This window comes from Dasypus novemcinctus, chromosome 6 (assembly GCF_030445035.2).
Source record: "Dasypus novemcinctus isolate mDasNov1 chromosome 6, mDasNov1.1.hap2, whole genome shotgun sequence".
Taxonomy (NCBI): domain Eukaryota; kingdom Metazoa; phylum Chordata; class Mammalia; order Cingulata; family Dasypodidae; genus Dasypus; species Dasypus novemcinctus.
This window is the reverse complement of record NC_080678.1, coordinates 103698336-103768999: the sequence shown is the minus strand read 5'-3', so window position 1 is coordinate 103768999 and position 70664 is coordinate 103698336. Positions and strand designations below refer to the sequence as shown.

Sequence of the window (70664 nt, the reverse complement as noted above, 5' to 3'; positions counted from 1 at the left end):
GCCTCCGCGGCTCTCCCTCTCTGGGCACACGGCAAAACCACGGCGTGGGGGTGAGTGCAGACCCCAGGTGGCCCTGCTTTGGGCCTCAAGGTTGTGAAAGTGCAGGGGCTCTGAGCCCAGTGAGGATGGCGTGAGCCCCACAGCCCATCTCACCATGATCAACAGTAGCTGACTTTGGTGAGAAATCATCTCTGATGGTGCCTGGGTTTGGACTTCTCACAGCCTTGGAATTGTAAGCTTTTACTCCAAATAAATCCCCCTTATAAAAGCCAACCTTTACTAGTACTTTGCATCGGTAAGCCTTTGGCAAACTAAAACAGACCAATTGATTGTTTAAGAGTGTGTTATTTAACTTCCATATATTTGTTGATTTCCCAGTTTTCCGCCTGTTACCGATTTCCAGCTTCCATTCCATTGTGGTTAGAGAAGATGCTTTGTATAATTTCAATCTTGTAAAATTATTGAAACTTACTTGGGGAACACTTGAGAAGAATGTATATCCTGCTGTTTTGGGGTACATTGTTCTGTATATGTCTGTTAGGTCTGATTCATTTATAGTAGTATTCAAATTCTCTGTTTTCTTATTGATCTTCTGTCTAGATGTTCTGTCTGTTGTTGAGAATGGTATTTTTAAATCTTCAAATTATTGTAGAGTTGTCTATTTTTCCTTTCAGTTTTGCTGGTGTTTGACTCATATATATTGGGGCACTGTGGTTAGGTGCATATATATTTATGGTTGTTATTTGTTCTTGGTGGGTAGACCCTTTTAATATATAATGTTCTTCTTTGTTTCTATAACAACTTTTGAATTAGTCTATATTGTGTGATATTAGTTTAGTGATCTTGGCTTTCTTTTTATTATTACTCACATGGATTATCTTTTACCATCCTTTTATGTTCAACCTATTTGAGTCTTTGAATCTAAGGAGAGTCTCTTGTTAACATATATTTAGATCATGCTTTTTTTTTTTAATCCATTCTGCCAATCTTTTTCTTTTGGTTGGGGATTTTAATCCATTAACATTCAGTGTTATTACTATAAAGGCAGTATTTATGTCAGCCATTTTGTCTTTTGGTTTTTATGTCTTACATCTTTTTTGTCTCTATTATCTTTTATTGCAGTTATAATAGAAATGTGCTACGCAGTCAGATATGGTAACCACTAGCCACTGTCACCATTGAGCACTTGAAATGTGGTTAGTGCAACTGGAAACTGAATATTGGTTTTAATTTACTTTTAACTAATTAAAATGTAAATAGCCACATGTGGCTAGTGGCTACTTTATGGAACAGCACAATAGAGTGTATAATCTACTCAAAAGCATTCTGCAAAAAACTAATACTAAAATATATCTCATGCAGTTTTTTGTCCCTGCTCTTGGCAATGGGAGAAGAGTAGGAAAGATGAACAATGTAACGTGTGCATTTAAAAACCCATGAAAGGGAAACAGACTTGTCCCAGTGGTTAGGGCATCTGTCTACCACATGGGAGGTCTGCGGTTCAAACCCTGGACCTCCTTGACCCGTGTGCAGCTGGCCCCCGCGCAGTGCTGTTTGTGCAAGGAGTACCGTGCCATGCAGGGGTGTTCCCCGCGTAGGGGAGACCCACACGCAAGGAGTGCGTCCCATAAGGAGAGCTGCCCAGCATGAAAGAAAGTTCAGCCTGCCCAGGAATGGTGCAATACACACGGAGAGCTGACGCAACAAGATGAGGCAACAAAAAGAAACACAGATTCCCGTGCCGCTGACAACAACAGACGCGGACAAAGAAGAACACACAGCAAATGGACACAGAGACCAGACAATGGGGCGGGGGGTGGGGGGAGGTAAGGGGAGATAAATAATTAAATAAATCTTTAAAAAAAAAACAAACACAAAACCCACAAAATTTTGGAAACAGTGCTGGTTCTCTGATTTTAAAAAAGGGTTGGAGGTAGTTATTCTGGGGACTTTATCTGAGCAAGGCTTCCTTAATGATGGAGCCAGCAGCTCCTTTTGCTTGTTTGTTTGTTTTAAGTATCAAGCTTGAACTGAAATATTCTTATAAGGGTGTGGTCTTCCTCCTCCTCTTCTTTCCTCCCTGCATTTGTCTCTTTCCCGCTTTCTCTTTGTGATTTAGAATGATGATTCTGGTAGCATGCAGAGAACAGATGGGAAGAATATACAGTTGAAGGCAGAAAAAATAGTTTAAAGAAACCATTGCAGTAATCCAGGGCAAGAGATTATGATGCCCTGGACAGAGGGTGAGGCAGTGGGACGAGTAGAATGGATCTGAAAGAGAACCAGTGAACTTTGAGACGAGTGACACTGAAGGACAGTCTAGGATGACTCCTGATTTTCTGAGATTGGGTGACTGGGAGAGAATGGTGCTAAGGTATGGAGTACCTTATACTGTTCTGTCTATGCTGAGTGTGAGGTGTCTCAGGGAGAACTGAGTGGTGGTGTGCAAGGGACATTTGGCTATGTGGACCTGGTACTTTCTAGAAAGGAGTAAGCTAGAGGTAAAAACTTAGAGGACATCAGCACATAAATACCAGTTGAAGTGAATGTGATTATCCAGGGAAAACTGAAAAATCAAAGAGAGCCTAGGACAAGACCTACGGAAACTCAAATCCATAAAAGCAAGGCAGGGTAGAGAGCTCCAGGGAAGACTGACGGAGGGAGAAGGAGAAATAGGGATGTGAGCATCTGTGAACTCAAGGCAGGAAAGGGTTTCAAGAAAAGATGCATTTTTAGGAGTAAAGGAAATTTTCTAGGTCAATGTGCATGACCAGCCATCAGGTAAAGGTGACTCTCCTTCCCCAAATCTCACTGAAATGATTGAAGTTATAAAAATTGAAAAGAAAAAAAATTCATAGTGATTTACATTCTGGAAAATCAGAATGGTAGATCAGAGCAGGAAGAACTCTCTAGTTAGAGAAGATGGAGGTGAGGCAGATAGAAAGAGACGGGCAGCACGTCCTCTTAGCTGAGTGTGGGGCATGAGGGGGTATTGTGAAGAGATGGCACAGCACTCATTGGCCTCAGGGTCTCCCATGGCTTTCTCTTAGCAGGGTCCACTAGTTAAGTGGGGAAAGGGAGCACAGAGAGCAACTTCTCCCTCACACTCATTGTTAGAGTTGATTTGAACTGAACTTGTGTGGCTGAAAAATTGGAAAAACACTAGAGTAGATGATACATAAGTTCTTGTTACTGTTCCAAAACTGTTCTAAGTTTCAATCATGAGATCTTTAGGAATCCTAGCATAGTGTGTCTGTATCTCACCAAGTGAGTTTAAAATCATTCATTCATTAAATATCTGCCATCTTTAAAAGGTTTATCATCTACTTACATGCTTATATAATGCAGATTTATTATCCGAGAGGTATATTTTTATGGAAGAATCTAGTTATCTTTCTCTTTGGCATTGCTGTCCACATACTTCTCTCTCCTAAATGAATGTTCAGGGAATTCAGTTAAATGGGATAATTTAAATAAGTTCACGAGGACCGTGGGTAAATATGGCAGACGTCATATGAGCAGGGATTCCTTGGTGCAAGGGAAACGCAGCCCAGCTGATCATAGTCTTCAGTTTGAAAATCCTTTAAGAGTTATCGTAATACAGATAACTGCTTCTTGTTTAATTTTTTTTCTCATTGTGAATATTTAAACTTACAGAAAAATGGTGAGAAGTTTTACAGTACAACCACTCTCGTACCTGCCACCCACCTTTGCCAAAAATTAAGATCTTGCCACAATAGCTTAAAATCTTTTTTCAAATAACATTTTAGAGAGAGTTGGAGCCCCACTCACTCCCTAATTCCATCCCCCCCAATTCTCTCCTGACTTTATTTTATTGCATTTCTCTATATCCTTAAACAATTTATTTATTTTTTAAAAAGATTTATTATTATTACTTTTTATTTTTTTCTCTTCTCTTTCCCCCCCACCCCTCCGTTGTCTGCTCTCTGTGTCCATTCACTGTGTGTTCTTCTGTGTCCACTTGCATTCTTGTTAGTGGCACTGGGAATCTGTGTCTCTTTTTGTTGTGTCATCTTGCTGTGTCAGCTCTCTGTGTGTGCAGCACCACTCCTGGGCAGGCTGCGCTTTTATCGCATGGGGTGGCCCTCCTTACAGGGTGCACTCCTTGCACATGGGGCTCCCCAATGCAGGGGACACCCTGTATGGCATGGCACTCCTTGCGCGCATCAGCACTGCTCATGAACCAGCTCACCACATGGCTTAGTAGGCCCTGGGTTTGAACCCTGAACCTCCCATGTGGTAGGCCGAAGCTTTATTAGTTGAGCCAAATTTGCTTCCCATCCTAAATGATATATAGTGCTTTTTTCATGTTTTAGAACTTTATGCAAGTGATAACAGTCTGTGACTCCTTCTTCCTCTTAATGATGTGCTTTTGAAATGGTGATGGTATCTATTTGGTATCTTCTTACGTGACAACACATGCTGTATCTGCTTTTTCTTCTCTCTATATATATTTGAAACAAATGCAGGTTGAACAGTCTTCATAGTCTGTGCTTAAGAATGACCAGTGGCAGGCTTTGGGACCTCAGCCCAAACGTAATGACAGGACCTGCTCAAATGAGCTTGGGGAAGAGCACAGGAAAAGAGGGAATTGGAGTCATCAGAGAGGGACAGGCCCACATGACATCTGCTGACAGGAGTCGAAATGTGCTTAATACTGGAGGAAGCAGATTCAGAATAGGTTAGGCCAGGTTTGCAATGAATCTCACTGATAACATGTTCTTGCCACAGCTTCTTTCTTACTCTGTAGGTTGATGTGCACTTACTAGACCATGGACATATAAACACTGATCATTCAGTTTCTCTTTGCAACCTCTTTGTTAGGATAAATCCGGCAGTGTTGACCTAGAGGGGTTTGCCTTTCCAGAGGTAAGTCAAGGAAGCAGACGTTCTTCCTAATAGCGTAGAAAAATCGAAAATTTCTCTCTATGTATTTTTTGTTTACTCACTGTAGTAGGCTGAATGCTAGCCCTATAGGTAAAATCCCTGGAACCTGTGAATGTTAAATTATGTGGTAAAGTTTTTACACTTGTGATTATGCTAAGGATTTTGAGATGCCAAGATTATCTTGGATTATCTGGTGGGCTCTAGACATAATGCCACGTGTCCTTAAAAGGGATGGACAGAGAGAGATGAGGCACATGTAAGAGGGAGAGGCAATGTACCTGGAGGCAGAGATTGGAGGGACAGAGCCCCAGGTCCAGGAGCTGACAGCCACCAGAGGCTGGAGAGGCTGGAGAGGCTGGAGTGGCTGGAGAGGCTGGCCTCCTTTACGGCCTCCTGAGCCCTGGTCCTGCCGACACCCTGAACTCATCTCCCTGAAACAGTCTGTTCTTCTGGCCTCTGGAACTGAGAGAGCAGGTTTCTGTTAGTTTAATTAAGCCACCAAATTTGTGGTCTTTTGTTTGAGTGGCCACAGAAAAGTAAACACTCACCTTAAGGTCTGTTATTCTTAGGAGAAAACATGTTTTCATTATTCTTTATTACATCTTTTGATTTCCTGTTATATTGGCAGCCTGAAGTACTTGGGGTTTTTCCTTTATGGTTAGTGTTCTTTTTGTTCTGTTGAAGAGGTATTTACCCTGTGATCATGAAGATATTCTCATATATTATCTTTTAGATATACCACGAAAAAGCAGATTTCATTCCTGGTATGCAAGGATAATTCAAAAGAAAGTCAATTAATGTAATACACCACATAAACAGATTGAAGGGAAAAATCACATGATCATTATCTATAGATGCAGTAAAAGCATTTGACAAAACACAGCACGCTTTCTTGATAAAAACACTGCAAAAGATAGGAATAGAAGGAAACTTTCTGAACACGATAAAGAGTGTATATAAAAAACCCACAGCTAATATCATTTACAATGGTGAAACCCTAAAATCTTTCCCTCCAAGATCAGGAACAAGACAAGGATGCCCACTATCACCCCTTCTATTTAACATTGTGTTAGAAGTACTTGCTCAAACACTGAGGCAAGAACCAGACATAAAAGGCATCCAGATTGGAAAGGAAGAAGTCAAAATTTCATTATTTGCAGATGACATGATCCTATACATAGAAAGCCTTGAGAAGACTACAACAAAGCTTCTAGAACTTATAAATGCCTTCAGAAAAGTCACAGGGTATAAGATCAATGCACAAAAATCAGGAACATTTCTGTACACTGATAATGAGCAATCTGAGGAGGAAATCAAGAAACAAATGCCATTTACAATAGTAAATAAAAAAGTCAAATACCTAGGAATAAATTTAACTAAAGATGTGAAAGACTTATACACAGAAAACTATACAACACTGTTCAAGGAAGTCAAAGAAGACCTAAATAAATGGAAGACTATTCCCTGTTCATGGACAGGAAGACTAAATATTATTAAGATGTCTATCCTACCAAAACTGATCTACACATTCAATGCAATCCCAATAAAAATCAACACAGCATTTTTAAATGAACTAGAAAAACTAACTATGAAATTTATTTGGAAAGGAAAGAGACCCTGAATAGTCAAAGACATACTGAAAAAGGAAAAGGAAATTGGAGGAATCACATTGCCTGACTTCAAAACATACTACAAAGCTACAGTAGTGAAAACAGCATGGTATTGGCACAAAGATAGACATACTGACCAATAGAACTGAGCTGAGAATTCTGATATAGATCCTCATATATACATTCATCTGATATTCAACAAGGCCACCAAGCCCACTCAACTGGGAGAGAATGGCCTCTTCAACTAATGGTGCCTGGAGAATTGGGTATCCATATGCAAAAGAAGGGAAGAGGATTACCATCTCACACCTTATACAAAAATCAACTCAAGATGGATCAAAGACCTAAATGTAAGAGCCAAGACTATTAATACCTTGGAAAACAATGTTGGGAAGCATCTACAGGACCTTGTAATAGGAAATGGCTTCATGAACTTCACACCCAAAGCATGAGCAGCAAAACAACAAATAGATAAATGAGACTTCCTCAAAATTAAAGCCTTTTGCACCTCAAAGAAATTTGTCAAGAAAGTGAAAAGAGAGCCTACATAATGGTAGAAAATATTTGGTAACCATATAGTTGATAGGAGACTTATATCCTGCATGTATAAAGAACTCCTATATCTCAAAAATAAAAAGACAACCCATTTAAAAAATGGGAAAAAGATTTGAACAGATGCTTCTCCAAAGAAGAAACACAAATGCCTAAAAAGCACATGAAAAGATGCTCAAAATGACTAGTTATTAGGAAAATGCAAATCAAAACTACAATGTGATATCATCTTACTCCCATAAGACTGGCAGCTATCAAAAAAACAAAAGACTATAAGTGCTGGAGAGAATGTGGAGGAATGGGAACACTCAACCACTTCTGGTGGAAATGGAGAAGGATCCAGCCATTTTGGAGGAGTTTGGCAGTTTCTCAAAAAGTTAGCTATAGATTTGCCCTATGACCCAGCAATTCTACTGGTAGGCATATACCCAGAAGAACTGAAAATAAGAACACAAAAGGATATATGCACACCAATGTTCAAAGCAGCATTATTCACTATTGCTAAAAGTTGGAATCAACCAAAATGCCCATCAACAGATGAATGGATAAATAAAATGTGGAATATACATACAATGAGATATTAGTCATAAGGAGGAATACAGTACAAGAACATGTGATAACATGGATGAATCTTGAGGACCTTATGTTGAGTGAAGCAAGCTGGACATTGAAGGACAAATACTACATAAACTCTCTGATATGAAACAAGCAGACCAAGCTGTTTCAGAGAGCTAGAGACTGGAAGATAGGCTTAAAGGAATTTGTGGGGGAGGGGAAGTTTGCGAGCTGATGCCTTCATGGGTGAAGTCTATGAGAAGCTGGAGGCAAGTATTTATAGAGGGAAGGGATAAGATAGGGGTATAGGGATACATTTGGGTGGGGCTTTGTGGGCTTGAGGCTGACTAGGGTTGGGAGGATGGGTCAGATGGCCCAACGAATAGGGGGGAGGGTTGGGGGAACAGTTTAATATGGGAGAATATCAGGTAAATGTTTGAAGCTATAATGTTGAGAAAACTCTTCAGAAAGGATAATAAGGATTACGTGTTTAAGGTGCTTAAGGGGGGGGCATCTGGTACAGGGGCAAGCTTCTAGGGAGCGTGTGGGTCTCATTTTGTCATAGTGTGTTATATCAGTGGGTGGAGACCCATACAATGAGTGTAAAAGTGTACCCACATCCTGGGGAAACCTGATGTTCCCAAATAGAGGGAATTGTGTCTCTTTTGAGAATTGGTGGCGCCCAATTAGTTAGGGCAGTCTACTATGCCAAGCCCTCAGCATTGTTGCAGTATCTGTAAATCTGGTCCCTCAAGTAGTGAAGATTAATTGTGACTGTGGGCCCTGAGGGGAGGGGGAGAGAGGTATAGCATAGATGGAAGCAGGGCAACTGGGGGGCAATGGAAGTGCAAGATCATGCAATGATGGATATAGGACTTGTTAACTTACACCAAAAGTGCATAAAAGTCTATAAACTAAAATGTAAACCATAATGTAAAACATAAGGAAGCTAAAAATTTAGAAATTTGTACAGTCTAAGAATATAAACCATAATGTAAACCAAAATGGAACCATGTTTAAAAGCTGTATTTCAATATCTGTACATCAGCTGCAGCAAATATAACATGAACATGTAAAAAGATCATTGCTGGGGGAAGGGGAAAAGGGTTTGATGTTGGGTATATGGGAGTTCCCTATATTGTGTATGTGAGTTACTGTGATCTAAAACTTTTTCTAAAAATTAGAAAAATAAAGAAAGGATATAGACACTGAGGAAGAAATGAAAGAAAGTGCCTTGCCACTGTACATACAGAGCAACACCTATTACAGTGATAAAAGGCAAAATGTTTGAAACAAAGTTATATAATATTTTACATTTTATTAATACACCAATTCATTTTTACTTTAGTATTTCTAAATTATTATGTATTCTATTTCTAAGCTTTAAACCCATCACTGTATTTCAATTTCCTATTAATTGAATTTGGCAATATATTAGGTTTCATTGCTGAAGAAGATTTGGACCACAGAGAGGTTCAAATATCGCAGCGGAGGAACACTGGTGTGGGATGTTATTGATGGGGGGCACATGAGTGAGGGGGAGTTCTCCAGGGCATGTATATAGGGGACATAAAAATGTTCTGATACATGTTGGATATTTTTATAGTAGTTTCAGTTACAAACATCAACAGAGGGAGTGCTGAGTTCCTACCCAGGGGAGCTCTGTCACATTCCCCAATGGAACAGCAACAATCCCCCAAGTGCAACGGCAAAGAGTAACAAGGAAGGATGGTCCAATAATGAGCCCTTTATACTGATGACTGCTTATGTGCCTGTGTGCCTGAAATATGAACTGGCTTAGAGCTGCAGGGTACCTAAGAGTTACCTCATGAAAGCCTCGATGCTGTGTAAATGTGGCCACTCTCTAAGCCAAACTCAGCATGTAAATGCATTACCTTCCCCCCAGCATGGGACATGACTACTGGGGATGAGCCTCCCTGGCACCGAGGGATTACAACCAATCACTAACTGCTGAAGCAACTAGAAGGAGACCTTGAATAAAAGGGTCAACTCAGACCAGCAGAATATCTCAGCCTATATGTATGATCAAGTGTTAAAAATGACTTTTTGACCTTGAATAAAAGGAGGAATTGGCAAACACAAATGAGTTTATATGGCTAAGAGTCTTCAAAAAAGAGTCGGGAGGTCATCAGAGGAGTCACACTTATGCACACCTCAGCAGGACCCCAGAGAGAGCCAAAGTAGATGCAACCCTAGGTGCTGGTTCTCCTGAAGGCTATGGAGATCCACAGGGTATATGGTCATGGCAGATTGATTTGGAGTTCTGTGCCATGTCAGAGGGCCCTACTTTGGACTTTGAGCTCCTGAGTGTGATAGAGCTGGACTTAGATGTGACCTTCCTACACATGCCTCTTCTGTCACTTTTACTGAACCTGTGGTTGGTGCTAGGGATGGTGCATACTTAGGGGTCTGGACTGCCAATGTGCCAGCTGGGCCCTGAGCTTCAGTAGAGTTGGGACTCCTACTCTTTGGTTCTTTGGACTTACCCAGGCCAGCTGACAGAGAGGTGAAGATGGTAAACACCACATCAGGGAATCAAAAGTGCCAACAACTGCAAGCAGAGGAATTGCATTCATCATCCCTAGAACCTAAGCCCCCTTTTGATCTAGAGGTGGAATGGACATCACCATCCCAGGGTCCACAGGATGGAGGAATAAAATATGGATTAGAGTGGGCTTACTGACATTTTACTATAAAACTATTGTGACTAGTAATAGAAGAAATTGTAGCATTGAGGTGGAGAATGTGACCACAGTAGTTGTTGAGGGCAGAGAGAGGGAAGAAGGGATGTGATGTGGGGGCATTTTGGGGACTTTGAGTTGTCCTAAATGATACTGCAGAATCAGATGCTGGACTTTATATATCCTGCCATAACCTACTGAATGTATGGGGGGAGAGTGTGAACTACAGGTAAACTATTATGTATGTGGTGCAGCAGTGCTCCAAAATGTGTTCACCAAGTGCGATGAGTGTGCCACAATGATGGAGGAGGTTGTTGCTGTGGGAGGAGTGGGGTGCAGGAGTTGGGGGGTATACGGGAACCTCTTATATTTTTTAATGTAACTTTTTTTGTGTGATGTGTATATCTTCAAAAATATATAATTTACAAAAATGATGGGGTGGGGGGGTGGGGAGTGGGGTATATGGGAACCTCATGTTTTTTTAAAATATTTTTTAATGTAATGTTCTTTGTAATCTATTAACTTTAATTTAAAAAGTGTAAAAATAAATAAAACAAAATGGATCAAGGACCTAAATATAAAAAAGACAACTATAAAACTCCTAGAAGAAAACGTTGAGAAACATCTTTAAGATCTTGTGGTAGGTAATACTTTCTTAATCTTATACCGAGAGCACAAACAATGAAAGAGAAAATTGATAAATGGGACCTCCTCAAAATTAAACACTTTGTCCTTATAGGACTTTGTCAAAAGGGTGAAAAGGCAGCTGAATCAATGGGAGTAAATATTTGGCAATCACATATCTGATAAGGGTTTAATATCCATGATATATAGAGATCATAGAACTCAACAATAAAAAGTCAAACTGCCTGATTAAAAAATGGGCAAAAGAATTCAAAAGACAATTGTCCAAAGAAGAAATACAAATGGTGAAGAAACACATGAAAAATGTTCAACATCACTAGCAATTAGGGAAATGCAAATCAAAACTACGAGACATTATTTCACACCTATTAGACTGGCCACTAGTAAACGTTGGAAAACTGTACGTGTTGGAGGTAGGAACACTTCTTCACTGTTGGTTAGAATATAGAATGGTACAGCCACTGTGGAGGACAGTTGGGCAGTTTCTAAGGATGTCGAATATAGACTTACCATGTGACCTGGAAATACCATTACTAGGTATATACCCAGAAGAACTGAGAGCAGTGGAACAAACAGACTTCTGCACACCCACGTTTATAGCATCATTATTCACGATTGTTAAAAGTTGGAAACAACCCAGGTATCCATCAACTGATGCATGGGTAAACCAATTGCGGTGTATTCTCCCAATGGAATAGTATGCAACCATAAGAAGAAATGTGGAAACATGACAACATGGATGAACCTGGAGAACGTTATGTTGAGTGAAGCAAGCCAGACACAAAAGAAAAAATACTGTATGATTGTGCTATTATGAACTGAATATATAATGTAAAATTATGGAGTGACGCCTTCTCCCAGGGGCTCCAGGCACCCTCTGCCTGCCCCTTCTCCCCCAGCAGCTGGTATCCTAGGCCCTCCCTTCAACAACCCGTGCTCGCACCGGAGCCCCTGCACGCCGGCTTCGCGCTCCCTCCCTCAGCAAACACTTCAGCCCTGGACAAACCCCGTGTGCCCCAGGGAAGCTGCATGGAGGAGAAAGACCCCAAAGGACCAGCCGGCCCCGAGGGGCGGCCCCACCACCGCCTCCACGAGGCCCAGCGCCGCTGGCATCCGACTCCACGGTGTGGGGACCGCTGGTCCCGGGGCCCGCGGCTCCTGATCTGATAAGGGCTGAGCGCGGGGCTCCCCTCCTCCACGCACAGGACACTTCCCGGTCGCCTGCAACCAGAGCAGGGGGTGGTCGCAGTGCTGAGCGCATGGATGTGAAAGAAGAGCCCGTGCCCCGTCACTGCACCCCCAGCCCAGAGCCAGCTCCAGGCCAGTGGACTCAGAGGGACCCCGGCCCTCCTCCCTGCCGGCATGGACCGCAGCGTAGCCCCGCGGCCCTGTCAGCGCCTGGCCCTGGCCCGGGGGCGCTGAGCAGGCGGGTCCCCACAGCTCCTCCTCCGAGCCATGAGAGTCGGCTGGACCCCCGGGGCGCGGGCTGCACCAGCCCGGACGGACGGGACCTGCTCTCCAGGAGAAAGGGCCCCTCAGGACAGATGGGGGCTCCCAGGGCCCCTCCCGCTCCCGGAGCCGGCTTTCCCTCCCCCACCCCTCCAGAGGCAGCCCCAAGGGAGAGTCTGGAGACCCTCAGGAGCCCTTGCCTGGCCCCGCCTCCCCCACTGCCTGCTGCAGGCCCTCGGCGCTGGCCCCTCCTGCAGGGCCTCAGTTTCCCCCTGGAGCTGGTCAGGGGAGGACCGCCTCCTGCTGGGTGAGGAGAGGGAGGCGTCCTGGGCCTGGGAGCACCCTCTGGGTTCCACTTGCGGCCCCCGCAGGGTTGGCAGTAACTGAGGACCAGAGAGATGCCTGAGCCCAGCCTCTGCCTCCAGGCTCTGCTCCCAGGCCGGGGTGGGGAGAGCGGGTGGGGGGCGAGGGAGTGCCGGGTCCTCATCCGCGAACACCCAGACCCTTCTGGTAACAAGCTATTAAGCAAAAACGCAGCGATTTGGAGGGTCCTAGAGGCCCCCTGTGAGGGTCTGGGGGAAAGGGGCGCCTAGTTTAGCCCCTCCCACCCCGCACAGATCCTGTGTCTCCCCCTTGCTGGTTTTTTTTTTTTTTTTGCGTTTTGAAAATTTTTTTTTATTGACTTTGTAATAACATTACATTAAAAAAATATATATATATGAGGTCCCATTCAACCCCACCCCCCCACCCCACCCCTCCTGTTGTGAACAGCCCCGCAGAGCTGCAGGTCACAAAGTGGCCACGTCAGCCTCATGGCCGTCATAATAACCCGGCCCCGGGGCGGCAGAAGGGGGCGAGCAGGCAGGGGCGAGCAGGCAGGTGCGGCCAGTGTCCAGAGCCAGCCGCTGTCTTGCTTGGCGCGCTGCGCAGGTGCGTGGCGAGGTCATGCGGGTCTAGGTTAGAGGCGTGGGCCGGCGGCCGCTGAGCACGCGCAGAGGCGGAGGTAGCGCCTGGAAGAGACGTTGGTGGACTTGCTGGCCTGACTCCAGGCCCCCAGAGAGACCAGACGGATGGGGAGCCGCGCGCCCCGGGCGCCCGGGCCAGCGCCCTTATGGCTGCTGCCGTTGCTGCTCCTGCAGCTGCAGGTGTTGAGCGTGGGGGGCAGACCCCATCACATTCGGAGCGGGAGGGGCGCGTGGCTCCAGAATTCAGGGGATTTGGGAACCTGCCAGCCCTCCTTGGATCTCTATTTCGTCCTGGACAAGTAAGTTGCTGGGGGCGCCTGGTGCACTGACGGGGGTGGTGAGGGTCGTTGGAGCAGGTCCAGGCTCCACAGGGGGGTTCTGCCTGGGTCCAGGGCCTGGGGAGCCCCTGTCTTGTGGGCGCTGCGGGAGGTCCAGGGGTCAGGCGCAAGAGAGGTGGCTCTGGGAACGCCTCGTTTCCCGAGGCAGAAGGATGCTCCAGGCTTTTGTGTCCAGATGCTTTTCCTTTGGAGGTTTCTACTGAGAAATAGACTAAGCTGCAAGGCAACCAAGACGTTCATCTGGGGTCTTGAATGGCAATTCGGGGAGCAGAGATTCAGGGAGCACCCCAAGTAGTGTTGTGTTGTGGCATTTCCAAGCAAGAGATTTCAAAGAAAAAGACGAGCACAAAAGTTGACTGTGGTTGGAGGATATTTGGGCTTGTGTTAGGAGTTAGCTGAGTCCTTTCATTGCACTTTGCTTTTTGCTGTCGGGATGCCCCTGAGGTTTTGAGGAGCCTGTGCCTGAGGCTTTGCAGACTCCAGTGGTTTGTGACACCTGAGACCTGCCTAAGAGTCACCTCCCGCATGGCCTCCTGACTCCATTTGAAATCTCTTGGCTGTCTAACTCTGTTTTCATTTAGTTCTTTATAAGGAAGGGAACATAAGCCACCACAATGTTTCTGAAGCTTCTGTCCCTCCTTTTAAGTGGCCTTCAAGTGGGCTGATCTTTAGCCTAGAAGACTTCTGTCTCTACAGGGTCCCAAAGAAGCAGGTTCGTGGCTTTCTTTGGGTATTTTAAGTGTCGCTGGTGCTTGGAAAGTCCTTTGCTTTGCTTCTTCTGGTGGCTTTGCTTCCTTCTTCACAGTCACTTTCAGGAGCAGGTGGCGTGTCTGCTTGTGGCCTTGGCCCCTGGGCAGTGGCTCAGGTGCCTCCTGGCCCCTGTGAGGTGGTCCTTCCAAAGAAGGAAAGGGAGGTGCAGGGTCAGCCTTGGAGAGATTGTCTTGCTTCTACCCTCAGGTCCTCCTGTTGGGTTGGCAGTGAACTTTGCATTCATTGAAGAGTAATGGAAGTGCAACCAATGGTAATTCCGCTGTAGCACTTTACAGTTTCACCATGGTTGTCTTCTTTCATCCTCCAAACAGCCCTGGAATGGACAGGAGCAAAGGGGGGTGTCCATCCAATCCTGGGTGGGAGGGGTGAGGCCCCAGGTGTGAGTGAGGGACCCAGGAGCAAGTGATGGAGGCAGATCTTGGAAGAGAATCCCTTCCTCTGCCCAGTGGGGGGACTTCTGACACAGCCTGGACAGGTCTCGCCTAGTTGATGGCCCCTTGGAGAGTGGATTAGGGTTGAAGGACGGCTGGATCTGGAGGGGATGACAGCCTCTCTAGTTTAGACTTTCCAGAAAGGGCAGTGAGTCCAGAGGGTCCCCCACTGTTGGGCAGCCATCCTACTGCTCTCCCAGGCTCTGCTCTTTGGCCCAGTGGGGGCACAGCCCAGCCTGCGATGGAGGAGGAGCTTGGCACCGGTGGGGTGTGAAATCACATTAACTGAGCACTTACTACATGCTAAGCAACGTACTGGACACTTTAGTCCCTGACAACTGAGGGAGTGCTTTCAATTCCCCTCTTTTCGGATGATGAAACAGGCTTGGAGGGGCTAAGTCAAGGCCAGCTAAACCTAGTTTGCAATAATTCATCAGAAAGTGGAGGATCTTCTCCTATCCTGTCTCCCCATAAGATGGGGGACTAGAAAGGGGTAAGAATGGATGGCTGAGCAAGATTGTCCCCACCGCCCTCTCCACACATGACTACTGTATTCTCTTGGGTTTTTTTTTTTAATTCTTATTTAGTCTCCATCCACTGAACAACCCCCACCCCTTCCCATCTCCTGGTAGCCTCCAATCTGCTTTCTGTCTCTACGAATTTGCTATTTGAGATATTTCATGTCAGTGTCATCATATACGCCTGTTCTTATGTTCCCTGCTTCTGCCACTCAGTCTATATGAGTTTTCAAGGTTCATCCATGTTGCAGCAGGTCTCAGAGTGTCATTCTTATTTATGGCTGAAGAATGTTCCATTGTGTGTATGTACCACATTTTGTTTATAAATTCATATGTTGATGGACGCTTGAGCTGTTTCCACCTTTTAGCTATTGTGCTGCTGTGAGCAGGTATACAGGGGTCTGGAGGAGGCCCTGTTTTCATTTTTTTTAAATTAAATACCGAGGTGTGGAATTGATAGACTGTGTGGTGCTTCTATATTTAAGTTGTTGGGGAACCACCACACTGCTTTCCACAGTGGCTATACCCTTGTAATTTCCATCAACAATGTACTAGAGTCTAATTCCTCCATAGCCTCTCCAACACTTATTTCCCTTAGTAAAAAAATAGCCATCCTTGTTGGTGTGAAGTATTTTCTTCTGGTTTTAATTTATATTTCCTGTATTGCTTATAGTTTTCTTTCCTTGTGATGTTTTTATCAGGCTTTGCTATCAGGGTCATGTTGTCTTCATAGAATGAATTAGGAAGTTTCCCCTCCTCTTGAATTTTTCGGAAGAGTTATAGAAGAATTGATATTAATTCTTCAAATATTTGGCAGAATTCACCAGTAATGCCATCTGCTGGTGGACTTTTCCTCGGAGGAAATTTTTTTATTATTGACTCAGTGTCTGTATTTGTCGTAGATTTGTTGAGGTTTTTATTTCTTTTTGGGTCAGTTTAGGTAATTTGTGAGTTTGCAGGAATTTTTCCAAATCTAAATTATATTATTTGTTGGTGTACAATTGTTCATAGCATTCCCTTGTAATCCTTTTTATTTCTGTAAGTTCAGTAGTGATAAGACCATTTTTGTTTTTTATTTTTGTTATTTGTTCCTTTTCTCTTTTTTTATTTGTTAGCCTAGTTCACCAACTTTTAATTTTGTTGATTCCCTCAGATATTTTTCTTTTTTCTCCACTCTAATCTTAATTATTGCTTTCTTCCTGCTAACTTTGGAGTTAATTCGCTATCTTTGTAGTTCTTAAAGATGTGGAGTCAATTTTATGTGCAATCTTTTTCTTTTTTATATAAGGCATTCATAGCTATAGATTTTCCTCTGAGGATTACCTTCATTGTATCACGTAAGTTTTGGCATGTTGGGTTTTTGTTTTCATTCATTCTGAGACTTTATAAGTGAGAGTCTATGTTAGGACACAAGAAAGTCTTAATACATTTCAAAAGATTGAAATCAGACTAATACCAGGTAAACTCTCTCTGAACAATGCAATGAAGCTAGCTCGAAATCAATTAACAAAAGCAAAATTGAACAATTTACAAAACATGTGAAAAAAGCAATCTTGAGTATCCAATAGTTTAAAGATGATTCAAAAGTGAAATTAAAAAACTCTCAATATGAATGAAAACAAAAACCCAATATGCCAAAACTTACGTGATACAATGAAGGCTATCCTAAGAGGAAAATTTGTAGCTATGAATGCCCTTGTGCACTTGAAAAAGATGTGTGTTTTGCTGTTGTTGAGTGAAGTGTTCTATATATGCTTGTTAAATCTAGGTGGTTTATGGAGTTGAGTCCTCTATTTCCATGGTGATATTCTGCCTCAATCTTCTACTCAGTACTGTAAGTGGTTATTGAAATTTCCTACTATTATTCTAGAGGTATCTATCTCTCCCCTTAATTCTGTCAATGTTTGCTTCATGTATTTGGGGGCCCTGTTGTTAGGAGCATATATGTTTATAATTGTTACATCTTCTTATCGAATTGATGCTTTTATCATAAATAATGTCCTTATTTCTCTCTTATAAAAATTTTTTGAGTTAATGTCTATTTTGTCTTATATTAGTATAGCTATCCTGGCTCTCTCTGGTTATAATTTGCAATTTGTAGGTTATTTTTTCCCCCTTCTTTTCACTTTCAACCTATATGGTTCTTTTTTTTTTTTTTTTTTTTTTTATTTTGTTCCAAATCTTTTTTTTTTTTTTTAATTTTATTATTGACTTTGTAATAATATTACATTAAAAATATATATGTGAGGTCCCATTCATCCCCACACCCCCTCCCTCTCCCCCCCCAACAACACTCGTTCCCATCATCATGACATATCCATCGGATTTGGTAAGTACATCTTTGGGCACCTCTGCACCTCATAGACAATGGTCCACATCATGATGTGAACCTATATGGTTCTTTAGATCTAAAATGTGTCTCTTGGTGCGCGCGCCCCCACGCGCCAAGCGACTCGTACATCCACCTGCCTCCCCACAGCTCGCCGAGGAGAGGCGTCTTTCGGGCCCCTGCGCCGCGCAGGCGCGCTCCGCCGCGCGCGTCCCGTCTCCTGGCGACCGCCTCTCTCCACTTCTTTCCCTCGTCTGCCGCGCCTCGACAGAGCGCGCATGCGCACGGCCGTCCCTCGTCGCGCCTTCCCTCGGCTCTGAAACGCCTGCAGCGCGGTGCGCCCCTGTCCTCCGCGGTCGCGCGCGGTTCTGGACCCGCCTTTAGACAGGCGGTTCCTCCCCGGCGCTGCTCGTTGGCGCTCGGAGGTCGCGCGCTCTATTGCGTTTGGGGGGAGCCCCCCAGTTCTCTGGGGCAGAGCCAGCCTGTCCCGATGAAATAGACACTAGTGTTTTACAGCAGTTCTCAGATGGTCTTGATAGGGTATAGGCCTAGGCATTTCAAAAGAAAACTCACACTTTGAAGAGACACAATTCCTAGCATTGCCAGCAATCAAGTTGAAGAAACGTTTCTCCTACCTACAAAAGTACCTGAAAGCCACGTTGATATTTGTTCACCTGTCCCAATGGGATTTTCTCTTAGTAAATCTGCCCTCAGGTATCTGCTATGCGGATCGATTCAAAAGTGGACGATCACTTCATGCGAGGAACTGAGGAAAGCAGGTTGGAACCAGTGACTCGGTTATTTCAAAACACCAAGAAGATAAGATTAGAAGACACAAACCAAGGAGACTTTACAAGGAGTAAAGAGACTGGCATGGGATCTTTTCCAGCAAAAGCTTGGGGTTCAGTGACATATGTTAAAGAAAGTGATGGAATAGAAATGACATGTGGAATGAACTTATCTGAACACATTACAAAGAAGCCAAAATTGCTTTTGATTAAGAGAGGCTATTGAATGAAAACTCAACCTCATTAGGAAAACTTAATCAAATGATGGAAAACTACTGCTTACATTTCACTATGTATGAATCAATTTAGCTTTTTTTTTTTTTTTGAGGCTGCATATTCAAAAGACAGTTGCTTTAGGGAGAACGAGCCTTCCAAAATTCAAAACATATTTCTCTGTTATATTCTATCCTTCTAAAAACCGGAGTTTACTAACAATATTTAAATGGCACCAAAACATACAATGTACTTATAATGCATTTCTTTAACAACTGATAGAAAAAACAGTTCCTAGACAGTTTGATAGCAGTATTTCACACTATTTCTGGGGTACCAGTTTTGCAAATTTCCAGTTTGGGAGTTTGCACTAGGGCACTCATTTTTGCATTTCTGTTCTGCAAAAGATCAGTGCAGATAAATTTGTAAATGACTGGTAAATTACGTTATCTTCATAAGCATCTTGTATTTTAAATCTTCCTTTAAAAATGTTTTTTCCCCACATTGAATCCATTTGAGTTAGAAAATAATTGTCCCCAGGTATAATAGTTTATCCTTCAGTTGCTATCATTTTATAACACCAATAATTGCTATCCTTATTAAAATATCTAATAGTGTGAAATAGCAGTATTATCTCCAGCAATGTTAGATGAAATTAAAACTATTTTGGACAAAATAAAAAATAAAAAATAAATAAAATGTGTCTCTTGTAAACAGCATACACTTGGATCTTGCTTCTTGATTCATTTTGCAAATCTGCCTATCTATCGGAGTATTTAATACATTAACACAAGGTAATAACTGAAAAGACAGGACTTACTTTGGACATTTTGCTCTTTGCTTTTTGCATATCATATACCTTTTATATCCTGCCTTTCCTCCATTATTTCCATCCTTTTCATTTTTAAGTTCTATTGCAATGAGCCATTTGGAATGACCTCTCATAAACCTTTCTGTAGCTATTTTTCGTATTTTTGCCTTTGGTTGCCATGGGGATTGTATCTGATATCCTAAGTTTATTACAATTTAGTTTGTATTGATATCAACTTAACTTCAATAGCTAGATATACTCTGTTCCTATATACTCCACTTCCCTCTTTCCATTTGATGTTATTTTGTGAGAATTATGTTTTTAAACAGTATCCTCAATGTATAATGTATTATCCTAAATATTTGTGGTTGTTTTATGCACTTGGGTTTAAGCTATATAAAAAATAAAAGACATTATTTCAAATGAAAAAAGTGGAAAATAATATTAGCGTTTACATTAACTCACGTAGGTATCTATAATGGAGGCCTTTATTTCTTTTTATAGCTTGCAATTAATGTCTTATATTCCCTCCCCTCAATATGTAAGACTCCTTTTAACATTTATTAAAAGGCAGGTCTATTGGTAATGGACTCCCTCAGATGTGATTTATCTGAGATATCTTCATTTCTCCCTGATTTTTGAAAGACTGTTTTTCTATTTATCATATTATTGGTTGGCAATATTTTTCTTTTAGCACTTTGAATATGTCATCCCACTAACTACTGGTTTCCATGGTTTCTAAGAAGAAGCCACAACTTAATCTCACTAAGGATCCCTTGTGCATGCTCTATCACTTCTTTCTTGCTATTTTTTTAATTATCTTTTTTTAAAAGATACATAGATCACACAAAATATTACATTAAAAAATATAAGAGGTTCCCATATACCCCAATCCCCCATCCCCATCCCTACTCCTCCCACATCAACAACCTCTTTCATCAGTGTGGCACATTCATTGCATTTGATGGATACATTTTGGAACACTGCTACACATAATGGATTATAGTTTACATTGTAGTTTACTGTCTCTCCCAGTCCATTCAGTGGGTTATGGCAGGATATATCATTTCCTACATCTGTCTGTGCAATATCATTCAGGGCAACTCGAAGTCCTGAAAATGCCCCTGTATCACACCTCTTCTTCCATCTCCCTGCCCTCAGTAACTCCTGTGGCCACTGTCTCCACATCAATGATACAGTTTCTTCCATTGCTAGAGTCACAATAATTCTATAGTAGAATACCAGTAAGTCCACTCTAATCCATATTTTATTCCTCCATCCTGAGGACCCTGGGATGGCAATGTCCACTCCACCTCTCAATCAAGAGGGGGCTTAGGTAGTACATGGCTGATGGATGGGATTCTCCTGCTTGCAGTTGTATACTCTCTCGGTTCTCTGGTGTGGTGGTTGACCATACTCACCTCCCTGTTAGCTGACCTGGTTAGTCCAATGAACCAGAAAGTAGGTTTTGCTACTCTGCTGAGGCTCAGGGCCCAGCTGGCACATGAACCATCCAGAGATTCAAGTCTCCTGAGCATACACCAACCCCAGGGCCAACCACAAGTTCAGTAAAAGTGACAGAAGAGGCATGTGTAGAGAGGTCACATCTGAGTCCAACTCCATCACACTCTGGAGCACAAATTCCAAAGTACGGCCCACTGGCAAGGCACTGGACTCCAGAGCCATCTGTCACAATCGTAGGATCTGGGTGTCTCAGTAGCCCTCAGGAGCACCACTACTTGGGATTGTATCTACTTTAGCTGTCACTGAGATCCTGCTGAGATGTTCATAAAACAACCCCTCTAAAGTCCTCCTGACTCATTTTGAAGTCTCTTAGCCATATAAACACAAACTGAAGGAGTGCTGAGTTCCCATTCCAGGGAACTCTGTCCCACTCCCCAATGGAGAAGCAGCAATCTCTTGCTATTTTTAATATACTCTTTTTGTCTTTGGGCTTTGATGATTTCACTCTAATGTGTCTTGGTGTATATCTCTTCGAGTTTTTCCTGTTTGGAGATCATTGAGCTTCTTAGACTTGTATATTCGTATCTCTCATCAGATATGGGGAGCTGTCAGTCATTTCTCTAATCTTTTCCCCCATTCTCACACTCTTCTCTCTCTGGGACTCCAATGATGGGTCTATTTTCTCCATTGACGTGTCCCACAGGTTGCTCAGGCTCTTTTCATTTTTTCTTTCATCTTTATGCTCTTCGGACAGGATAATTTCAGTTGTCTTATCTTCAAGTTTACTGATCCTTTCTTCTGCATGCATCAATTGGCTGTTGAAGCACTGTCTTGAATTGTTCAATTGAATTATTGTACTTTTATGCTTCAGAATTTCTATTTGGTGCCTCTTTAGAGTTACTATCTCATTATTGAAATGATCACTTTGTTCATATATTGTTTCCCTGAAATCCTTTCATTCTTTCTTGATGATTTCCTTTACTTCATTGATCTGTTTAACTGAGTTATCTATAATCTTTGATTAGTATTTCCAGTAACTGGACTTCCTCTGTTATATTTTTTGTTGAATTCTCTTTTCCTGTGACTGGGTCATACTTTCCTGTCTCCTTGTTTTTTAATTTTTCTTGATAACTGGACATTCTGAGTATTATATTGTGGTCATTCTAGAAACCTAGTTCTTCCACTCCTCAGTCTGCCAGACCAAGAAAAAGAAAAGAAAAGGAGGGGAAAAAAGGAATGGAAAGAGAGAAAAAGAAAAAGAAAAAGAAAAAAAACTACAAAGAAACAAAACAACCCTGTGATGGTTAGGCTAATGTGTCAAGTCGGCTACGTAATGGTGCCCAGTTGTTTGGTCAAGCAAGCACTGGGCTAATTGTAATACAAAGACATTTCATTGACCTTGATCATCAGTAGTTCATTGCATAGATAGATGATTATTACTGCAATCAATAAAGGAGATTGAGGTCAGCAATGAGTGATGTCTTATCCAATCAGTTGAAGGCCTTAAAAGGGAAGTGATTTCAGCATTCAGAGAGAGCATTCCCAGCTCTACTTTGGACAGCCACCATCTCCTGGGAACTCACAAGGAGCTTCATTGGAGTCCCTGATTTGCAGCCTGCCCTGCAGAATTTGGGCTTTTGAATCCCCACGGTCATGTGAGAGAATTTTATAAAATTTCATACACTATTTACAGATCTCTCCTGTCCATTCTATTTCCCTAGAGAACACTGACTAATACAGCTTGGTGCCAGGAGTGGTTCTTGAGGAACAGAATCTTAAAAATGGGATTTCTAAAGTAGTTCTGGGAGTTTTGCAATTGGCTCTCTACTCTGATTGGATTCAAGGACAATAATGACTCCCTTTCCAATAATCAAGAGGCCACTGACAGTCCATGGCAAGAGTTGGCAATAGAGATATACAAAATATCACCACTGGATTCAGCTATTTCCATGCTTAGAAGAGGCAAGGATCTGGATGAGAGTGTTTTCAACACCGTAACAGAGTTTTGTGGAGTCAAAAGGTACAATGATGTTGGTTGGTCATTCCTAAATACTCTGTATACAGTTACAGAAAAAAAAAAAGGAATGATTAAAGCTTCAAATTTGCAACATGATTTGAAAGTTTCTATGCATGCTCTGAAAGAAAACCTTATTTCATGCAGCCACAGACTTGAGATCTCTGAAAACCAGACCCAGAGTCTCATCATACAAGTGCTGAGTTACAATGGAAACTAAATCTCAACCTCGCAGGGTGTCTGAGGGCAATGATTGGAAAAGAGTGGAATCCTGAGGATTGAGTTGGAGACATATGGGTTGATAATTATGGTAACAGTGGGGACACTGAAACCCTAAATTCTGCTGAGACTTTGCCAGATATATCTGTAATGGTCTGCCCTGTGAAGACCACTAAGTGTCAAGCTTGTATTAGACAGCCTCTAGCCTGTCCCAGGAAGTCCAGACCTCTTCCCAGCCCTGAGGCAAACCAACCAAATTCCAGCCTGCACTACCCAACCTCCACCCTGCCCTGAAGAGTCTGCCATCCAACCCCTGCCTGAAGAAATTAATCCTGTATCACCAGACAAAAATGAAAATGAATGTCCTGAAGTCAACAGCTTGCAAGACATTTCTGATCCTTCTTCTTATCCCCCCCACCACACCTCTTCTCTTCAAGACCTATTAAAAGACTAAAATCAAAACAAGTCTCCAAAGGCAAAGTACAAAGTGTGACCCATGAGGAAGTACGCTATACTCTAAAAGAACTACCTGAGTTTTCCAATTCATATAGACAGAAATCAGGGGAATATGTGTGGGAATGGATATTAAGGATATGGGATAATGGTAGAATGAATATAAAGTTGGATCAGGCTGAATATATTGATATGGGTCCACTAAGCAGAAATTCTGGATTCAATACTGTAGCTTGAGGGGTTCGGAGGGGATCCAACAGTTTATTTGGGTGGTTGGATGAAACATGGACCAAAAGATGGCCTAGGATGTCTAAGGTCAAGATGTCTGATTTACCCTGGTATACTGTAGAAGAGAGAATTCAGAGGCTTCGAGAGATTGGAATGCTAGAATGGATTACCATTTAAGACCTGTCCACCCAGGAAAGTCCAGGACACACCTTTAACCAGGACTGTGAGGAATAAATTTGTAAGAATAATTCATCTTCCCTGAAGAACTCTGTGGCTGCTTTTCTCTTTAACCCAGATATTACTGTGGGAATTGCTGTCATGGAACTAGCATCCTTCAACATTATGGGGATGATTGGATCTCTGCCTGGTGAAAGCCAAGAATCAGCAGTTAATCACCAAAGGCAAGATGGGTGTGGCTACCACAATGAAAGGCAGACTCAAAGCAGCAATCAAAAGAGTCTGAGTCACATAGAGCTGTGGTGTTGGCTAATAGAACATGAAGTATACCTAGAAGTGAAACACACGGGCAGTCTACAAAATTCCTACTTGATCTGTATAAGCAGAAGAGTTCTAGGCCGAGTGAACAAAACCTTAACTTGAACTGCAGATGCAGAGAATCATGGCCCCTAAATCAATTCCCAGACTTTACAGACACAGAGTCCCTTGAGTGAGGAAAAGACCAGGTGCCCTTGGGGAAGGTACACTGGATCTCTGACTTGTGGAGTAAGGGCTATTATGATAGAAAAGGCCAAGTGGAATCCACTAGAACTGTCCCTATCTAGCAAAACAGTAAATCAAAAAGCAACACCAGATTCCTGGAGGGATTATAGAGATTGGTGCCACCAGCAAGTATCTGAAGGATTCAGGGGTGGTGATTTCCACCACCTCACCATTCAACACTCCTATTTGGCCTGTGCAGAAAACAGATGGATCTTGGAGGATAACAGTAGATTACCATAAACTTAACCAGGTGGTGACTCCAATTGCAGCCACTGTCCCAGATATGATATCATTGCTTGAGCAAATCAACACATCACCTGGAATCTGATATGCAGCTATTGATCTGGCAAATGCTTTTTTCTCAATTGTCATTAGTAAGGACCACCAGAAACAGTCTCCTTGCAGCTGTCAAGGTCACTAATATACCTTCACTGTCCTGCCTCAGGGGTATATCAACTCTCTAGCCCTATGTCATAATATTGTACGTGCGGACCTTGATCATCTCTCCCTCCCACAAGACATCACACTGGTCTATTATATTAACGATATCATGTTGATTGGATCTACTGAGCAGGAAGTAGCAATGAGTCTAGACTTATTGGTAAAGCACTAGCATGACAGAGGATAGGAGATAAATCCAACAAAAATACAGGGCCCTCCATCTTGGTGAAATTTCTAGGTGTTCAGTGGTGTGGGGCTTGTCAAGATATCCCTTCTAAAGTGAAGGATAAGCTGCTGCATCTTGCCCCTCCTATGACCAAAAAAGAGGCACAATGCTTATTTGATCACTTTTGGATTTTGGAGACAACACATTCCTCTCACCCATTTACCAAGTGGCCAGAAAGGCTGCTAGTTCTTAGTAGGAACCAGAATAAGAGGAGCCTCTGTGACAGGTCCAGGCTGCTGTGCAAGCTGCACGGCCACTTGGGCCATAAGATCCAGCACATCCAATGGTGCTAGAAGTGACAGTGGCAAATATACATGCTGTCTGGAGCCTTTGGCAGGCCCCTATAAGAGAATCACCATGCATCCACTTAGGATTTTGGAGCAAAGCCCTACCATCCTCTACAGATAACTACTTTCCTTTTCAGAAACAACTTTTGGCCTGCTACTGGACTTTAGTAGAGGCTGAATGCTGAATCATAGGCCACCAAGTTTCCATGAGACCTGATTTGCCTATCATGAGCTGGATATTGTCTGACCCATCAAACCATAAAGTTAGACATACACAACAGCACTCCATCATAAAGTGGAAGTAGTATATACAAGATAGGGCTCTAGCAGGTCCTGAAGACACAAGTAAGTTATATGAGGAAGTGGCCCAAATGCCCACAGTCACTCTTTCCATGTTACCTTCTCTTTCTCAGCCCACAACAATGGATTCTTGGGGAGTTCCTTACAATCAGTTGACTGAGGAAGAGAAAACTCAGGCCTGTTTTACAGATGATTCTGCACAATAGGCAGGTGCCACCCAAAAAGCTGCAGTACTGCAGTCCCTTTCTGAGATGTCCCTGAAGGACCACAGTGAGGGTTAATCTTCCCAGTGGGCAGAACTTGGAGCAGTGCACCTGGTTGTTCATTTTGCTTGGAAGAAGAAATGACTGAAGGTGACTTTATACACTGATTCGTGGACTGTTGCCAATGGTTTGGCTGGATAGTCAGAAATTTGAAAGGAATATGATTGGAAAATTGGTGACAAAGAGATCTGGAGAAGAGGTTTGTAGATTGATCTTTCTGAATAGGCAAAAAAACAAAAACAAAAACAAAAACAAACCAACATGAAAATATTTGTGTCCCATATGAATGCTTACCAGAGGGTGTCTTCAGCAAAGGAAGATTTTAATAATCAAGTGGTTAAAATTACCTGATCTGTGCCTAGCACCCAGCCTCTTTCCCCAGCCACTTTTGTCATTGCCCAATGGACTCATGAACAAGGTGGCCATGGTGGTAGGGATGGAGGTTATGTATGGGCTCAACTACATGGACTTCCTCTCACCAAGGCTGACTTGGCTACAGCCACTGCCGAGTGCTCAGTCTGCCAGCAGCAGAGACCCACACTCAGCCCCTGATATGGCACTATTCCCTGAGGAGATAGGCCTGCTACCTGGTGGCAAGTTGATTATATTGGAGCCCTTCCATCATGGAAGGAGCAGTGATTTGTTCTAACTGGAATAGATACATACTCCAGATATGGCTTTGCTTTCCCTGAACATAATGCTTCCCAAACTACCATCCATGGATTTACTGAATGTCTTATCCACTGTCATGGCATCCCATACAGCATTGCTTTTGATCAAGGAACCCACTTCGCAGCAAATGATGTGGGGGGAATGGACACGTGCTCATGGAATTCACTGGTTTTACCATGGTCCCCATGATCCTGCAGCAGCTGAATTGATAGAACAGTGGAATGACCTTTTGAAGACTCAATCACAGCATCAACCAGGTGGCAATACCTTGCAGGGCTGGGGCAATGTTCTCCAGGAGGCTGTTTATTCTCTGATCACTTTATGGTGCTGTTTCTCCCACAGCCAGGATTCATGGGTCCGGGAATCAAGTGGTGACAGTGGGAGTGGCACTGCCCACTATTAATCCTAGTGATGCACTAGGAAAATTTTTGCTTCCTGTCCCTGCAACCTTAATCTTTGCTGGTCTACAGGTCTTAGTTCCAAAAGGAGGAGCGCTTCCACCAGGGAACACAATAATATTTCCACTTAACTGAAAGTTGAGACTGCCACCTAGCCACTTTGGGCTCCTCTGAATCAACAGGCAAAGACGGGAATTACTGTACTGGCTGGGTTGGTTGATCCTGACTATCAAGGGGAAACAGGACTGCACCTAAATAATGGAGGCAGGGTAGACTGCCTGGAAGGGCCTTTAGCATGTCTCTTAGTACTACCATACACTGTGATTAAAGTCAATGGAAAACTGCAACAATGCAATCCAAGCAGGGCTAAAATAGTTCAGAACCTTCAGGAATAAAAGTTCGGGTGATCCCATCAGGAAAAGAACCACAGCCAGTTGAAGTGCTTGCTGAGGGTGAAGGGAACATGGAATGGGTAGTGGAAGAAGGTAGTGAGAAATATGAACTTCAACCATGTGGCCAATTACAGAAATGAGGACTATAATGGTCATGAATCTTTCTTCCTTGTTCTGTTATGAATATGATTGTATATGTACATAAAATGAATATGTAAAAGGTTCTCTTTCCTGACCTTTTCCCTCATCATTTGGCATAAGTTATATTAGTTTCTTGTTATAATATTTAAGGATGTCAAGTTTAAGAGTGAATATTACCCAAGGACTTGCACCTTATTCTGGAGGGAATTAGTATGTTTCTGGTTGTACACAGGGCAATTGAATATTGTTGGTGGAACTATATATGTCTGCCATTGTTTTTATTTAGAGACTTAAGTATGGTTTAAGGTAATGTGTTTGGCTGCCAGGTTAACAAGTGATGGACTGTGATGGTTAGGCTAATGTGTCAACTCAGCCAGGTAATGATGCCCAGTTGTTTGGTCAAGCAAGCACTGGGCTAATTGTAGTACAATGACATTTCATGGACTCTAATGATCAATAACGTGATTGCATAGATGGCTGATTACATCTACAATCAATAAAGGAGATTGCTGTCAGCCATGAGTAACAATCTTCCCCAGACAGTGGAAGGTCTTAAAAGGGGAAATGATTTAAGTATTCAGAGAGAGAATTCCCAGCTCTACTTTGGACAGCCACCATCTCCTGGGAACTCATCAAGGAGTTTCATTGGAGCCCCTGGTTTTAACCTGCCCTGCAGAATTTGGACTTCTGCATTCTCACAGTTGCATGGTAGAATTTTATAAAATCTCTTTCTATTTACATGTCTCTCCTGTCAGTTCTGTTTTCCTACAGACCACTGACTAATACAAGCCCCCCTCCTAATTAATCTACTCCTTCTCCAAGTCTCTCAGTAGATACCAGTAGGAAACTAGAACCTGCTGTTGCATGAGCTGAAACTAAGCTAATCTGCTTGTTCTTCAGGAATCCACAAGACAAAGAAACAAAAAAGAGAAAGGAACCAATATAAAATAAAGGGGCCCTGTCTCTGTTCATCTCAGTAGATGCTGTTGGAAGACCAGAATCACTACCGGAGAGAGGGCTGAAAATGAGGCTAGCAAGTCCCTTGGAGATACACCAGACCAAGAAACAGAGAGAGAGAGAAAATGAGAGAGAGGAGAGAGGAGAGAGGAGAGAGGAGAGAGAGAGAAGTAACCAGCCAAAAGAAAAGGAAGGAGAAAAAAGGTGCACTGGCTCTTTATGACCTGATAGATGCTGGTGAGAGGTTAGAGGCTGGTTCTTTTAAGGTGACAAAAACCAAAGCTGGCATATGTGCTGGTCTCTCAAGGATCCCTAGATCAACCTCAAGCACAAACCCGAGCTGTGGAGGATGAGGTTTCCTCTGCCCACTATGGCCACAGCCAGCTGCTCCTGGAATCCTGGCTTTGTTTTTATAGCCACCACCATTTCTGCTAGCAGTGTGTCCGCTGAGGAATGGAGGCTGGTTGGAACTTGCATTTATAAAAGCTGAACTCAGAGTAGGCTTTCCCTTCATCTTTAACACCTGTGGTTATTCTAAGTGTCCAATCTGGTTCCAGGGTTACCATCTAGTTAATTCTATTCTCTTTTTCAAGCTTACTCATTTTACTGGTGGAGAGAGAAATCAGTAAACTATTCTACTTTTTTGCCCCTAATGACTCATCCTTGACTTCTTAAGGGTGGAGAGGCAGCATAAGATTCCCTAGCTACCCTTGGAAGGCAGAGGAAGAGGAGAAGCAACTCAAGTCCCTTGTGCCCCAAGATCAGGCCTCAGGATTGAGGCTGCTCTACAGGCCCCCCCCCCCATTGTTAGTCCTCTTATTTGCCATTCCAGCTGACCAGGACAGACTGCTACTGAATTCTGCAAATGGAGGGCATGCTGAGGTTGGCCAAGAACAGCCCTTGCATAGGGATATCACAAGCTCCAAGCTTGTTTGTAGCCAAAGAGGGTCAGAGGAGGCTTATGCAGACCACGGTAGACTCCTTAGCCCATGGGCCCTGTGCTCATCCAGGTGGACATGAAAGATGGGATGCCAACTGGATGAAGAAGTGCTTGGAGGGCAATGGCATCCTCCTTTTTGTGGCTGCCTGGATGAGCATGTGGCCAGGGGTGCTATCCACTACTCCAGGAAAGAGGGATTATGACCACTTAGAAGGCAGCCCCAGCACTGGAGATGGAGAGACCTGGCTGACTGGCCCCATGGCATTCAGCAAGTTGCTTCATCTCTCTGCATCACAGAGTCCCCATCAGTAAATACCTGCCTTGCCAGATTGTTCCAAGGATGAAGGTGGTTTGTAGGTAGTTTACCTAGCATGGTGACTGATGCAATATTGGAGGGTGAATATGGAGCAAACTGCCAGGGAGGCAGAGACACAGACTTTGGGAAATGGGAGGGTCCCCTGAACCAGCCATGACTCCTGGGCTCAGTCCTCCTCCCACATGCCACCAGGAGGCAGGATGTAGGGTTTATAGTGCCCCTGCTGGAAATTGGACCTGGACTCAGGTCAGGCACACCCAAAGTGCTCTGGGACCTTTTGCCCATGGATTACACAAGTCAGTTCATTTGTTAATTCCTTGACTCACAAATTATTGCTGAACATCTCTTTCAATATAATTCAGTATAACATCTCATCAGTCAATAACTGATTTAGGTAGCAAGGAGAAGGCAGTGTCAAAACCAGAAAAAGTCCCTGTCCTCATCGAGCTTTAATTTTATTGGGAGAAAATAGAAATAAATATATACTAAATACATGAGAAAAATAAACAGTGTGCTAGAGGAGGATATGAGGGGAAAACCAGGAAGAAAAGGGGGGGGGGCAGAATGCATTCTCAACCAAGAGCTGAGGTGTTACTCAAGTGTCTAGTGATCTTTGTCTACCCATTGTCATCTAAGAATGTGGCATTAAAATAAGATTGTGGCTCTGTGTGCCAGGAGCCCTTCATAATTTGTGTATTCCATGCTGGACTTTCTCAGGACTTTGGGTTTCCTGTGATACATTCTATGGGCAATGAGTACTTGCTTTCTTCACTGTTCTAGAGCCTAGACACTCCTTCCAAATCATCTCAAACTGGAAACTAGACAAGGTGTGGTGAGCTGTAGACTACTGCTTCTCATATACTTTTTCTAATTATTCTTCTTTAGGAGGTCCTTTTCACACAGGGCAAAAAGAGAAGAGGAATAAAGAGAAGTTAAGTGAACAGTGTTAACATTAGCTAGGAAAAGGAATGGTGTTATACATGGTACTAGGGACTGCCAAGGGTAAAATCTATGTTGTGGGTGGGTTTTCAGAAACTAGTTCTTTGCTATTTCTCAGATACTGGGGTAAGATCCAGAGTGTTTGTGCCTCCTGCAACGGGCAGGACAGGTGCTTTGTGACTGGAGATGGGTTCTTATCCAGGAAGTATAGCAAATGAACTGACCTGCCTGAGCCACACCTTTCTCATCTGCAAAATGAGAGTATTGCTTGGATCCTGGGGTTGGTTTGGAATTGGAAATTGTGCATGTAAAGTGCCTGGGACATAAGCACTAGTGACATTAGTGGCAGTCCTGATAGAATTAGAATAATATGTCCTTAGTTTCCTCATTGACTGCTGGCAGTTTTAGATACAGCCTAGAGGAGGCAGTAAAGAGGGTGGGGAGGAGACAGTTTCTCTTGGGTGTATGGCAACACATATAAACAGGACATTGAGAATTGTTTTAGTTTCCTCATTGCCAAATCAAATACCATACAATAGGTTGGCTTAAACAATGAATGTTTATTGGCTAATGATTTTGGGGCTGAGAGAAGTCCAAGTCAAGATGATGCTTTCTTCCCAAAGGCTGGTGTTTTGGGACTGGCTGCTTATATCTTAGATCCTGAGCTCCTCTGTCATGATGCAATGCACATGGCAGCCTCTCCTGTCTCCTGCTTCTCTTCTAGGCTCTGTTGACTTCCACCTTCTGGCTGCTCCCTTTATGGCTTTTTCTCTGTGCCCTTACCTATAAAGTCTTCAGTAATAAGATTAGGACCCATACTGGACCACATCCTACCTGAAGCAACCTCATCAAAAGGCACTGTTTGCAAGGGTTCAAACCCAGAGGAACAGATTTAGTTTAAGGAGATTTCAATCTCTGGACTGGCTATGTGCCAGCTGGGCCCTGAGCCTCAGCAGAGTTGCAGCTCCTACCCTCTGGTTTGTTGGACTTGCACAGGTCAGCTAACAGGGAGGGGAAGATGGTCAACCACCACACCAGGGAACTGAGAGTGCCTACAACTCCGAGCAGGAGAATCACATCCATCACCACTGTGGGATCTATGCCCCCCTCGATATAGAGGTGGAGTGAACATCACCATCCCAGGGTCCACAGGATGGAGGAATAAAATATGGATTAGAGAGAACTTACTGGTATTCTACTATAGAATTACTGTGACTAGTAATAGAAGAAACTGTAGCATTGATCTGAAGAAAGTGGCCATGGTATTTACTGAGGGCAGGGAGAGGGAAGAGGAGATGAGATGTGGGGGCATTTTGGGGACTTGGAGTTGTCCTAAATGATATCTCAGGGACAGATGCTGGACATTATATATACTGCCATAACCCAAGGAATGTTTTTATGGGACACATAGCGCCAAACCACCAGAAGGGTGCATGTGTTCATGGGTATGGTGTTTGCTGGAGGAGAGAGGAGGGGCCTCCAGATGGTTGGGCCCTCTGATGCGTGGCTTAGGAGAGACTTGAGCAGTCACAGATCCAAAGAGAGAGCCCAGAAGGGCACAGGAAGCCTGGGACCACCCCATCTCCATGGCACTATGCAGGTCGACAGATCTGTGGGCTTGCAAAGACCTTGAACCCTGAATAGAAACACAGATGTGAGCAGCTTCCTACCTGGCCAAAAACTTCCTTCAACCTCCTCACTCTCCTTCCAGGCAGTGAATATAACCTGGAGAAGCTTCTCCATTTGCTCAGTGGGAGAAAGAGTCTGAAAGTGGGGGCAGGAGTGGCCTGTGGCTTTCCCTGCTGGGCAGCACCTGAGGCAGCAAGGCAGTTGTCTGGGTCTCCTCCTGCTCACCCCCTGGCATTGACAGCTGGAGAACTTCCGTGCCAGGAGTGCCTGCACTGTGCAGGTGGCTAAGAAAGAAGGGAGAGAAGAAGGTCCAATCTGCCCCCCTCCCTTCTGCAACAAGGGTTCCAGAGTGAATGTCTTCTGTAAGGGGGAGGTCGGGGAGAGTCTGAAACCCAAGAATGCGAGTGTCCAGGGCAGCACGTCTGCATCAACCGTGCCGTGACCTGCTGAGCTGGGCTGTGTCCTCCAAGGGACTTTGGATGGGACTGATGCAAAAAAGCAGACACTGGGAATGGCCATTGCCAAGTAGGGGTGGACCCAGGAGAGGAGGACCTTCAGAATCCACTGGGGCTTTGCTGGCCAATCCATCGCCCCCATTCCTGGGCCTCTCGGCCCCACCTAGGGTCCACCCCTCCTTTGGCCTGGGACTGACTTGGGGAAGGCCCAGGTCCAAGAAGCTCCACTGACCTGGACAAATGGACCAGGGGTCACCCCCTGCCCTGCTCACCAGATGCGCCTTGGTGCCTGAGGGCCGCTGCTCTCCAAGGCTGTGCCAGGGAGGGAAGAGAGTGTTAGAGAAGCTGCTGGAATTGGGGGACACATAGACACTCTGCTTGCCAAACCAGTGTACCTCGTCCCCTGACCTTGCCTTTTTGTTTTCAGGTCGGGCAGTGTGAACAACAACTGGCTGGACATTTACTACTGGGTGGAAGATTTAGTGAAAAAGTTCCAGAAGTACGGCTTCTCCGAGCTGCGGGCCCCTTGGGCTGTGGGAGCTTGGCCCCGGCCAGGCAGAGCACACATCCCTTGGAGCCTCCAGGGGCCTGCACATCCCTCGGGTGGGAGCCCCGAGCCCAGGGCTCTGAACCAGAGCAGAGGACAGATGGACAGATGCAGATGCCAGTGGATGTCCCCTGTGGTGGCCAAGGGGTGGTGCCAAGGGGGGGGAGCTCAGTAAAGTCCATCCACGGCCAGGACAGGGAGGTGGTCACCAGCTCCCCAGAGGGGCTAATTGGTGGAGGAGGGAGGAGGGGAGATGGGGGAGGGGAAGGAGGGACAGAGCTGCAAGAATATCACAGTAGAAGGGAGACGCCTTAGGGACGTGAGTGCAGGTCTTGATGTCACTTTCAAGTGTGTGCAGGTGTGTGCAGGTGTGTGCAGGTGTGCACAGGTGTGTGCAGTTGTGCGCATGCATCTTCTGGGGTGTTGGGCTCTAGGGGTGGGCAGAATGCCATCCTGGCACCTGCTCTTGCGTGAAGCCTCCAAGTCCTTCACTGAATGAAGCTGTGGGCACTGCCTGGTGGGGAGTGGGCCCAGACGTGAGACGCAGTGGGGAGGGGGTGGCTGGCTGGGGGCCTGGCCTGGCTGCCTGGGTGTGCAGCTTCCAGCTGTGAGCCACCTCTCACGAGTGGGCACTTCCTCACAGCCCAAAGCTGAGGATATCCTTCATCTTGTACTCCGATCATGGCACTACCCTCTTGCCGCTCACAGCAGACAGGTAAGTGGCACCTTGCCTTCTCCAGGCAGAGGCAGGAGGAGTGGGGCTGGCGGGGCACCTGGTGGGCTGCAGGGCTCAGGGCCCTTGGGGATGCCAGTGCCTGGAGCCCCAGCTGGGCTGAGTGGGGAGCCAAAAGACTGGGGGTCATGTGGGCCTGGGGGTGGCGTGCAGAGAGCCGTGCTGGGAGGCTGGCACTGCCTCTCTGGGGAGAGGGGTTGTGTGTGTATAACAGGAATGGGGGGCTGGGGAGTGCAGGAGATGTGAGCTTGCAGGGGGGACACATCCCGGGAGCCCTGAGTCCTCAAGCAGCAGCCCTGGGGGCGTGTGGCCTGCAGCAGAGCTGGGGCAGCCTGGACTGATGCTCCCACAGGACTGAGGAGGGGTGGGGCAGAGGGGTGGGGTGGGGCCTGAAGGGTCCCTGGGCCTGGGAGCAGAGGGAGCCCGACCCCTTTGGGGGGTGTGGGGAGCGTGTGGCCACGGGCAGCAGGTGCAGGGTCCTGGAGGATCTGCTGTGGGGGCAGAGGCCAGAGCACAGGGGCTGAGCAGCCCCCGCTAGCCTGTCAGGACAGTGAGATGGGGAGGGGGAGGGGGTCCTAGGGGAAGAGGCACCTGCAGGAGGAGGGGCTTGCCTAGAGAGGCGGAGCCTGCACACCAGCCTCCAGGGGTCCCAGCCCCACCTCCTAGACTGGGTGGGCCTGTGAGGCCGCCCCCACTGCCCCCCCACCACAGCCCACGCTCCTCCCAGCTTTCAGCCTCTCTCCCCCAGCAGCCCAGGAACCCTCTCTGGCCTGTTGGCTACTTCCTCTAGCGCCTACACAGGCAGCTCCTGGGGCTGAGCCCCCCAGGGGGTTGCGGAATGGGAGGGGGAGGGCGGCCTAGAAGCAGGATGAGCTTTCCCAAACTAAACCTCCCATGGGCCGCCTGCCGGGGTCCCACAGGAGTTGGTGAAAACACCAGTCCCTCATGAGGCTGACTTGCAGCTGCACGTGCAGGGACGGTCAAAGGCAAGACCCCCTGGGACTGGGGGCCGTGGGCCAGGGACAAGCTCCGAGCAAGCCAGGCTGAGCCCATGGGGACAGCAGGGCCCTGTCTGCGTGAGATGCACCGTGTCCTTGCACGTCCACGCAGAGCGACTGTGGGAGGCCACGCCCACCTCCACTGCCTTTTCTGTTTTGTTTCAGGAAAAAAATCCAGGAAGGTCTTAAGGAACTTAAAGCTGTAGTACCTGTAGGAGCTATGTACATGGATAAAGGATTTGAAATGGTACAGACTGCTAGAGCTCAGAGAATTTTTCCAGATTGATTAAGTTTTCGGACTATTCCTTGGATCATCTAATGCCTCTCTCCCAATGTTCCTTCATTTATTGCAGGCAAATGACCAAATTGCAAAAGCCACCGCTGGAGGTAAGCCCCCTCCTGCCCTTCATGGTCTCAGGGGTCAAGGGCAAGGCCAGGCTTGGGCATCAGCGCATTCCAGGTCCCGATCCCTCCCCCACGTTCTAGCTCTGAGCTGGAGGAAGTTCCTCACGGTCTCCGAGTTACAGATTCCTCCTCTGGACAAGGAGGCTAAGTTAATACCCATTTTGCCTTTATGAGAACTAAAGTGCCTGCTTGCACCTTTGGTCTTGAGAGGCTGCAGGTGCGTCCAGGTGAGGCCACTTCCCTCTCTGACCTGCATTTGGGAAAAGAAAAGGAAGCAGCCAATGTTCCCGCACAGACGTAGGGTTTGGTTTACAGAACGTCTTCTCGATTGCCACCCTTTGCTGCCCACTGTGGCCTCTGAGCTGCACTGTGGCTTTCGGCTCTTCTTCCTTCCACCCTGTGCCTCCCTCCCTGATGGTGCTGGGTGCTGTCCTCAGACCAGGACTGACGTCCTTCCAGGTGTTACTGGATTTTATTTAGGTTCTTTGACTATGCTGCAGAAACAAATTTCAAGAACATGTCAGGGGAGTTAGGCTAGTAATTTATTCAGGTAGGGAGGAAGGAGAAGTGGGAGAAAAATAACAGATTAGGGGTTCCAGGTAGAGAGGAAGGGGCTGAAAAGTGATAAAGAGAGCTAATTTACAAGCTACACTTCCCCATTATAGATTATAAATGCCCAGGTTTACTTGTGTGGCCACATGGCAGAGGGAAAATGGTGAGATCAGTGCCCAGAGGGCAGGAACAGGTCCAGGGCCAAGAGGAGAGTAGAGAGTGAGAACATGCATTCAGGCCCCATGCCTGGCTTTTTGAACTATTAATTATTCTGCCCCTTTGCTAATGGCAGGGGAGGGGTTCCAGCTGTTTGCTCTTTTGACTGATTACCTCACTAATCAATTCCCCTGTGAGCGCCCAATGACAAAGTCCTTGGAGAATATCCGGGGCTTCTCCTGGCTTCCAGAAGAAGTCTTTGTTCTGAAAGGCAGAATCTTGGGGAGGGTCCTCCAGCAGCCGTCTTGGGGGTTACTGATGTCCACGTGGGCTTCTTGCCAGGTTCCAGACCCATCTATTGATTCCCTATCTTACGAGCCTGCTTCATACCCCCTTCAGTGAGTTTATACTGTCAATCTTAAAGGGGTGCTGAAGGGAGATGATCATTTTTCTGTAGCTACATTCTACTGGTTAGGGGCAGTAGGCTCTACCTGACAAGTGTAAAACTCCCTTGCTCTTCTATCTCAGTTGGAGGAAGATGGATCTGGCATCCTGTATGAAGCTGGATGAAATCCTCATATGGCTAACAAGATATTGATTCTGGAAGAAATAAACTTAATTAGAATTTTTAGAATATATGATCTCACTGAGAGAACACTGGACCACAGAAGTAGAAAAGGCCAGGTGTCTGTAAAGGCTGCACTTCTCTGACAGCAGTGGGTTTTATTTTGCAGGTTTTGAATACTGTTTAGGACTGTTTTAGAGTAATTAACATAGAGATGACTTTCTTCCTTAAGGAAAGGACATACTATTCCCGTGCTGTAGTTAGCATGTCAAGTGCCCTGCGATTTTGCATCACCACAGCAGCAAGAGTCTGCTTGCTGTTTTGGAGCTTCTAAGGCAAAGCTGGTTTCATTTATGATGTTAGGTAGCTCTAGGGAGTAACTAAAACAGATAATGGGGTTTGGTATAGATTGCCAACCCCAGTTTTCAATGGAGGTGGTTATGCCTAAAGCAGCCAAGAGGGAGATGAGAAGAGACATTGCCTTTTTCAAATGAAAACAGACAAGGGTTTTCTTAAGGTGATGGGTTAAAGACCCAGATGATACTTAGCTTTGTCTCTTGAAGAGGTATTTTAGGCCATCCAATGGCTGGCACTCGTATGACCCATCAGGTGCTTCTGGTGAGTCAGTACGTCCTTGGACCCCTGGCTTCACTCGGGATAAGTGTACCCAGCTGGCAATGCCTTTAACTTTAACAGCGGTGGGAGTGATTAAAACCACAAGCTAAGGTCCTCTCCAGTTAGGCTTTAATTGAGAGTGAGGCCTGTTTTCTTGCCAGGTTTTGATCAGAACCTGGTCTCCAGGTTTACTTTGGGTAAAGATAATTCATGGGTAGGAAGAATTTTGTTTCCAAGCTCCTGGATGACTTTTGATTTTTCCCTAGGTTGATAAAATATTTTGTGAGCTCTTGAATTTCTGGATCTAGTACCAGGTCCTGGATAAGGAAAGGCTGCCCATAGACCATCTCAGAGGGGCTAAGCTGAAGTGGGTCTTTGGGAGCTAAACATAGCCTTAGGAAGGCCATGGGCAGACTGGTGACCCAAGGGGATGCCGTTTCCTGGCAGAGTTTAGCTAGAATCTGTTTTAAGGTGCAGTTAAATCTCTCTGCCTTCCCTGAGTATTGGGGCCTCCAGGAGCCACGGAGATGATATTTAATTCTGAGGACAGCTGATAGGCTTTGGGTTAGTTTACTAGTAAAGCCCATTATCACTTTGGAGGGACTTAGGAAATCCAAACCTGGAACTATTTCCTTATGAGAGCTTTAGGCACCTCATTTGCTGTTTCTCTTCTAGTGGGAAAAGCTTCCACCCACCCAGTAAAAATATCTACCACTACTAAGAGGTACTTAAGCCCTGCAAGATGGCATGTGGGAGAAGTCTATCTGCCAGTCCTCTCCAGGGTATGATCCCTGCACCTGGACAGGGAGGTTTAAGGGGGGAGGATGGTGAAGCCTCCCATTGTCTGAGTTATTAACTGCACACAGGGAGCAACTCCCGGTAACTTCTTTGACTGTCTTCACCAGGCCCTGTCCTTCGAAAACCTGTTTGGCTAAGCTGGTTAGGGCTTCCCTCCCCAGACGAGTGGCTTGGTGAAGTCCATGAAGGACTTTCCACTGCACTGCTCCTGGCAGGTAGACTTGAGTATCCTTACCAAGCCACCCATCAGCCTCCAGGGTGAAGCCCAGGCTAGCTGCCCTGGACAGTGCATTACTGTTATTTCTTGAGGTAACACTATGGCTTCCAATAAGTCTAGGATTTCTTGCCTGTGCTTAATAGGTGATCCACTGTTTGTAAGCAGCTTCATTCTCACCATATAGTAGAGTGAGCATGAAGGACAAGGAAAGCATACTTAGAGTCTGTAAATATTAGCCTGTTTCCCAGCTATTAGCTTTAAACTTTGGGTAAGGGCAATCAACTCTACTTTCTGGGCTAAATTTCCAGGGGGGAGAGATTTGGCTTCTATGGTTTCAAATTGAGAAACCGCTGCATAGCCTGCCCTTTTAATTCCTTCTTTAATAAAACTGCTTCCATCTGTGAACCATTCAATGTCTGAGTTCACAAGAGGCACATCTTTTAAATCTGGCCTGCTTGCGTAGTTTTGGTTAAGAGTTTCAAGGCAGGAGTGGAGAAGGGGCCCCTCAGGATCTGACTTTGGCCGTCTACTGGTAGTAGGGTGGCTGGGTTGAGAGTCTGATCTGTTCTTATCTGCACCTTAGGGGTCTCTAGTAATCGAGCCTGGTATTTAATTAACCAAGTACCTGTAAGCCACTTGTGGCTCCGGGTCTCAAACATGTCCTTCACCTGGTGTGGGGTGAAGACTGTGAGAGGTTATCCCTAAGTTAGTTCGGTGGCTTTCTTAATTAAAAGGGCTGTTGCCCCCATTGCTCTTAGACAAGGTGGCCATCCCTGTGCTGTACTGTCCAGCAGTTTGGAGAAATAAACTACTGGTGGAGAAATTTCACCCAGTTTCTGGACTAACACTCCTAGACCCATCCCCTTCTCAGTTATGTATAGAAAGAAAGGCTTCCTTAGGTTAGGAATTCTAGGGCTGGAGGGCCAATTAAGGCTTGTGTTAGGACACGGAAGGCAGCTTCCTGGCTTGTTCCCCACTCTCAGTGTTGGTTATCAGCCTCTGTAATAGCACTGTGAGTGGCTGGGCTATCTCCCCAAACTTAGGTGTCCCCAGTCTACAGTAGAGAGCCATTCTAGGAAAGTCCTCAGCTGTTTCTTTGCTTGAGGTGGGGAAGTACTAGTGATGGCTTGAACTCTTTCTGGGGAGAGAGACCTTTCCCCTGGGGCAAGGAGGAATCTAAATAGGAGACTTTCTGCTGAGAGATGTGTGCCTTGGATGCTGACCTCCTATAGCCTCTATCAGCTAGGAAATGAAGGACTGAAAAGGTGTTGACATCAGAAACTTCCTTCATTGGACTGCAAAGCAATAGGTCATCCATGTATTGTAAAAGGACACTGCAGCCAGTGGAGATCAGCTAGGTCCTGAGCTAAGCATTCTCAAAAATATGGGGGCTGTCTTGGAACCCTTGAGGCAACACAGGCCATGTAAGCTGGCCTGGGGGCCTAGAGTTGGACTCCTGCCATTCAAAGGCAGAAAGAAATTGAGAGTCCAGGGGGAGAGGAATGCAGAAAAAGGCATCTTTCAAGTCTAGATAAACCAAGACTAGCCTTGTCTAGTTTTGGTTTAAATAGCACTGTACAGCGGCTGGGCTACTGTACACCAGTTGCAGTTTCCGGGACCTGATTTAGTAGAGTGTAATGGTTGGGTACAACTGGATGAATGGGTATTACAAAGCTATTGACTGTTCGGCTTTTTCACAGGAAGAATCAGCATGTTGCTGGGAGATTGGCAGGGAATTACTAGGCCATTCCCCAAGAACAATTTAACCGTGGGCTGGAGGCCTTTAACAGCCTCCTCCTTGAGGGGGTACTGCTTTCTATGAGGGTATGGCTGGTTAGTATCATAAGAAATGGAAACTAGGGGAACTGGAAGAACCCTTCTGGGTATCCCAGTTTCCCAGACAATAGAATTTACTCTTGATTGCCTGGGGAATAACTGCTGATGAGACACCTGATTTTGATGAGGGAACCCTGGCTAAACACAGTTCCACATTCTTCCTTTGAGCCCTGGGCTGTAGGCACCTTAGAGGTTCCATTGATCCCTCCTAGTTGAATGCAGGGTCCCAGGGTACAAAGCAAATCCTGCCCCGGTAAGGGGTTGGGACATTTAGGGACAATTAAAAATTGATGGCTTATGATTAGGTTTCCTATTTGGCAGAGAAGAGGCTCAGTGAAAGATCTCATTTTAGTTTTACTGTCAACACCCGCTACTGCATAGGTTCTGGGGGAGGGAGGTTTGGAGTAACAAGTCAGAACTGAATAGGTGGCTCCTGTATCAATTAAAAAATTAATTTCTTTTCCTGCCATGTCGAAGGTCACCTGGGGCTCCTCTAGTTCGACGTTCCATAGAGTCATCCAAGGAGCTGCTCTTTGCCCTGGGCCCCCTCAGTCCTCCATGTGGGGAGGGGGGCTGGTGCCACTAGGCCCCGGGCTGGGCGCCACCTCCCCTTCAGGATTCGGTGCTCTCCTGAGCCCAATGCCTGTTTTCCCAGACTGGGGCAGGGACTGGGGGCTCCTTACGTAGTTCAGGGCAGCTTTTCTTCCAGTGTCTTCCACAATTGAAGCAGGGTCCCAACAGTCTGGAGCCTGAGCTGGGGTGACCCTGGGATGGTCGGCTGCTCTTTATGGTAACTGCAAGTAGCTGAGCCTCCTGCCTGTCCCTCTTTGCCCTCAATTCCTCAAAAGTCTGGTCACAGTTGTCAAAGATGGAAAACGCTACTTTTAAAAGAGAATTCATTTAGGTCCCAGGACCTAGAGCTAGCTTTTGGAGTTTCCTTTTCATATCTGGAGTTGCCTAGCCGATAAAATAGGTTTCCAATACAACCTGTCCCTCCAGTGAGTCTGTATTAACTTGGGTATACTTTCTCCTAGCTTCTAGTAGTCTCCCTTGAATCAGGGCAGAATTTTCCTTTTCCATCTGGGTTATTTCCTGCAGCTTATTATAATTAACAGACTTGACAATGTACTTTTTCATTCCCTCTAGTAGGCATGCTATTGCATGGTCTCTCTTTCTTATGTCTGCTTGCCTTCTTTGGTAGTTCCAGGTAGGATCAGCCTCTGGAACTGCCACAACCCCTATAGCTTATTGCTGGGGCTGCTGGGCAGCCTTCCCATCGGCATGCCCCTGGGCTGCTTCCCAAATTCAGCAGTTTTTTGCAGGGACATAGCACAAGACTAGGATGACATGTGTGTCTCCTCACGCCAGCTCAAAATTTAGGGTTAACTTCTGGAATTCCTTGGTAAACTCATCTGGGTCTTCTGAAAATCACCCCAACTGTTCCTTACACTGAGTTAAATCTGTCATAGAGAAGGGAGTATGGACTCTAATTGTTTCTGCTTCCCTTATTGTGTAGAGGACATTTTTGCATCCCCTATTAAGGTGGAAAGATGCTCCACTTCTAGTGACTCCCACTGGGGTAGCTATAGGCACATGAGGCATGGAAGCAGGGGCTGGAGGGGGAAACTGAGGAGGGGATCATGTAAGATACTCACCCTCCTTTTCAGGGAGTGGTTTCACTTTCTGAGCATAACATAACTTACAAGATCCACTTAACCTTGTGTCCTGATATAGAGCCGTAAAAAGCTGAACATATGAAACCTCTGACTGCTTTCTTTCCTTCTCACACAGGAGGTCTGTCTGCAAAATATGGTCATAATATAGGGCACCATTTACAGGCCAAGTTTGGCCACCTTCCAGGCTATACTGTGGCCACGCAGTGTAGCAAAAGAAGATCAGTTTTTCCTTCCACCCTTCAGTTGGTAGGGTTGTCCAGTTCTCGAGAATACCCCCCACTGGGGAGTCTGCTGGTATGCTAGCAGCTGCACCCATTATTCTAGGAAGAATGAAGAAGCACCTTTTAGTCGACGGTTCTGGCATCCCAGAGTCCTAGTCTGACTAAAATGTTCACCACTCCACATAATTTGGAGCTGAAGCTCTGTCTCAGTGTCTCGAGAATTTCAATTTTCAGAGCCTGCCTGGCCTACAAGCATCCTTGTGGGCGACCTAGGTCCTGGGTGATATTTTATTCCAGATATCAAATCAATGCACCCAAGCCGAGTTGGTGGGAGACTGAACAGCAGCCCCAAATCAAAGCACCTGAGATATCTGTCTCAGGGGATATTTGACTGCTCTCTGAATGGATGGGCCCAAGGAATGGGGGCCCTTCAGTTTCCTGCTCTGGTTCTCAGCACCCCGACTTTCCAGGGCCCAAGACCCACTGCACTCGACATACCCAAGCCTTCAAAAGTCTTGGGGGACATGCAGAGTTACTTCCCACCACCCGGGGAATCAGGGGCTCTGATGCCAGACATTTCCGGGGCCACCTGGACTTGGAAGACAGATCAAATAGATCAGATGCCCTCCAAGCCCAAGAGAGCTTCCTCCTCCTCTCCTTTCAGAAGCTCAAGGCTGTCCTAGTTCTATGACTTTACTGTCTGATAGTTTCCCAGTTAAACCAGCCATCAAAAGGCCATTAAGTGATTGATGATCAATTGCTCTAGCTAACAGGCTTTGGGGCCCTGGGGCAATAGCTTCCTGGCTAGACAAAGGCACTTTCCATTTTTACTGTTTTTAAAACATTCCAAAGCATTCTAACACAAACCTGTAAAGAGAAATTCATTAGCAAGAAGTAGAAAGGTAAAACATGGGGTAAAGGTTAGATCAGGGGTATCCTGGCCTGTGGCCCCCAGGGAAGGGAAAAGCATCTGTCTTGGCTCAGCCCATCTTGGCTCAGCCCACTGCCTTCCCACTTCATGCCCCAGGTAACTGGGTGTGGCCAGATAGGAATGCCGTTGGCAAAGTTGTGGATGCACTGGGAGGGGCAAGCCCCCTGCTCCGCCACTGCCATGCACCTCCTAGGGGACAGGGCAGGAGAAGGCAAAGGCAGGCAGGCCTGAGGACAAAGACTCTGGCTGTTAAAAGGGCTTGAAAAAGAAGCTTTGCAGGACCCAGTGCTCTGCCAGAACCTCCGTCTTGGCAGGGCCATGATTTAAGCCACTGCCCTATGACACAGCCGTCCTGGCTGGGGTCAGGTGGCACAAGGCTGGGTGCGTGGCAGTGACAGAGCCCCAGTCTCTTCCCTCCAAGGATTATGTCCTGTGGGGGCTCGTAGGCAAACCCATTTAAAATGGGGAGCCCAAGGAAGGCATTAAGCAAGCTGTAGGCTGTAGCTTCACTCACCAATAAACTCTAGGACTGGCTCTGCCAAATATGTTAATGGATTTTATCTAGGTTCTTTGACTATGCTGCAGAAATAAATTTCAAGAGCATGTCGGGTGAGTTAGGCTAGTAATTTATTCAGGTAGGGAGGGAAGAGAAATAGGAGAAAATAACAGATTAGGGGGCCCGGGTATAGAGGAAGGGGCTGAAAAGTGATAAAGAGAGCTAATTTACAAGCTACACTTCCCCATTATTGATTATAAATGCCCACGTTTACTTGTGTGGCCACGTGGCAGAGGACAAACGGTGAGAGCGGTGCACAGAGGGCAGGAACGGGTCCAGAGGCAACAGAGTGGAGAGTGAGAGCACCTCAGGCCCCCCACCTGACTTTTTGAACTATTAATTATTCTGCCCCTTTGCTAATGGCAGGGGAGGGGTCCCAGCTGTTTGCTCTTTTGATTGATTACCCCACCCATAAATTCCCTGCGAGGGCCGGATGATAAAGTCCTTGGGGAACATCCTGGCTTTCTCCTGGCTTCCAGAAGAAGTCTTTGTTCTGAAAGGCAGAATCTTGGGGAGGGTCCTCCAGCAGCCATCTTGGGGGCTATTGATGTGGACTCTGCCAGGTTCCAGATATTCCTTATCTTACTAGCCTGCTTCACAGGCTTCATAAGCAGGATGCACTGGGGTTTGCAGAGCCCTTAGCTGGGCACATGGTCCCCCGTCAAAGGCCTTGGCCCCAGGGCCCTAGGACACTGGCGGGAACCCCCAGGCCTGATGGTTCACTGTCCCCTTGCCCCAAACCTGCAGCCTACCCATTACGGTAGGTCAGCCTGCAGCTCTCTTTGCTGTTCTGGAGTCTTCCACCTGTCAGGTGTATGAACCGGGTTTCCCTTCCTAGCACGGGTGTTACCATCAGGTGGGGGTGGGTGGGGCAGCCAGGCACCTGGGGCACCAGGTGGGTGCTGGGCTCAGGCCCTTCTCCCTCTGGGGTCTGCTGCAAAGCATGCAGAGTAGGGTGGCTGGCACATGTGCCTCCCTGTGAGCTGCCCACACCTTGCCTGCGAGGACTTGGTGTGGGGCCCTGGGCTGTGTCCCACATGGGCAACCCTGAGGTTCTGCCACCTGCAGCCCCCGGGTGCAACCCAGGTGCCTTTCCCATCTGGCCCCTTTTTCCTTGTCCCTCAGGTAAGAAGGTTTCCAGCATGATCATAGCCTTCACTGATGGGACGCTAGAGCCAGCCGTGTTTGCAAACACTAAGGTTGAAGTGAGTTCAAGCCACAGTCATGTGCATTTTGCTCCACATCTTTGGATGAATTGTACTTAACACCTTCTCTCTCTCAGGCTCGAAAGGCTCGGCATATGGGGGCGACTGTTTATGCTGTGGGTGTAAAAGACTTTTTGCAATCACAGGTAATCAGAACTGGAATGCAGGGGCTGCTCTTGAGCCTGGGTGGGGGAAGGTGTCAGAGGCTGCTTTCCCAGGCTAGCCCAGGGATGATTTCCTAACCCCCTCCAATTACTCACGGCCACCCCTGTCCACTGCAGAGGATGGTAACGGTGGGCTTGGGCACACCCCAGCTGAGGGTGGACGGGCCCCCCCATGAGTTCTGCTGCAGATGAGAGGATCTAGTACAAGGGTAATGGGCAGTCTGTTGCCTGTGGACCCCACAACCCTCTCGGGCCCCTGGCTGTGGGTCCCTGCCACCTCTCCTCCTCATAGCTGGAAGGGTTTGCAGACACCAAGGAGCATGCGTTTGGGGTGCTCGGAGGTTTCAAGGCCCTGCAGAGCATCACTGACAAGGTGAGTGGGAGCTGGACACGAGGAGGGGTGGACTTGAGCGGCTGTGGGAGCTGGACACGAGGAAAGGTGGGCGTGAGTGGCTGCGCTAGAGGAGGGGCCGCTCTCAGCCTGCCCCTCCACCCTGCTCTGTGTTCTAGCTGGGGGAGAAGAGCTGTATTGAGCTCAAGTCTCTGGATCCTGTTGTTGCCTGCGTGGGAGGTAAGAGCTGAGGAGTCACCGCTGTGGTCACAGGTGTGTGTGTGGAAATGCCTGTGTGTGGGTGAAAGGACATGTGTGCCCGTGGTGTGCACATGTGAGTGCTTATGTGCATTTCTGCATGTTTCTGTGTGCCTGCGTGTACAATAATGTGGCGATGTGTGCATATGTGTTCTGTGGATTGTGTGCATGTTCACATGTGCCCGCTTGTATATTTGTATTTTGTGTATACGTGTGAGTGTGTGTGTGTATGGGCATGCTCTGCCATCACCCGTCCTGGTTGTGATGCGTGTCACAAGGGTGATACCAGCCTGCTCCTCTCCCCAGGCCTGGGGCCAGCTGTGCTCCACGGGGCCCATGTTGCTCACAGCCCCTGTGGGCGCTGCACACACCCTAGGTGGACCAGTGGGGGGCAACAGAGGCAAACATGTGTGTGCCCGCAAACACCATCTGGCACAGCCCCTCCCAGCTCACTGCCTCCCCTGGAACAGCTCCTGTGGGATTTTGTCACATGTTGTCTGTGTCTGAGCCTCCTGGGTCCCCAGGCAGCCTGTGCTCTAGAGTCTACTCCCTGCATCCACCATGCGTGGGACCCACCCATGCCATGTGTGTTGGGTGTGCCCTGGAGGGTGCTTGAGGTGGGCTCTGGGCATTTGCTCTCCTGTCTGATACTGGCTGTGTCCTGGCACGGGCAGCCCTGTGGTTCTTGGGCTAGCTTCTGAAACTCACTCCGGGTGCCATTCCCAACCCAGCCACTCCTTGCTTTTGAAACCCTCTAGGGTTTTTTTTATTTTTTTTATTTTTATTTCACCCTTATTGTTGACTTCTATCCAATATTCTGTTTGGCTCCATTTTATCATTTCTATCTCTTTACTGTAACTCTCATTTGCATATTGTTTTCTTGATATCCTTCAGTTCTTGGTCCCTTTTCCTTTACTCTTTGATCATATTTAAGACCATTTTTGATGTCTTATTCTAGTATCTTCTAAGTCTGGTCTTCTTTGTTGGTGTTTTCTGATGTTTTATCTTGTTTCTTTGTATGCCTTGTAATCTTTTGTTGCACATTGTAAATTTTAATATTTCAACGTGTTGCCTCTAGAATTTAGTCACTGAGCTGTCTCTCAAGTTTGTATAGTGCTACTGATATGACAGATTACCTTGAATGTAAGGAGCTAGCAAAAACAAAGAAATGCAAAATGCACCTTTCACAGTCCTTGCAAATTAGCTCTGGGTGGGTTGGTGCTCTCCTTTAGAAATCAGTCCTCCTAAGGATGAATGATGAACGTGAAGAATAGCCCAGGGCAAAAGCGTGGAGTCTCTCCAGACTTTTCTGAGCATGCATCTTTTACTGGGCATGTGCTTGTGGCCTTAGGAACGCCTCTATTTATAGGGATCGGAATTCCCCCTCTTTTCTCTATGAAATGATCTTTCCAGTCCTGGGAACTCTAATTTATTTCTTGAAGGTGGTAATCCTTTGCCCCAGGCTGCTGAGGTTTGATTTTTGTTTGTTTGTTTGTTTTTTCAGGTGTACATAATCCTTTATTTTTCTTAATTATTTGACATACATGCACATGTAGATTCAAGTATCATGTCTTTTTATAAGCATTGGCATAAAGTTGGCCTACTGAATGGAAATTTTTTTTTCTCTTATCAATTATATATTTCACCCCAGGTTTACTTTCAATCAAGGGAATATTTAATGCTCCAATGATATAAAAAGCATATTCCAGAAGTAAACTTAACAAGTCATACCAAGAAGGTTGAAGAGCCAAAAGACTTATTAGTTCAAGAGCTCAACTGACTTGATTATACAAGTTATAGCCATGCTTGATGTATATTGGTCAATGTAGATTGCTCTAAGCCCTGAGGATTGCAAAGTGAAGCATAAAGGATGAATGCTTTCAAATGGAGTGACTTTTATAGATCCAGAATGAGTCAAACCTAACTATTCTTTTTTTATCTTCTTTTTTTTTTAAAGATACATAGATCACACAAAATAATTTTTCTTAAACTTAGTTGTCCACTGTGTGCTTCTGCATGCAGGGCAAGTTCTTGGACAGTGAGCCAGAGAAAAGAGTCCTGATTCAATTCTTCATGCTGCCACCTGATACGTTGGTATATACATACATGTACCCCAATATGCAAATAGAGGTCATTATTTCCTTTCCAGAATTGAGACAGAGAACCACACTGAGACCACGGACTATCTCCAACCTGAGCCAGGAAGTGGGTGGGGGGAGGGGTTATTGAGGATGTCAGCAGCTTTTCCTACTGTTTTTATTATTTTATTGAAACCTATTAACAAAGCATAAATCCATCCAAAATGTGTAATCAATGGTATTTGGTATAATCACATTGTGCATTCATCACTTCAATCATTATTAGAACATTTTTTGTTATTCCAATAAACAAAAAACAAACAAATAAAAACTCATCACCTCTCAATCTCTCTCTATGCTTCCCCTGCCATACATAGCTGCTATTCTGTTTCTCTCGAGTTTATTTGTGTTTATGTTTTGTAAAAGCAATGTTATATAGCTGCAATATCACCCATATTCATATTTCACATGTTTCACTATGTTATATAGCCCAATGGTATATTTTTTAGCTTTCCTTCTGGAAATATACATGTCCTTAGACTTTCCCTTTCAAACACTGTCATACCTATATAATAGCTCTGCTAATCACAGACACCATGATGTGCTCTCATAATTTCCATTCATTTACAAAGATTTACAAAAAAAAAAACTGTTCATCGATTCTGAAAAAGTTAGTCCATAGCTTTCCATTCTCTACCCTCATTCCTTTTTCTGGTGACCTATATTCAAATTAACTCCATGAGTTTACACAATATATTTAGTTCATAATAGCACAATCCTACAATATTTGTTCTTTTGTGTCTTGCTTGCGTCACTCAACATAATGTCCTCCAGGTTCATCTTTGTTGTTATATGCTCTTACCACTGCATAATATTCCATCATGTGTATACATCAAAGTTTGTTTATCCATCCCTTGGTTTCTGGACAGCTGGATAGTTTTCATCTTTTGGCAATTGTGAATAATGCCACTACGAACATTGGTGTGCAGATGGCTGTTTGTGTCACTTCTCTCAGTTCTTCTGGGTATATACCTAGTAGCAGTATCACTGGTTCACATGGCAAGCCTATATACAACTTCCATAAGAACTGCCAAACAGTCCTCCACAGTAACAATACCATTCTACATTTCCCACCAACAGTGAATAAGTGTTTCTATCTCTCCACATCCTCTCCAACACTTGTAGTTTTCTGTCTTTTTAATAGGGGTTGTTCTAATAGGTGTGCAACAGTATCTCTCACTGTAGCTTTGATTGGCATTTCCCTAATCTCTAGTGATATTGACCTTTTTTTCATGTATTTTCCCCATTTTTATTTCTTCTTTGGACAATTATCTATTCAACTCCTTTGCCATTTTTTAATTGGGTAGTTTGTCTTTTTATGATTAAGTTATAGTATCTCTTTATATTAATATATCATGGATATTAAACCCCTATCAGATATGTGATTGTGAAATATTTTTTCCCGTTGAGGTGACTGCTTTTTCACCCATTTGGCAAGGTCTTTTGAGGTGTACAAGTGTTTAATTTTGAGGAGGTCCCATTTTTCTACTTTTTCCTGTTGTTGCTTGTGCTTTGGGTGTAAGGTTTAAGAAACTACCACCTATCACAGTGTCTTGAAAATGTTTTCCTACATTTTCTTCTAGGAGTTTCATAGTTGTTGCATTTACATTTAGGTCCTTGATCCATTTTGAGTTAATTTTTGCATAAGGTGTGAGATAAGTGTCTTCTTTCTTTCTTTTGGATATGGCTATCCAGTTCTCTCAAAACCATTTGTTGAATAAACTATTTTGATGCAGGTGGGAGGGCCTGACAGACCTGTCAAAAATCACTAGACCATAGGAGAGAGGGTCTATTTCTGAGTTCTCAATTCAATTCCTTTGGTCAATCTATCAGTCTTTATGCCAGTATCATGCTGTTTTTACCACTGTAGCTAAGTAATAAGCTTTAAAGTCAGGAAGTGAGAATCCTCCAACTTCATTATATTTTAAGACATATTTGGCTATTCAGCACCCCTTACCTTTCCAAATAAATTTGCTTATTGCCTTTTCCATTTCTGAAAAAAAAAAAAAAGCTGTTGGAAATTTTATTGGGATTGCATTGAATTTGTAAATCAGTCTGGGTAGAATTGATATCTTAATGATATTTGCACTTCCAGTCCATGAAAATGGAGTGTTCTTCCTGTTATTTAAATCTCTTTGGTTTCTTTTAGCAATGTTTTATGGTTTTCTGAACATGGGTCCTTTATATCCTTGGTTAAGTTTATTCCTAAATATTTGGTTCTTTTAGTTACTATTATAAATGGAATTTTTTTTCTGATTTCCTCCTCAGATTGCTCATCAGTAGTGTATAGAAATGTTATTGATTTTTGCTTGTGAATGTTGTATCCCACCACTTTGCTGAACTTGTCTATTAGTTCTAGTAGCTTTGTTGTAGATTTTTCAGGTATTTCTAAATATTGGATCATATCATCAGCTAATAGTGAAAGTTTTACTTCTTCCTTTCCTATTTGGGTGCCTTTATTTCTTTATCTAGCCTAATTACTCTAGGTAGAATTTCTAGCACAATGTTGAATAATAATGGTGGCAGTGGGCATCATTGTCTTGTTCCTAATCTCAGCGGGAAGGTTTTCAGTCTTTTAATTTTTTATTAAGGCAGTTGTATTTTTTTTATTATCTTTTTTTTAAGATACATAAATTACACAAAAGGTTTTCAGTCTTTCGCCATTGAATACAGTGCCAGCTGTAGGCTTTTCATATTTGCACTTTACCATACTGAGAAAGCTTCCTTCTATTCCAATCTTTTGGATTGTTCTTATCAAGAAGGGATGCTGTATTTTGTCAAAAGCTTTCTGCATCAATCAAGAGGATCATGTGATTTTTCTTCTTCAATTTATTAATGTGATTGATTACACTAATTGATTTTCCTGTGTTGAACCACACTGGCATACCTGGGATAAAACCCACTTGATCATGGTGTATAATTCTTTTAATGTGTTTTTGGTTTTGGTTTGCAGGTGTTCTGTTGAGAATTTTTGCATCTATATTCATTAGAGATATGGTCTGTCATTTTCTTTTTTCAAAATATCTTTATTTTTTATCTTCTTATTGATATTTTCCTTCAATTTCTTGAGTTGATTTAGTGGCTTTCTGATTATTATTGATTAGTTGTCTTAAATACTGTTTCTCTTCAGAATATTTGTTTTGTTTCTTTGGCCTGTTCATCTCTTCCTTTTTCCTAGTATGGCTTGTAAATTTTTGCTGATGTCAAAGCATCTGAATATGTTGTTGAATTTACTCTGGTGGTCAATTCCTTTCTCTTGCCTAGTGTTTTATTCACAGCTCTTTTTTTGCTTTTTGGTTCAACTTATTCTAAGTCTTTAAAATTGCCCAGCTTAAGTTATAAAATTTAGGCCAGGGGCTCAATTAATAGGGTGCAGATTTTCTCCAGGGATGGGATAAAGGAGGAGACCTAAAAGCAGTTTTTCTCCTTGCAATATCCTGGCCAGCCAGCAGATGGCACTCATTGCTGAAACCTTTCCTCAGAAATGTTTCAATCTCTGCTTTTCCATGTCTCTGGTCTGGCCAGAATCAAGATTCAAAGCAGGATCTGCTGACTGAATTCACTGAAGAGCAGCCCTCTGCCTCACCCTCCCTCATCCCTTGTACCAGCTGACAGGGAGGAAAACATCTGCCCCCCTTGCAGTAGGCTGCAGTGTGCCAGGGGTTTTATCCAGGCCTAATGTCTCAAGCATGGGGAATGAGAGCTCTATTGGCCACCGTCCGGGTTTACTAGCTCACATTTGTTGTTTCAGGTTCTTTGTCTCTCTGTCGCTCACCATCCTGAGAGTTGGGCAGAACTGCCTGGTCTGCTGACCCCCAAAGCAGGTCTCTCAGATGGTTTTGGCTATTTATATGAGAATGTTGAGCCCTCCCTGCCTATTCCAATGCCATCTTCCTGGAACTCCCCTATTGTGCTTCTTTTTTTTTGTTTATTTGTTTTTTTAAGATTTATTTTTTATTTATTTCTCTCCCCCCCCCCACCCCATTTGTCTGCTCTCTATGTCCATTTGGTGTGCGTTCTTCTGTGTCCACTTGTATTCTTATCAGTGGCACCAGGAATCTGTTTCTTTTTATTGCATCATCTTGCTGTGTCAGCTCTCCTTGTGTGCAGTGGTGCCATTCCTGGGCAGTCTGTACATTTATCACACTGGGTGACTCTCCTTACAGGCCACACTCCTTGCATGTGGGGCTCCCCTACGTGGGGGACACTCCTGTGTGGCATGGCACTCCCTGCATGCATCAGCACTGCATGCAGGCCAGTGCACCACATGGGTCAGGAGGTCCTGGATTTGAACCCTGGACCTCCCATGTGGTAGGCAGATGCTCTATCCATCGAGCCAAATCTGCTTCCCTCCCCTACTGTTTTTAAGTTGCCTTTTCTTGTTTTTGGTGCACTCCCATTTACTACAACTGTTTACCTGTTTTCCCAAACTCTGAGGAAGATGGTTTTGCCAGTTTTTGCAAGTTGTTTGAAGATCCTGTGGGGGAACAGAACTCTAGAGCATCTATGCTGCCCCCTTGGTCAGTTGGAAAGCCACCACTGTCTCTTAGCCTTGGTTTCCCTTTGAAAAAAACTGAGATAGTGACGCCTGATGTACAGTGTTGTTGGGAGGTATAGGGAGAATGTTTACAAAAAGCCCAGCACATAGGAGGTGCTCAGTCAGTAGGGAATGGTATTTTGGATGAACGTGCTAGGTACAGGCCTTGGCCTGGTAAGAGGTTTGCCCATTTATGATTTCTCTTGGGGCAGGAAGGCTCAACCTAGCTCCCTTTGCCTCATCTACAGCCTGATCTATTTGCATTCAGACAGCTAGACTTTCCCTTCTCTGGCTAACTGCAATCACTCATGCTTTATTAAATTCAGGTTCTGCCTTGCAAATTACCTCTTTAGTAAACACTCCTAGGATGTAAATGGGAAATGACCCATCCATGACACTGGGGCACATCCCTACTCAGTCTGGCCTGGGTCAGCTCTTCAAAAAGGATCTATGCAGGGAAAATAGGCCCAATGTTCCCTCCAGGGCAAGGATTGCACCTGTGAACAACTGGGGTGAAGGGACCCTTGAGGAAAGGTAGGAGTTAGGAGGCTGGGATGCAGCCAGGATGCATCGATCCAGAAGAAGCTGTGTGCCTTCCCTTCCTTGATGGGAAAGACTGCCACTGCTGAGTGACACACAACTTATCCCTGGGGCCTGCATACAGGTCTTCTCAGCGCAAGCCACCAGGCTGACATGGCCTTGCCACCCACATGGCTCAGGAGCTTCCTAAGGCAGGGCCAATGCCACAGAGTACTTCCATGGGTAGGGGTAGGGTGGTGTGGGCCAGACCAAGACAATGAAGACTGACTATCCACATTAAGGCGAGTGCTGCGTCCTTCCCTGGGAAATAGTAAAAATGTATGAATGCAAATCTACTGAGGCCAGACCTTCCCATCTTAAAAAAATTCAGAAATCTGTATTATAAGATTAAATGTCCAATCACCATCCCAGGGTCCACAGGATGGAGGAATAAAATATGGATTAGAGTGGACTTACTTGTGCCCTACTATAGAACTATTGTGACTCTAGCAATGGAAGAAACTGTATCATGATGTGGAGACGGTGGCCACAGGAATTGCTGAGGGCAGGGAGAGGGAAGAAGAGGTGCGATATGGGGGCACTTTTGGGACTTGGAGTTGTCCTGAATGATATCACAGGGACAGATGCTGGATATTATATATCCTGCATTAACCCACTGAATGGACTGGGAGAGAGTATGGACTACGATGTCAACTATTAACCATGCAGTGCAGCAGTGCTCCAAAATGTATTCACCAAATGCAGTGTGCCATGATGATGAAAGAGGTTGTTGATATGGGAGGAGTCAGGGTAGGGTGGGGAGTGGGGTATATGGGAAACTCCTATATTTCTTAATATAACATTGATTGTGATCTATGTATTTTTTTTAAAAAAGGACAATTTTAAAAATTTGCTATTAAAAAAAAAGATTAAATGTCTGGGTTGCTAAAAGTGGGCCCCCATATTTTGAAGACTTCGATACCTACCAAACACATCAGCAGGCCAGCTTTGGCCCAGGAGCCCACAAGTCTCTTTCCTTTGCTGCCGGTGTTTGCACCCTCTGCCCTGGAGGGGTGGAACAGAGGGGCAGAACTCTGGGAGGCAGAAGGAATCAGAACTTCCAGGGTCAAGGTCACACCAGGGTTCAGGGGGAAAAGGCCCTCAGGTTCACTTCCCTGGAGCCCCTCAAGCTCGGGGCTGGAATTAGCGGGCCTGGGTCAGGAGGCAGTGCCGTGCAGAGGAATGGGTTTCAGGCAGACAGACCTGCGTGGAACAGCGATGGCCGGGGGACCCCCTGCCCTCCCTGCGGCTGCTGTAATGTTTGCCAGGGGCGAGGCCCCGGACGGCCCCTACGTGTCAGCCCTTCTCACACAGGGACGGATGTGCACGCTGAGCCCAGCGTGGGCTGGGGGTGGTCCCTGGTTGCCAGGGAGAGGCAGGGGCTGGTGTAGCTGACTCAGGGCTCTGCACCCAGAGCTAGGACGGGACTGCCCCTGTCACGAGGGCTTCTGAGGAGCAGGGTCCTGGGGACTTCCCTGCCGCCCTGGGCACCAAGAGGACAGGGTGAAGGAACAGCCCCTGTGTGTACAGAAGCCCATGGCTCCAGGCCTGGGGGCCCAGCTCAGGCAACCTGGGGGCCTCAGGCCTGCCTGGGCCGAGCTCTGCTCTCACCTGTACCCAAGGGGTGACTCCACCCTCTGCCAGCATCCTGTGGCTTTAGGGAGCCCCGTGGGATTTCGGGGTCAGAAGTCCCTGACTTGCCACTGGGGTTGGGTGATGGTGGAAGGAGCCTGAGGACACAGGGCCAGCCCAACCCCTCCCAGTGGAAGATGCACCTGCACGGGGTGGTTCCCACAGTGCCAGCAGCCTTACCTGAGCAGCCTTGGATGTCTGTTTTCGGGAAAGCCCACCTTGAGTGGCAAGATTAGAAGGAACTCAGCCCTGCACTCTTCCTCACACGCCTATGTCATGTTGTCCTTGCAGGCGAATACCGAGTGGTGGTTCGGGGAAGTGGCTTTCAGAACACAAGGGACAAAAGCTCAGTTATTTGCAGATTCAAGTTCACTGACAACAGCATTTTGGGTAAATATCCTCTTTGGTTCATTGGAGTGAAAGGACCCCACACAACGCTGTGTCGCCTCTCAGCCAACCTTTCCCAGCCCTCGCCCCACTCTGCACTGGGGTTAGAGGCAGCGTGGGCAAGCAGGGGGTGGGCCAGGCCAGTGGGGGGCTGGGGGCCTGGCCCCCTCCCACCCTGACTGGAAACAGACCCCGGGCACCTGGAGCAAGGCTGAGCTCCGCCTCTCAGGGTGCCCTCCCCAGGGCCAAGGACGGAGGCTGCAGGCGGCTCTGAGGGCATGGGCAGCCAGCCTGGGCCCTGCACCCTGCCTGGTCCACTGACCCCTGCAGGGAAGGTGGCTCATCCTGAGCTGAGATGAGGAGCCCTGGCCAGGCCTGGGTTCCAGAGTCCGAGGCCCAGGCCCCAGGGCCTTGGCTCCTGAGCCTGTTTTCTTTCCTGTAACACGAGCGTGCTGGTCACAAGATCTCGTACGGAGAGTGGGAGGTGCCCTTGAGGGCATAATAATTGCATGAAAATGTAAGAAGCAGCCTATTACTTGGTGGCACTGAGGTGCCAGGCATGTGGCCGAGGGTGAGTGGCCTCAGGAAGCAGAGGGCCCGGCAGGCAGCCCCCTCAGACACAAATCCCGGACATCGCTCAATTCATCTGCAAAAATTCTAATTTCTCTAAAAGAGAACTTGTTCCTGTAAAAGTTAGGGCAGTCCACACGTCCTAAGTAGATGTCCCTTCACCTCTAATTTCCATGCCTTCCCAGTTTTTTGTTGTCACAGCACTTTGCACTCTCTGACAATTATTTCATTTGTAATTTCACTTTGTTGGATCGTCTGTTTCTCTACCCAGGCCCTAGAATGTCCCTCCCTTGACAGCTCTCTGCCCGCCTTGTTTCTGTTAAATACTGTCTTAGTTTGCCACAGGGCTGCTGATGAAAAGCACCAGAAATGGGTTGGCTTTTGAAATGGGAAATTTAGTGGGATAAAACTTCCAATTCTGAGGCCATGAAACATCTACATCAAGGCACATTCCGAGACGCTTTCTCACCAAAGTCAGCCGCTGGTGAGCCCAGCACCCTGCCACGTGGCAAAGATGGTGGCCATCCCTGCTGAGGTCCCCGCCCTCCCTTCTGGGCTCACCATCTCCTCAACCTCGAGCTGCTCCATGGGCCCAGCCCCCTGGGGGTTTCGCTGCCAGCGGCCCTCGAGTCCTCTCTCATGTGGCCGGATCAAAATGGCAGAACTCCTTTTTCCTGTGTGTCTCTGTCTGTGTCTCTTTTATATAAGACCCAGAAAGAGGGCGGAGACCCAACCTGAGTCAGGCCTCACTCACGTGATGCACTTGAAAGGGTCTCACACCCACAGGAATGGATTATTTCAAGGCATAATATTTTAAGGGGTTTCACCAAATGAAAACTCACAAATACCACAGCTACCCAGCATCTTGGGCAGGGCCAGGGATCCCCAAGTGTCTCTAAGGAAATGAAGGCTGAGAGAGAGGCCAATTGTCAACGTGAGTTCAGCTTGCTGAGGGCCGCAGGAGGTGGTGGCTGGATGAGCTGGCTAGTGCACTCACCTGCTCATGGGATTTGCCTTTTAGATGAAACAGCAATCACTGTGGAAGAGAAATTCATAACTTGCCCAGGAGTAGAACTGAAGGAACCTGGAGAGTAAGTTCCCTGGTCTGGGGACCCTCGTGGCAGGAGACCAGATGGGCAGTGCTTAGGGGTCCTGGGTGAGGACACCCTCAGCTGGGGCACCCGGGGATCCCTCTGTACCTACCCTGATGGGTGGTCCTGGAGGTGGGCAGGGATCCATGTGGCCCGGCTCTGCTGGGGACAGCAGGAGGTGGAGGGTGCCTGCCTTAGTTTCCCCACTGCTGTGACATCTACCAAGCCATGGGTTGTCTTGACAAGAGGGATTTCTTGGCTGCCAGTGCTGGGGCTGGAAGCTGGCTCCCTACAGGGTGGGCAGCGCTCTGGTGCTGGCAGCCGGCAATCCTGGGGTCCCGTGGCTCCCCCACCACACGGCCACGTGCTCTCCTCTCTCTGCCGGGTTCCCAAGGACTTCCAGCGTCTTCTCCTCCAAGTGGCTTTCCCTTGAAAGCCCCCAGTCACTGCACTAAGGGCAGTCTCATTCCCCTGACTGCAGTGTAACGATGTCCTCAGAAGGTCCACTGACAATGGGTTCCCCCCCAGGACTGGGTGCAGGTCGTGAACGTGATTTTTTCTGGGGCACGCGCTTCAGCCCATCTGGTTCCAAAGGGCTCCTGCCACTCGCTGGAGCTGAGCCCACGTGCCCTGTCCACACGGAGGAGCCCAGGGAGCCCCCCCGTGGCTGCCGCTCACGTGGCACGTGGCCACACGGTGGGCAGACGATGCCAGGCTCCTGGGACCGGCCATGTCCCTCGGGGCCTCCAAGCCAGGCCAACCTCGTGCTCTGGGGAAGGAGAGCTTGCCCATTCTCTCCACTTCCCCAGTGCCTTGCTGGCAAAGTCACTGCACCCAGGAGAGCTGGGGGCCAAGGTTCAGCCACGGGGAGACCTGGTTGTCACCGGCCCACCCCCTCTGTGCTTTAGGCCCATCTTCGTTGAAATCAGCCTCAACAAAGGCATAACCTTCATCGCCAACAACCTCAAATTCAGAGGAAAGGACTGCGTGAGTACTGGGTGGGGGCACCCCCATCACGGGACCCATCGGCCCAGCCCTGATGCAGACACACTGGGGGGCAGCTGGCAGCCAGGGCAAGTGGGTGGGGCAGGGGTCCACCAAGACCAGAGTCCAGGCCTGCAGCACCCCTGGCTGTGTGGGCCCCAGGGCCCACCCCTCCAGGTCAGGGTTCAGGCAGGGGGATGGGGCAGCCTCCGCCACACATGGTGTCCATGACCCTGGGCTCTGCCGAGGTGGTCTGAGCATCTGTCCATGAACTCCTGGCCCCCCTGGGGTCCCTCAAGGTGGAGCGCCTGAGGAGAGGAAGAGGCTGGGGGTGGAATGCCAGGAGATGGGAGCTGGGAGGGGGCCACCCAGCCCCAGCCCAGCCCTCGGCCACACCTGTTCTCTGGCAGCCAAGGCTGGATGGTGACGGTGGCCCTTCCACAGGGGGAGAATCCTGCTGCCAAACCCACCGAGGACAAGGCAGGGAACCCAAGCAAGGTCAACAGCCAGCGCCTCATTGAGCAAACCCCTGAGAAAGCCCCTGAGATGCCCCTGGAGGTTGCCCCAAAAAACCTCCCTGGAAAGGCCCCTGAGCAGGCCCCTGGAAAGCCTCCTCAGAAGCCCCCCGCAAAGCTCTTCAAGCGTCTTGCAGCCAGAGCCCTCAAGTGGCTTTCCAAGTACCGCTTTCCAAGTAGTGATGTGGACAGCAGAGATAAGCGCACTGAGCAGGAGGGGAACCCTGAGGGCGGTGGCGAGGAGGCGGAGCCCCGTGGCTTGGAGATACCCTTACCACCAGTTGTCAAAAGCTTCATCAGCACCGGCAGCAGCAGCAGCGACTTCCCCTGGATCCCCGTGGTGGTTGGCGCAGCTGCCCTGCTCTTCCTCCTGTTGCTGTGCTGCTTCTTCTACCTGTGGTGTTGGGTGAGTGCCCTGCTATGTGAGCAGGCAGGTGAGTGCCCCTGCTGCCTGAGCAGGCAGGTGAGTGACCTTCTACGTGAGCAGGCAGGTGAATACCCCTGCTGCCTGAGCAGGCAGGTGAGTGCCCCTGCTGCCTGAGCAGGCAGGTGAGTTGCCCTGCTATGTGAGCAGGCAGGTGAGTGCCCCTGCTGCCTGAGCAGGCAGGTGAGTGACCTGCTACCTGAGTTGGCAGGCGAGTGCCCCTGCTGCCTGAGCAGGCAGGTGAGTGCCCCTGCTACATGAGCAGGCAGGTAAGTGCCCTGCTATGTGAGCAGTCAGGTGAGTGCCCCTGCTGCCTGAGCAAGCAGGTGAGCGCCCCTGCTATGGTGGCAGCTCCCAAGACTGACCAAGGCTCAGGCTCCGCCCCCCCTGGGGCCTAGAGGTGCCCTGGCCTCCTGCCCTGCCTGCCACAGGGTGCTCAGGGGGAGGCTGTGCATGCTGGGCCAGGCTGCTCTGGTGCCCACAGCCCTTCTAGAGGTGAACAGAGGCCAGCATGCAGCAGGGCAGCAGGAGGACAGAGAGGAGTGCTCCTGGGTTAGGAAGGAGGGGTCTTTGCGGGGCTGGAGGACCGTCCTGAGGGCTGCAGGGAGGAGGAGGAGAAAGCGGGGGGGGGCAGAGAAGGAGCAGGTGGGTCCCTGACCTGGAAGCACTCGAGGGAAAGCCTGAGGGGACCATCCCACGAAGGGCTCTTGGCTTGGGGCGGCCTCAGCCTGCCTGGCCTGCCCCAGCCCTCCAGGGAGGGGCAGTGTCCCTGTGAGAAAGGAGGAAACTGAGGCTCAGAGGCAGCCGTGCTGGCCGCAGCCCTGCAGGCATCAGTCTGTGCCCCACGGCTCTGAGCAGGGTCCCCACCTCTCCCAGGGGCTGAGGCTGAGCCCAAACTGCATCTTCCAGCACAGGTTATGTCTTTTTAAAAAATATTTATTTTAAAAGAAGCTTTATATTACATAAATGCTACATAAAAAATATATACATAAGGGATTCCCATAAACCTCACCATCTCCCCCTCCCACACTTTCCCACATCAATAACAACCTTCCTTAGTGTGGCACATGTGCTAAAATTGATGAACACATATTGAGGCTTTGCTACTAACCATGGACTCTAGTTTACATTACAGTTGACACTCTGCCCTGCACAGTTTCATAGGTTATGGCAAAATCCATAATGCCCTGTACCCATCATTGCCCTGTCCTGGAGGACGACTCCAATGTCCTGAAATTCCCCTCATGTGACACCTCTTCTTCCCTCCCCCCCCCTCAGAACCTCTGGTGGCCACTGCCTTTATATCAATGATAGAAGTTCTTCCATTGCTAGAATAATGTCTATAATAGAATAGTAATAAGTCTACTTTAGTCCAGTGTTCATTCCCCAGTCTTGAGGATTTGACAATGGTGGTGCAGTTTCTGATTGAGAGGGGTCCTGTTTCCCAGGCGGTAGGTGGATGTCACTCTCTTGCTTGCAGTTGCAGACACTCTCTGTTCCTTGGATAGGCATTGTCCATCATCATCTCCTTGTTAGTTGTGCTGGATGAGTCCAATGAACTGGAGAGTAGGTGCTGCAACTCTGCTGAGATTCAGGACCCAACTGGCACATGGATGGACCAAAGATTTTAAGTCTCTGGAACATACATTTAATAAGTAGAGTGCTAATGATATTTCAAATAAAAGGGGCAGAAGAGCCTTGTTTAGGGAAACTATACAAGAGTCTAAGTCTGTTACACTGAGGAGCATAGATTCCAGAGTAAGGCCAGCTGATAGGGTGCCTAACTCCTGAGCTGCTCTGTGCTGCTTTTGGTGTTTGGGTGTCTCTAGCTCTTAGGAGCCCTGCTGTTTGAGGCATTGTTTACCGTGGCAGTCAATGGGATCCTGCTGAGCCTGCTGAGATGCACAGAGTGTAACCTCTGGAATGACCTTCTGATTCACTTTGAAATCTCTTAGCCACAAAAACTCATTTGTATTGAATATTTCCCCCTTTTGGTCAAGGTCTTTGCATGTGTTGTTGGTTGTTGGTTGGTGTTGGTATTAATCCCTTGGTGCCAGGGGGGCTCATCCACAGGCATCATGTCCCATGCTGGGAAAAGGATAGTGTGTTTATATGCTGAGTTTGGCTTTCAGAGAGGCCACATTTCAGCAACAAGGAGGATTTCAGGAGGTAACTCTTAGGCAATGTATAACACTAGGCTAAGTTTCAAATTCACAAGGACAGGTCTGTAAGTACGGTCGTCAATATCGAGGGCCTAGCATCATGGTCTCTCCTCCTTCACTAGGCACTGCCCTTGTACTTGGGAGATTCTTGCCATGCTGTTAGAGAATGCAGCAGCCCTCCCCAGCATGGGAGTTCAATATTCTTTGGTTATTGTGTGGGTCCTCAACCATCCAGACAGTGAACGCTTGAACATATTCATATGCCTTCGAGGCATGCCCCAGGTGGACCTCTTCCCACATTTCTGTAACCTAAAGCTTCTTTGAAAATAAAGTGGAAAAAATAAGACCCTGGGGGAATATACAGGAGAAATTATTACTGTACATACAAGACAACAGACCTTACAGTGATGAAAGAAACAATGTCTAAAAAATTTTTATACTATTTTTATTTTTAAAGTTTTTTGTATGTTACTTGTTATTTTAAATGCTAGTATTATTTCTTTTTCTTATTAATCTTATTTGGCTATGTCTTTTTAACATTCTAGTGTAAAAAGAAGCCACCGGACCCATGTAGGGTAAGTCCTAAGTGCGTCCTGACTTCCTGTGAGCTCATCTGCCATGCACCGAGCCTCCTGCGGCCCATGGAGGGGTCCGCTCCCACCCCAGGAGCTCCACCGCCTGTGCCAAGAGCCTGCAGAGCAGGAGGAGGGGGATGCAGGGGTAGGGGGACGGGGACTGCTAGGGAAACCAGGCATCCCCCTTCCCAGGCTCCCACCAAAGGGGCAGTGTGGGCAGCCTGTGGGGGGTCTGCCACAGACCCTCCTGAGACAAGTGGGACACTTGGCCCCTGCTGGCTGGCAGGATGGCACTTACCCAGGACTTGGGGAAGCTTCTGGAAAAGGAGCCTCATGTTGCAAGGACCCAGCTCTGGAATCTTCCATGCCCTTGTCTTAATCACGGTCTCCTGGTGGGCAGAGGGGCCTGGCCAGGTCAGCCCTTGGGGCCTGCATGGCTGAGAGTGGGCGAGGGAGCTTATCTGGCACAGAGCTGTGAGGGACACCCACCCAGGGGAGCCCAGGGCCAGGTTCAGGGCAGCAGCCATGGGACCAGGTGGGCCTGGGGTGGTTGCGCTTTCAAAGCTGGAGCCTGGTGGCTGAGGGGCGTCCCCTGCCCATGCGTGGACCCCTGGCTGGCCCAGCACATGGTGTCTTCATTTGCCAGGGCTGCTCTGACAAATGCCATGCCGCGGGTGGCTTGAACCCAGAGGTCACTGTCTCTGGTCTGGAGGCCAGAAGTCCAGCTTTCTCCTGGGTCCACAGGTTCCGGTGCCAGTCACTGCAGCCCTCAGGGTCCTTGGCTGGCCTCGTGCCTTGACCACACGGTGCTGTCCTTGGTCCCCTCTGTCCTCTGCCTTTAGGCTCCTCCTGAGTCACGTTTCCTCCTTCATGAGGCTCCTGGAGTGGACAGAGCCCCCACTTCTCTGTGGCCACCCATCCAGTAGTGACGTCCTGGGCACGTCCTGTTACAGACGGCTCCCCCCAGAGAGCACGGCTGCAGGCGTGAACCCCTCTCTTCTGGAGCCCTCGGTCCAGGCCCCACACAGGGCACAGCCTCAAGGAGGCTCTGCCAATGGGGGCGTCAGAGGAGCGAGGGGACAGGGGAGCTTTGCAGCACTTTGGGGATGAGCCAGATGCCGTCTTGTTTGCCCCAGAGGATGCTCCCTGGGGGCGTGGGTGCTGCTGATGGAATCCGGGGTCCCTCACTCGATTGTTCCTTATTCACCCCACAAACATCGGCTGAGTGGCAGCACCAGCCCTCCCGGTTGTGCCACCCTGGAGCAGATGCTTTCTCTTCCTACAGACAGTGTGCTGCTGCCTGCCGTGGCCCATGGTGATGCCTGCTTGTTGCGACTGCCTGGACACTGGGTGTCTGAGCCAAATGGAGGTGAGGAGGGCCCCTGTCATGCTGAGCTTGAGGTGCAGAGGTCCAACCAGAAGTCTCCACTTGTGGGGTGGCGAGGGTCCTGGGCATCTGGCTTTCTCCCTAGGTGCCAGGGGCCAGGGTGGGCACAAAGCAGAGGGCCCCATGCCCCCAGGGGCTGCAAGGCTGCCCCCCTGCCCCTCCCCTCCCTCTACCTTGGGAGCACAGGCCTCCCTGCCCCTCCTTGGGCTGCTGCCCAGCACCCTGTGCCCCCATAATGCTCCCCTCAGGGACCTTTCCTGGCTCCTGGTGTAGCTCCTCCAGCCTGTGGACTTGTCCCCTAAATGAACCACTGACACCCCCACACCAAAAGAGTGTCTTGTTCCAGATTCTGACGCTGTGACCACAGTGACCACCACCCCAGCAGGCACGCAGGCTGCCAGGCTCCTGCTCCCAAGCTCTGCGTGTTCTTGGGGTTCAGCTGGGGTGCCTGACCCTCTCTGGCAGTGTCACCCCACCATGCCATGTCCTCATGCCATGTCCCCTTTGCAGGGCAAACTGGAACTCCTGTGTGCTCTTGCTAGGGAGAACTGCAGCTCTGTGCAACTGATGCGGCCCTCGTTGGGGAGCATGGTGATCAGGCAGGGGTGCTGCCCCCATGGCGGGTGGTCACCCACAGTGCTTTTCCCTTGTGACAGTTGCCCACAGACGGAGTCCCCAGCCCTGGGAAGTGGTGCTCAGGAGCACATAGGCCCCAGGGGACTGAACGTGGCCACTAACATGCTCTTTGCCTTGTGGTCTTTATTTTTATTTTTTCTTTAATTAAAGCCATTCTCAGGATGTGTGGTGATATCTCATTCTGGTTTGGATTTGCACTTCCCTAATGGTTGGTGATGTTGACATCTTTTCATGTGCTTATTTGCCAACTGTGTATCTTCTTTGGAGAAATGTCCATTCAAATTATTTGCCCATTTTTCAGTTGGGTGGTTTAACTTTTTGTTGATAAGTTGTAGGATTCATTTATTTATTCTCGATATCAAACCCTTACCAGATACATGGTTTCCAAATGTTTTCTCCAGTTATGTAGATGGTCTTTTCACTTTCTTGATAATACCCTTTGATGAACAAATGTTTATAATTTTGATGAAATCCAATTTAACTGTTTTTCCTTTTGTTGCTCATGGTGGTGGTATAATGTCTAAGATTCCATTGTGTAACTTATTGTCTATCCTACAGTATGAGCCATATGCACTTGAGAAGAATGTGTATTATGCTGTTGTTGGATGAAGTATTTGTATATACATCAGGTTTGGTTGGTTTATAGTATTGTTTAAGTCTTTCTTTCCTTATTGATCTTTGGTCTAGAAGTTCTATTCATTATGGAAAGTGGTGCATTGACGTCTCCTACTATTAATGTAGAACTATCTACTTTTCCATTCAATCTCTCAATATTTACTTCATATATTCTGCAGTGCTGCTATTAGGTGCATATATGCATTCTCAACAAATTGACCCTTTTGTCAATATGTAGTGTACTTCTTTGTCCCTTATAATAGTTTTTTTACTTTGTCTGTTTTATTAGGTATTAGCATCTTAGTATAATATATGAGTATATTAATATTGTATATAAGTATACCCATACTGGATCCCTTTTGATAATCCTACTTGTGTCTGAATTTAAGGAGAGTCTCTTCTTAACAACATAAAATTGGACCATGCTATTTTATCCATTCTGCCAATCTCTGCCTTTTGACTGGAGAGTTTAACCCATTCACATTTAAAGTGACTACTGGTAACACAGGCCCTTCTGCCAGTTTATTTGGATTTTGCAATTCTTATTCCTTTTTTGTTCCTCAATTCTCCCATCATTGCCTTCTTTTGTATTATTTTTTCCTTTCATAGTGAACCACTTTGAACACTTTCTCATTTATTTCTGCATGCCTTCTTCTGATATACATTGAGGTTACCATGGAGTACACATTTTAATACCTTAACAAATGTGTACCATAGGGTATGCATTTAGCCTCTTAACAAAAGTGGTTACCATGGGGTACAAATTCAACATCTTCAATCTTTAACAATCTTGTTTGATTTATTACCAGCTTAATTTCAACAACATTTACAAACTATGTTCCATAGCCTTCTGCCCCCCATTCTTTATGTGTTCTTGTCACAAATTAAATCTTTATACATTTTAAAGGTTGGGTGTCCCAACCCATGGGTGTATCATTACTTTTATGCATTTGCATTTTAGATCCCATAAGAAGTGAAAACTGAGTTACAAATTGAAAGCACTGGTGTTTATAATTAACCATGCTCTTACCTTTATCAGAGATCCTTATTCTTTTATGCAGCTTTGTTCTACCATCTACTGACCTTTTGCTTTTAATCTGAAGAACTCCCTTTAGCATTGCTTATAGTCCAAGTTTAATGATGATGAACTCCCTATGCTTATGCCTTTATTTATCTTGGAATTTCTTAATCTCTCCCTCATTTTTGAAATACAGTTACTCAAGATAAAAGTTCTTGGTTGGCACTTATTTTCTGTCAGCATATTCAATATGTCATCTGTATTAGTCAGCCAAAGGGGTGCTGATGCAAAATACCAGAAATTGGTTGGTTTTTTAAAGGGTATTTATTTGGGGTAGGGGCTTATGGATACCAGGCCATAAAGCATAAGTTACTTCCCTCACCAAAATCTATTTGGAGCAGGATGGCTGCCAACGTCTGTGAGGGTTCAGGCTTTCTGGGTTCCTACGTTCCTGGGGCTTGCTTTTCTCTGCATTCAAGGTTCCTTTCTTCCTGGGACTGACTTCTCTTTCCTCTGTGAGCTTACGTCCTGGGACTCCAGCTTAAGCCTTCAGCATCAAACTCCAGCATCAAAACTCCAACATCAGAAGACCTCCAACTCTGTCCTTTGCAATGCCTTTTATCTGTGAGTCCCCACCCACCAAGGGTGGGGGCTCAATGCCCTACTGGCACAAGAAGATTAGCTAATTACTTAATTAAGTAAGCCTCTGAATCCAATATAGTCTAATATGCCCAGTGGAAAAGATAAGTGTACAAATATAATCCAATTTCTTTTTGGAATTCGTCAATAATATCAAACTGCTACACAATCCCCCTGCCTTCTTGCCTCAGTGGTTTCTGATGAGAAATTGGAACTTCTTATTGAAGCTCCCTTGAAGATGATGTGTTGTTGTCTCCTGTAATTTTCAGGATTCTCTGTTTGTCTTTGGCATTAGATAGTTTGATTATAATGTGGTGGTTGCGGATCTCTTTGAGTTTATCTTATTCATAGTTCACTATAATTCTTGGATATGTATATTCATTTCTTTACTTAAATTTGGGTAGTTTGCCTGCTTTATTTCTTCAAATAGTCTCTTAGTCTCTTTCACTCTGTCTTCTTCTAGGAATCCCATAATGCATATATTGGTAAACTTGATGTCCCACAAGTCTCCTGGTCTCTCTGTTTGCTTTTCTTCATTCTTTTTCCTTTCTGCCCCTCAGCCTAAATAATTTCAATCATCTTCTCTTCAGGTTCACAGATATTTTCTTCTGCCGGCTCCAATCTGCTATTGAACCCATACAAGGAATTTTAAATTCCATTATTGTGGTCTTTAATTCCACTATTTCTGTTGGGTTCCCTTTTATAATTTCTCTTTATTGAAATTCTCATTTTTTTCACATATAATTTTCCTGATGTCCTTTAGTTCCTTATACATGTTTTCCATTCTCTCCTTGAGCATATTCAAAATCATTTTCTAAAAGTCTTTTTATGTTCAAAGTCTGGTTTTATTTGTTGATGGTTTCTGATGTTTTATCTTGTTCCTATGACTGGGCCATCAGTTCCTGCCTCTTTATATGCCTTGCAGTCTTTACTTGCACACTGGATGTTTTAATAGTTTAAGGTGTTACCTCTGGAATTTATTCCCCGGGCTTTCTGGGGCTCTGGAAGGAAGTCAGGCCTCACCCTCACTCCCAAGTCTCCCAGTCCATGGAGGAGCAGCAGCCAAGGTCAGAGGCCAGAGCACCTAAGACTCCCTGGGGAGGGCAGGGGAGCCTCTATAGAGGGGGTGACAGCCAAACCCTCCAAGTGGGAGTAGAGGCTGGATGCCAGCACTCCAGGGAGAGAAAAAGCATATAGGACCCTACAGGTCCAGGTGGGGCCTGAGTCCAGCCCACGGGGCCAAGGAAACTGCAGCCTCTGGACCCAAATCAAATGACTTCTCCATGACCTCCTGTCTCTTCTCTACCTACAGGTAGAGAAGGCCTTCACCCCAATGAGGGCCTGGAGGGTACCGGTGATCTCTGACCCAAGACTGCGCCTTTCTCCCAACTGTGAGAGTGTCCCCTTCCCCGTGTGCCCGGGGTGCTGCCATTCCCCCGGTGCATATTCTCAGTCCTCCTGGATGCTGCCGCTGGTCTCGCCCTGTTCCCAGGCACAGGCCGCCTGCCCTCCATGAGCCCTGCCTGCAAAGCCCTAAGGCGAAAGCACCAAAGGGCCAGGATTGTTGACTTGCTGAGGTGGACACATAGTTTTGGTTTTACAGTAAAAAAGATGTTGGCATTTGTTGCTGATGATTAAAAGAGTTTATTACATGGTGAGTTTCTGTCCTCTCTGAGATGCATGTACGCTCCACCTGCTAGAATAACGCATCCCGGGGCCCCGTGGGGATGGACATGGATTGTGCCTCTCACAGCACCTCGTCTTCATCCATCTGCCAAATTCCACTCCATGAAAAAGCCCAAAGAGCCTGTTTCATGTGAATCCAGTCCTGTGTCTCCCTCCCTAACTTCATGCAAAGAGAAGCCTTTGAATTTCTCATCTCCTTTCTCCATGTCCCTGGTTTCCCACTTTGGAGTCCCACATTCTGAACGTGTCATAGAAGGTGGTGAGGAGACCCCAAGGCCACTAGCTGGAAGCACGACTTCTCTGTCCAGGTGCCCCGAACTGTGCCCAAGCCCAGAAGGATTCCACTGAACCGTGTCCTCTCCACTAGAGAAGAAAAACAACTCCCCATCTGGGTCCATCTGCCCCTGCTGGAGAATCCACGCCCAAGAAGGATGAGTTTTAGTGAGCAGCATCCTCCCACCAGGCGCAGCCCACGGTCTCTCTGTGTCTGTGAAATCACCAGGCCCACAGGCCCCCGGATCCTGGTGTGGGGTCCCTGAGCCCCTCAGGAGGGTCTGCAAAGTCAGCTGTGACTGAGGGTGCCCAGGCATCCTCTATTATATTATTTTTTCATTTAAAAAATTTATTGAAATATATCATTCATACATGAACATACATAAATAATAGGTATGTAGTATAAGTTGTACACTTACAACACATCATACTGGGCTCCCACACATCACCCCAGCACTAATACCTTGCATTGTTGTGAAGCATAGCAAACTATAACAGAGCATCATCAAAGAATTACTCCTAACTACAATCCGTATCTTACATTTGGTGTATTTTTCCCCAACCCACCTTATTATGTTTTTTATTCATAAACCTTACAATTTATCTAAAGTGTAAAATCCATTGGTATAATCAAGAATTGGGCATTCATCATTTCTATCAATTTTAGAGCATTTTCATTATTTAAGAAAAAGCAAACCACTGTCATACCTATATATTAGCAATTCTGATGACAAATTCTCTTATGTGCTCTCACCATTTCTATTCATTTCCAAACATTTCCAAACTACTTTTTACTGATTCTGCTCAGATTAAACCCAGCTTTCCATTCCATAACTACACTCTCTTCTCTGGTGACATATTCTAGTTAGCCATTCTTCATTTATTTATTTTTTTAAAGACTCATTTATTATTTATTTGTCTCCCCTTCCCCCCCACCCTGGTTGTTCTCTGTGTCTATTTGCTGCATCTTCTTTGTCCGCTTCTGTTGTCAGCAGCACAGGAATCTGTTTCTTTTTGTTGCTTCATCTTGCTGTGTCAGCTCTCCGTGTTTGTGGCACCATTCCTGGGCAGGCTGCACTTTCTTTTGCCCTGGGCGGCTCTTCTTACGGGACGCGCTCCTTGTGCATGGGGCTTCCCTATGCTGGGGACACCCCTGCGTGGCAGGGCACTCCTTGCGCATATCAGCACTGTGCATGGGCCAGCTCCACATGGGTCAAGGAGGCCTGGGGTTTGAACTGCAGACCTCCCATGTGGTAGACGGATGCCCTAACCACTGGGCCAAGTCCACTTCCCAGCCAGTCTTTATTGATCTTACTAGTTAGGAAACTAAACTCTCCACCTCAGTCCTGTCTTCTTGAAACTTTCAATTGAGTAAGGCAAGAACAGGTTTTGGTGTTTAATCAATACTGATTGAAAGAAATAACCATAATTTCTCCCATGTTTAAAAAAAAATTTTTCTGGAGGGGCCCATTTCTGCGTATGCAGGTTGTGTGTGCAGGCTTATCCTGGGACAAATAACCATTGACCTTCAAAGCCTTCCTGTCTGGTGTTGCTGCTGCTTCAGGGAGCCCCCTCTCCCCCTCCTGCCCCTCGCCCTCCTGTGCAGCCGAGTCCCCGTCTGTCCAGCCAGCTCCCAGGACGGGCTTGGGGAGAGCATTTCCCACTCGCCTCCCAGGCCATCTGTGTGCCAACAAATCCTCTCCCAAGCTGGTGGTAAGAAGGTTGCTCCTGTGACAAAATGCCGCATAAGGCGAGGCCGAGCAATGGGCCAACTCAGAGCCAGGAGCGAGGGAGAGGGGCTTAAAGCCCTGGGGAGGGGCTCGGCAGTCAGTTTAGGCCCCATTTGGAGACTCGATCCCAGGTCAACTGTGCAAGCGGCTTCCCCACACCGCACTTCCTGGCTTTCTCTGCAGGATGTGAAGCCTGACTCAGTCAACTCTTTTTTCTGTTTTCTTTTTATTTGTTTCACAAAGACTAAGAGCTCCTGGTTCTATAAATAAGAGAATGCTAACGAGGAGGAACAGGACATTGCACTGCCGGCTGTTGGAGACACTCATTCGGAGGACCTGGCTAGCACGTCCTCCACCCCAGGGGCAGGAGGGGCCACAGGGTCCTGACGTCATATGGGTAGGAGGGAGCTACACCCCTGAGTGTGGTGACCCGCTGGCTGGAGGCGCCAGCAGGCCACTGCCAGGTGTTCCAAGAGCCCTGACCACTGCAGGGGAGGGCGTGGTAGGACCCTCTGGACTTTGACACCAGCCTGGGGAGGGGGAGCCCCCATGGTGAGAGGGGGGCTTCAGGAGCTCGCAAGGCTGCAATATTTTTTTTCAAAATTAATATAGTTTTTTATTATTATTTTTAAATGTTACATTAAAAAATGTAAGAGTTTCCCATATGCTCCTGCACCCCACTCCTCCCACATCAACAACCTCTTTAATCATCGTGGCACAATCATCGCACTTGGTGAATACATTTTGGAGCACTGCTGCCCCGCATGGGTAATGGTTTACGTTGTAGTCACACTCTCCCCCACCCATTCAGTGGGTTACGGCAGGATATATAATGTCTGGCATCCATCCCTGCCATGTTGTTCAGGACAACTCCAAGTCCCGAAAATGGCCCGCATCACTATTGCCTAACATGGAAGCTTCCAGGGACCCAAGAAACCTGCACAACTCTCCACAGGCCACTTCCAGATGCCCCCAGCCTATGAGTCCCTCCGTGCTTCTGTCCAAGGGGCGTTTCCATGGAAACATCAAAGAGGTGCTGCCAAGAGCACAGGCCTGACCCGCCCCAGGCTGTGCAGAGGCAGAGACCCCAGAGCAGAGGACAGGGCTGAGGGGGCGGGGACTAGGTTTGAGCCGAGGGGGTGGGGCCTGGGGTTGAACTCTGGGGCGGGGCCTGGGGGTCACGCGCCGCTGGGGGCGGAGCCGCGGGGGGAGCTGCGGCCGGCATCCAGGCCCAGGGCTCCAGAAGCTGGAAAGCCTTGGGAACCAGCAGCATTTCCTCCTGC

At 46.7% G+C, this 70664-nt stretch overlaps 2 protein-coding genes and 1 long non-coding RNA gene across 4 annotated transcripts; all 3 read left to right on the top strand.

The window, feature by feature from the left end:
• The first annotated feature begins 33455 nt into the window (after positions 1-33455).
• On the top strand, positions 33456-55291 carry LOC131278907 (anthrax toxin receptor 1-like). The gene is made up of 10 exons (XM_058299547.2): positions 33456-33538; positions 34230-34301; positions 35483-35564; positions 35671-35704; positions 44971-45050; positions 45128-45196; positions 45507-45587; positions 45725-45785; positions 54981-55079; positions 55266-55291. Exons 3-10 carry the CDS (start codon positions 35538-35540, stop codon positions 55289-55291), a joined length of 477 nt encoding a protein of 158 aa, XP_058155530.1. The 5' UTR covers positions 33456-33538; positions 34230-34301; positions 35483-35537.
• A 1186-nt stretch (positions 55292-56477) lies between these two features.
• Positions 56478-61859, top strand: LOC131278772 (uncharacterized). 2 transcript variants are annotated; one of them, XM_058299232.2, is made up of 4 exons: positions 56478-56737; positions 57646-57724; positions 58166-58642; positions 61368-61859. In XM_058299232.2, exons 1-4 carry the CDS (start codon positions 56550-56552, stop codon positions 61836-61838), a joined length of 1215 nt encoding a protein of 404 aa, XP_058155215.1. In that variant the 5' UTR covers positions 56478-56549; the 3' UTR covers positions 61839-61859. The 2 variants fall into 2 exon arrangements, with proteins under 2 accessions (XP_058155215.1, XP_071072012.1); XM_071215911.1 differs by lacking the exon at positions 61368-61859 and having other exon boundaries at positions 56487-56737; positions 58166-58867.
• A 300-nt stretch (positions 61860-62159) lies between these two features.
• On the top strand, positions 62160-67350 carry LOC139439240 (uncharacterized). The gene is made up of 2 exons (XR_011649081.1): positions 62160-62766; positions 67005-67350. It is a non-coding gene; the product is annotated as an uncharacterized lncRNA (long non-coding RNA).
• Positions 67351-70664: the final 3314 nt, after the last annotated feature.

Coding starts and splice junctions, on each gene's coding strand:
- LOC131278907 (XM_058299547.2), top strand. CDS start 35,538: ATGTACATGGATAAAGGATTTGAAATG. Junction 35,705..44,970: donor TGCAAAAGCCACCGCTGGAG/GTAAGCCCCCTC, acceptor CTTGTCCCTCAG/GTAAGAAGGTTTCCAGCATG. Junction 45,197..45,506: donor AAGACTTTTTGCAATCACAG/GTAATCAGAACT, acceptor TCCTCCTCATAG/CTGGAAGGGTTTGCAGACAC.
- LOC131278772 (XM_058299232.2), top strand. CDS start 56,550: ATGAAGGCTGAGAGAGAGGCCAATTGTCAACGTGAGTTCAGCTTGCTG. Junction 56,738..57,645: donor GAACTGAAGGAACCTGGAGA/GTAAGTTCCCTG, acceptor TCTGTGCTTTAG/GCCCATCTTCGTTGAAATCA. Junction 57,725..58,165: donor AATTCAGAGGAAAGGACTGC/GTGAGTACTGGG, acceptor GCCCTTCCACAG/GGGGAGAATCCTGCTGCCAA.